Source organism: Cyprinodon tularosa, unplaced genomic scaffold (genome assembly GCF_016077235.1).
Source record: "Cyprinodon tularosa strain WSP-4 unplaced genomic scaffold, ASM1607723v1 ctg881, whole genome shotgun sequence".
In the NCBI taxonomy this organism is placed as follows: domain Eukaryota; kingdom Metazoa; phylum Chordata; class Actinopteri; order Cyprinodontiformes; family Cyprinodontidae; genus Cyprinodon; species Cyprinodon tularosa.
Window position 1 is genome coordinate 85888 of NW_024039653.1, and position 61046 is coordinate 146933.

General features: G+C 44.5%; 1 protein-coding gene across 1 annotated transcript; it reads right to left on the reverse strand.

The window, feature by feature from the left end:
• Positions 1–11922: 11922 nt before the first annotated feature.
• LOC119775618 (probable JmjC domain-containing histone demethylation protein 2C) lies at positions 11923–54457 on the reverse strand. The gene is made up of 2 exons (XM_038273665.1): positions 54047–54457; positions 11923–12192 (listed from the first exon to the last, which is right to left on the reverse strand). Exons 1-2 carry the CDS (start codon positions 54200–54202, stop codon positions 11938–11940), a joined length of 411 nt encoding a protein of 136 aa, XP_038129593.1. The 5' UTR covers positions 54203–54457; the 3' UTR covers positions 11923–11937.
• Positions 54458–61046: the final 6589 nt, after the last annotated feature.

Sequence of the window (61046 nt, forward strand, 5' to 3'; positions counted from 1 at the left end):
GTAAACAAAATAAATTTCATTTAAAAAAGCTCTAGACAATTACAGTTTTTAAAGTGCAGCCTTGAAAAGAGTAATAAATACATAAAGAAATAGTAATATAAACTTATGACTGTATATTTACAGTTCATTAAATTAAATGCAAACCCTGGATCCTGCCTAAATGAGACTAAAGAAGAAGAAACCAGCAATGGAACCAGTGATGGTTCTCATATGATTTATTATGAAGCAAAAAAAAAAAAAAAAATTTCTAAATAAAATCCTTCAGTTTCTGTTGACTAAGTGGAGTAAAGTAGGATATTATCAGCTGAAGGAGAAACGTTTGATTGGCCAGAGAGCCGGGCGGAGCACTGTTTACGTTTAATCAATGATCCAGCAGCTGGAAAGGATCCATTTTTGAGCTAAATGTTTGTTGTTTAGACAGAGTTTGGTTAAGAAGGAGCTTTGAGTGCCTGCTCTGCGCTCCTTCCAACATGGCCGACTCTACAGAAGAAGACGGGAGTGTAAAGAAACTCGATGTGCTCGGCTGTGTTTAGATTGTTTTGAAGGAATTGGGCCAAACTGATCTGGGACTTTTCTTAGAAACAGGAAGCTTTTTGTTGTCGTTGGGATTTAGCTAAAATTTAGAAAAAGATGAAAAATGAAAATCAGAAAATCGCTCCTCAGTAAACTGACTGTAAAACACTTTGATCCAGATTAAAAGGAATAACCCTATACTAGATACTAATCAGACTGGTTTGGATCATTATTTTACTGTGTACCACCAGATCAGGTGGATTCAATACCACTTGGTTCTGGTTCTAATGGGTCAACTGCCTTGAACAAGATGAACAGAGAGATCCGGAGCTTTGATAATAGAGTGTGATCCAGCTGACATCTGGATCTAAAACACCGAGCCTGGATGGTTCCCACTTTAGTCTCTACACTGATGACAAACAAAGACAGTTGGTAGGCAGCAGAGGATGGGGCCCCGCAGTAGCAAGGGATGGGGCCCCGCAGCAGCAGAGGATGGGGCCCCGCAGCAGCAGAGGATGGGGCCCCGCAGCAGCAGAGGATGGGGCCACACAGCAGCAGAGGATGGGGCCCCGCAGCAGCAGAGGATGGGGCTCCGCAACAGTGAAGTATGGGGCCCCACAGCAGCAGGATAAGGCCCTGCAGCAGCAGGATAGGGCCCCGCAGTAGCGAAGGATGGGGAGAGAACTGCTTTAACATCATCGTCATGGCGACAGCAGAATGAGTGGTTCACATACGGATGCTGAAATAATCCAAATTTATATAATGTTTTTCCAAAGACATCTACTGATGAGGATTTGATGTTGTTGCTATGACAACAGCTGCAATGAGCAGAGCTAGAAGCTAGAGACCAGAAAAAAGGACAGATGAGCAGAAAAACAGACCCGATCCTTTCAGACGAAGTGTCTGGAGGACGAATCTGATGCCGACGGTTGGATGTTGGATCCATCTATAGATCTATAACAGTAAGATTTCCTGAAAGCAGACGTCAGCATCTAGAGCAAGGGTGGGCAATTCCAGTTCCTGGGGGCCGGTATCCTTCAACTTTTAGATGTGCCTTTGGTTCAACACACCTGAATCAAGTAATTAGTTGATTGAGAGGACTTGTGAGAAACTGACTGCATACTGAGGAGGTAACTCAGCCATTTGCTTCAGGTGTGTTTGATAAAGGAAGGATGTAAAACCTTCAGGATACCGGCCCTCAGGAACTGGAATTGCCCACCCCTGATCTAGAGGGACTGAATGCACAGCAAAAAGGAGGAATACTAGCAGTACACAGAGGTTATAGTACTGGGGGAGGAGTACTACAGGAAGTACATCCTGGAAAATATGGAAGTAAATATGTGCCTTCAGAATTTGAATAAAAAATACCTCTGAAATTTGAATGTTGTATATTAGTGCTTACTTTTTCAGTATTAAAATAAATTCAGAATATATTTTTAACCTAAAAAAAATTCAATGTCATTATTTGTACATTAAAAAAAAAATTCAGTGTAATTTTTTTTTTACATGGTTGCAATTTTCAGTTATTAAAAAAATTCACATTCCTATTTCAAAGTGATCAAATTTTCAATATACATATTTTTCACAGTTTTCAGTGAAAAATTTTCAGTGTTAAAAATTCAGCATATAAAAAATTCCACTTTTCAAAATTCAAATGCAATATTTTCGTTGTCCTCCAATTCAACTTGCTCAAATTCACTGTCTCAAATTCAGCGTCTAAAAATTCGCTGTAAAAATGGCCAAGGTTACTTCAGGTCACAGACATTAGCAATGGATGTCCGATTCCAACATCCACCTAATCACCTGACACAACCGTCATATTGAAGAAGAACCAGTATCACCCAGGCTGGCGACCATGGAGGCGAACTCAAACCCAGCGGTGAGTTTAATGCTTTCATATTTCTGTACTATATTTTATTTTGCGCATGAAGTTTGATACATTATCTTAAAGCCCGATTTAAAACTCTGGTTTGGGCCGTTGTTAATCTTACACCGTGTAGTGCCGGCATATTACTTCTCGCTACCTCCGAGCACCCCCCCCCCCCCCCAAATTTCCCCCGTTTTATTTCAAAAAGAAATACCCCTTGCGCCAAGTCTAGAATCTGATGGGTGGTGACTTTCTGGGTTGTTTGTATGTTGTCTTAGGTGAGACTGAGACAGGCAGTCGATGCCTACTGTGCTCTTCTCCCATTAGGAACTATAGGAACTATATCAAGCACAAATAAATCTACAATTTGGTAGTTAACTGGTATTTTGAATGATGTTGTAATGACAATAAATTTCTTAATTAATTCATCAATGAAGTCACCTAACAATACAGTAGCTGATCAGAGTGGGGTCGGAACTGTTCACAGCCCCTCTTTGAAGCACACAAGGCAGCCATATTAGCTTACTACATTAGCGGTAGCATCTCCTGAAAAAATACGACTTTACTAAGACTGCCTGGAAAAGTGGTATTTCTTTTTGAAATAAAACGGGGGACATTGGGAGGGGGGGGGGGGGGTGTGTGCTCGGAGGTAGCGAGAAGTAATATGCCGGCACTACACGGTGTAAGATTAACAACGGCCCAAACCAGAGTTTTAAATCAGGCTTTAAGATAATGTATCAAACTTCAAGCGCAAAATAATATATAGTACAGAAATATGAAAGCATTAAACTCACCGCTGGGTTTGAGTTCGCCTCCATGGTCGCCAGCCTGGGTGATACTGGTACTTCTTCAATATGACGGTTGTGTCAGGTGATTAGGTGGATGTTGGAATCGGACATCCATTGCTAATGTCTGTGACCTGAAGTAACCTTGGCCATTTTTACAGCGAATTTTTAGACGCTGAATTTGAGACAGTGAATTTGAGCAAGTTGAATTGGAAGACAACGAAAATATTGCATTTGAATTTTGAAAAGTTGAATTTTTTATATGCTGAATTTTTAACACTGAAAATTTTAACTGTGAAAAATATGTATATTGAAAATTTGATCACTTTGAAATAGGAATGTGAATTTTTTTAATAACTGAAAATTGCAACCATGTAAAAAAAAAATTACACTGAATTTTTTTTTTTTATGTACAAATAATGACATTGAATTTTTTTAAGTTAAAAATATATTCTGAATTTATTTTAATACTGAAAAAGTAAGCACTAATATACAACATTCAAATTTCAGAGGTATTTTTTATTCAAATTCTGATGGCACATATTTACTTCCATAGGAAAAACCCAGGACCAGAAGTTGGAGACGATTACAGATGTTTAAGAAGAGCTAAAGGTTAAACACCCAATCAGCTTTCAGGGTTGTCTATGGGGTTGAGGTCTGGAGACCGGCTGGGCCGCTCCAGACCCTTGAAATGCTTTTAACGGGGGCCCCTCCCTGATTGGCGAAGCAATGTCTTTAGATCATCGTCGTGCTGGAAGACCCCGCCACCTTCAATCTTCAATTTTCTCCGTGAAGGAAGGAGGTTAGGGCCTAAAATCTCTGTTCATTTTGATCCATGTTAATTCACATATCAGTCTTGCTGTCCCAATCAGCCCAGAGCATGATGCTTCCACACCCATGCTTCACAGCAGGCGAGCTGCTCTTAGGATGCAGCTCAACATTCTTCTTCCTCCAAACACATCAAGTTCTGTTTGGGCCAGAAAGTTTGATCTTGGTTCCACCTGACCACATGATGTTCTCCCAACCCTCCTCTGGATCCTCCATCTGCCTCCTGGTGAGCATCAGACGGGCCTGGACACATTCAAGGGGGACACACACCTGGCCCTGCAGGATCCATGGATTTTTTTCTGACCTATTATTCCTTTGGTTGCAGCTCATCCATCTGCTGTTCTCTAAGCTCCCCTGATCATTTTGGAGGAAGACCATCAGTGGTTGATATCTTAACTCCAACCTGCTTCCTGGTTTAGATCCTCTCTTCCCAGCCTGGTGCAGGTCCATCATGTTCTCCCTTTGTCCTTCAGCAACTCTTTGGTTTCAGAAACATTTTAGTTTGGAGTCTGACTCTTTGAGGATGTGGACAGGTGTCTTTATTCAGGGACCTATGAGCTTTTAGCAGAAGTTATGGCTGTGTGAGGGACCAAGATCTGGATGGTTGGAGATCAGATATACTCTTTAACTATCAGGAAGTCCACTAACTGTAGTTAAAAGCCTTCAGCTGATCCAAAATGCTGCAGCCAGAGTTCTGATGAAAATGAAAAAGAGAGATCATATCTCTCCTATCCTGGCTTCTCTTCATTGGCTCCCTGATAAATCTAGAATAGAATTGAAAATCCTCCTTCTCACATATAAAGCCTTAAATGGCCAAGCTGGCAGCAATTCCCTCTAATGTTACATTCAGGCTGCACACACTAGAGGCAGCAGAAGGAGCTGGTTTCCATGCAAAGTAAATGGTTGAAGCACATCAAGGTGCAGCAAAAGGTCCTGCAGTGTCTAGAGCAGCAGGAGCAGCGACGCACGCGCGTCTGAGCATCTGAGGCTTGTGACGCGCTTCACAAGCAGCAGCTGCTGGAAACATTGAACTTTAGCTGCTGGACGCGCCGCATCAACCAATCAGAGAAGCTAATCTGGGAGCTGGCAGGGAGACAGACACAGCACTGCTGATGCAGAGCACTATGATCACTCCTCTGAAACTGTTTATTAACACCTAAATTAACTTAAAATGTAGAAACCTGCCGGCAAAATATGTTCACTTTTATTATCCTGCTGCCTGCAGTTTGTAGCACAGACCTGAAAAACGCTAACATCTACTTCCAGCCGCCACCAACAGTAGGGGAAAACCCCCAAGAGGCAAGCGGGTCTGAGGCAGCTGCTGCTGGGGATTCCCAGTGACAGCGCACCGCCGGTATGTGGGGGTCTGAGCGGCTCCCACAGAGAAATAATCTTTGAAGGCAGGATGTTAATCTGGAGGAACTGACTGCACAGACCATGTTTTCAGGAGGACTTTCTCATTTCAACATAGATTCAAACTACTTTTTACCCGCTGATCACAGCAAATATAGCAAAGCTGCTCTCTGGCATTGAACACAGGAGCAGCAGAAGCATCAGAAGCATCTGGACACACTTTACTGGACGTCTGACCTTAATGCCGATCAGAGATGAAGCAGCAGAACGAAAGTTACTACCGTAACTACGGTTCTATGAATCCCGGATGACCGCCAGAGGCGGTGCTTCAAGCACTGAATGATCATTCTTGCGCATGCGCAGGTCGAGTATTAATGACAACAAAGTCAGCTGTGACCTGCCGGGGACCCACGTGACTCTATATAGTCACGTGGCACCCGGCAATCAATCCCTCAATCTTCTCGCGAAAGCAGAGATTCCGAGGGACCAAGCACTCTGGCGGTCATCCGGGATTCATAGAACCGTAGTTACGGTAGTAACTTTCGTTCTATTTCATCCCTACTGACCGCCAGAGGCGGTGCTTCAAGCACTGGATGACTCATATCAACAAGGTCACGAGGAATCAGCAACATTCAAGGAACAACGACTACACCACCCACCTAATGTGATGTAGAGGCATGCTGCTCGAGGATTCCCTGAAGCGGATGGGGCGCAGCCACATTCACCCTGTAGAACCGAGTAAAGGTACTAGGTGACTTCCAGGAGGCCGCACGACATATAACATCCAATGGCACCCCAGTCATAGCAGCAAACGATGTCGACATGCCCCTTGTAGAGTGGCATTTCACTCCCGCCGGCAGTGGCCGGTCCTGCAAGGCATAAGCCTTGGAGATCAAATCCACAACCCAGTGTGCAAGTCGCTGCTTAGAAAGTGCCTGACCTTTCCGTGAGCCAGCGTAGCAAACAAAAAGGCTATTTGTCTTTCGGAAGGATGCCGTGGCATTGATGTATGTCTCAAGGGCACGGACAGGACACAGTGGTTCAGAGGGACTTCCGGAGTCAAACCGGGCAAGATGGAGAGGCTGGGTGCTGCCTGCTGGCAGTGATACCTTAGGAATAAATGCTACATCAGCCCACAGTGTAACGCCTGAGCCATCAGGATTCCACCGGCAGCAGGGTTCGGCTATCGAGAGAGCCTGTAACTCCCCTACACGTTTTGCGGAAACCATAGCTAAAAGGAACGCAGTCTTCAGTGAGAGCCATTTGAGGTCCGCCGACGCCAGGGGCTCAAATGGGAGGGACCGAAGAGCCTCAAGCACAAGAGAAAGGTCCCACGCCGGTGCCACAGGGCGGTTGGGTGGGAGCAAACGCCGAGCACCTCTTAAAAACAGTACAACATCCTTGTCTCGGCCCACAGAACAACCATTCAGCCCAACATGCCAACAGGAAATGGCAGCCACATACACCTTTAAGGTAGATGGGGACCGTCCTTGATCCAGCAATGCCTGCAGGAAGGTCAGTATGTCAGAAACTGAGCACTGCACCGGGTCCTGCCCTCTATCACGGCACCAGGTCGCAAAGACCGTCCACTTGTTAGCATAGACAGCTCGCGTGGACGGCGCCCATGCATTAGCCATTGTATGCCCTATGGACCCAGTGTATCTTGAGAAGGTGGACCCCGGCCTTGCAGGGGCCAAATCCAGAGCTGGAGCCGGTCCGGTTCGGGGTGCAAGATCTGACCCCCCATCTGGGAAAGAAGGTCTCTCCTGGAGGGGAGACGCATTGGCGAGCCGGAGCTGAGCTCGCACAGTAGAGGAAACCAAGTCCTCGCTGGCCAGTAGGGGGCCACCAGCAGGACCCTGTGCCCCTCCTGACGTACCCTGAGGAGAGTCTGAAAAAGTAGGCTGAATGGCGGAAAGGCATAAAGGAGGGTCCTGGGCCAGTCGTGTGCCAGAGCATCGTGGCCCAGAGGGCTGCTGTTGTCCAACGAGAACCAAAGGGGACAGTGAAATGCGTCCCTTGAGGCAAAGAGGTCCACGTCCGCCCTGCCAAAGACCTTCCAGATGCACTCCACCACCTCTTGGTGAAGCTTCCACTCCCCTGGAAGCGGCTTCTGACGGGATAGAAAATCTGCTGGCACGTTCTCCGGCCCTGGGATGTAGGCTGCTCTGAGGCTGGCTATGCGTGGAGCTGCCCAGGTCAGAAGCCGTTGAGTCAAGCACAACAGTTTCCTTGACCTCGTGCCCCCCTGGTGGTTGATGTGAAAGACCACTGTGGTGTTGTCTGACCTCACCAGCACGTGCTTCCCCCGCAAGCCTGGAAGAAAGCTCTGAAGAGCCAGAAGCACAGCCTGTAACTCCAGGACATTGATGTGTTCCCTGCCCTGCCGCTGGGACCATGTCCCCTGTGCCATTTGACCCCGCCAGGTTGCACCCCAGCCCGTGGAGGATGCATCTGTAAACACAACTTCCCGACGACACGGGAGGGAACCGAGCGGGACCCCTGTGGTCATAAACAACCTCACCCTCCATTGGGACAGAGACTGAAGACACTGAGGCCCCACCCGAAGTCTTCGGAGACGATGAGTGTTCCGTGTGGGATCCAGATTCAAGCTGTTCAACCACATCTGGAGGGGCCGCAATGACAGCAGCCCCAAGGGCACTACGGCGGACGCAGCTGTAAGCATGCCCAAGAGTCGAAGATACCGCACAAGAGGCAGCGCCATGCCGCGCCTGAATTCCGGGAGCACGCTCAATATGCTGTCCACCCGCTGGGGTGACGGGCAAGCAGTCATTGAGATGGAATCCATGGCAATGCCCAGGAAGACAGTCTCCTGTGAGGGGGTCAGACTGCTTTTCTCCATGTTCACCTGCAAGCCCAAGCATCCCACATGATGGAGCACTAACCGAGTATCTCGAACCGCCTGGTCCCACGTCGCGGCACAAATGAGCCAGTCGTCCAGATATGGGAGGATCCTCAATCCCTGTGCCTGCAGAGGAGAGAGGGCCGCTGCAACACATCGGGTGAACACCCTGGGGGACAGTGAAAGTCCGAACGGGAGGACCCTGAACTGGAAATGCCTCCCTTGAAAAGCAAAACGAAGAAACCGCCAATGGGGCGGAGCGATCGGAACGTGAAAATAAGCATCCCTGAGATCTATGGAAGTGAACCAATCGCCCGGGGAAATCGCCTGCAACACTTCCTTGGTGGTCAGCATATGAAAGGGCATGGCCTTCAAGTACACATTCAGGCCTCTGAGGTCCAAGACTGGACGCAGGCCCCCGGTCTTCTTCGGAACCAGAAAATACGTGGAATAAAAGCCCCCTGGATCCAGCAGGGGGTCCACAGGCACTATAGCACCCTTGGCCAGCAAGGTGCAGATTTCTTGGTTCAGTGCCTGTGCCTTCACCGGGTCGTGGATCACAGTCATCCTGACCCGGCCAGGGATAGGTGGCCGGCGGCGGAATTGAAGACGGTACCCCCGGGACAGGGTGGACAACACCCACAAGTCCGGGGTGTGGGCAGCCCAGAAGCTGAGCTGTCCCGGGGAAAAATAACCGACCGCCGGCCCTAAGGCATCATCTGCGGGTCCCCCGGCCCTTCGAAGGCCCGGGAGGACGCCGGCCAGACTGCGCGGCTCGAAAGGGATGAAAGGACCTCGTCCCAGCCTGGTCTCGAGCTCTGTTCCTCCGATCTAGAGCAGGTCCCCGGACCGATCTCTGACCTGGTAACAGACCCTGGGGCTCAGTGGGAGAAGGAGAAGGCACTAAGGACCTCCGTGAAGGACCCGCAGCTGCCCAGGTGCTTACTGGCTGGCGATCACGTCTGTGAAGCCCTGCCAGCTGTTGCCTCGTTCTAGAGGCCTGAGCCGTACGGTCCAAGGCGTCCAGTGCCGCTGAACCAAAAAGCTCCCCCGGGACCACAGGCAGGGCCCGGAGGGTCCTCCTACAAGGCTCAGTTAGTGGTGACTGCGCCAACCAGACCTGGCGGCGAGCATGAACCAGTGTGGAGAGTGTGCGTCCAAGTTCCCTCGTCATAAGAGCAAAGGCCTGCAGAGATGCATCAACCAGGCCTTGCGTGGCATGATCCAGCGGAACAGATTCCAAGGAGGAAGACAGGGCCAGCATAAGATGGGAGAGAGAGTTCCCAATCTGGCCCATGCGGGCCCCAGAGTCATAGGCCTTACAGAGAAGGTCGTCGGTAATACGGCACTGAGGACGCGGACAACGGGCATTGGGCCGCAAGGCCTCATCAGGCGGGATTATAAGAGAGGCAATGCCCGGTTCCACCGCTGGCATCTGCCCCAAGCCAACCTTGGGTGCCTCCTGCATAGCTGCCAGGACCCTGCCATCCGTCGTCAGACGTGAAAACGCCTTGGTGTCTGACCAGCAAGCATGCAGTTCCCGCACATACTCCGCCGAGGGAGGAACCACAAAGGCAGTCTCTGACCTACTGCGCCTAAAGAAGGCGCTGGAAGCCGCAGGCTGGGCCTGAGGAACACTAATCTGTAAACGGGCAAGAGCCGTTCGAATAGCGGATGTCACAGACTCCCCCGTATCCTCCTGGGAGGCAATGGAGTCCGACCCAGAGGCCCCGGAGCCCAGCTCCGGAAGGTCCTCACAGAAATGGGTGCCAGAGGCCGCCACAGAAACAGCATCGTCGTCATTGACTGACGTTTCATCCTGCTCGGTAGGGAGAGCCGTGCCGCGATCACCAGCAGTCTGAAAGGACTGGAGGAGGGCTTTCATTTGGGCCAGCTCAGTAGTGAGATGATCCACTCTGGCAACCTCCCTGCATCGGTCCGTCTAGCACGCTTCGTCGGTACCGAAGGTGCAGCCACAGTAGATCGTTTGCACACCGCTTTCTCCATCGGCAAACGAGCACGCGGCGAAGCGCTCGCCCAGTCGGTAGGCTGCTCCAGTGCAGCCAACCGATCCAGTCTGACCGACCGGGGCATGACGCGACAGTTGGGGCAAGCGTCATCTGACAGCGTCTCCCGGAGATGTTCCACACCGAGGCAGGAGGGACACAAGTCATGCCTGTCATCCGGCTGAAGTGGAGCCAGACAGGTCGAGCAACATAAATTATCCAGCATCATACTGCTGAAAGGCGTGATCAGCCTGCTACCAAGGACAAGTCAACACGAGCAGGAAACGCTACTGGCGACTCGTTGTAGGAAAACCCCCGCAGAGATTCCAAACTCAGCGTGAGCAGAAACGCCACTAGCAAATCGATTATTAACTAAAGATGAACTCAGCACGAGCAGAGACGCCACTGGTGAGTTTAGGCAAACAAACTATAGAAGAACCCAACGCGAGCAGAAACGCTACTGGTGGGCTTAGGCAAACAAACTGAAAACAACTCAGCGCGAGCAGAAACGCCACTGGTGAGTGTAGATAAACAAACTATAGAAGAACCCAACGCGAGCAGAAACGCTACTGGTGGGCTTAGGCAAACAAACTGAAAACAACTCAGCGCGAGCAGAAACGCTACCGTGAGTCAAAAGAGCCACAAAATTAACATGGCAAATCAAAGCGAACAGTAAACTACTGCTGAGAAAAGAACGAAAACTTACCAGTCACCGCAGATCTGGTAAGGTGAAAGCAGCTTGTGCAGCCCCTGGAGGGCGAGACTTACCCGCAGCTCCGACCAAACCCGGTCACGAGGCTACCAGCAACAAGCAGCCAGGAAACTAGTGGTATACACAGAAGCAACCAGCTTCACACGACCACACTCCGGTACTCAACACACCTGCGCGCGAGAAGAACAAAAGGGATTGATTGCCGGGTGCCACGTGACTATATAGAGTCACGTGGGTCCCCGGCAGGTCACAGCTGACTTTGTTGTCATTAATACTCGACCTGCGCATGCGCAAGAATGATCATTCAGTGCTTGAAGCACCGCCTCTGGCGGTCAGTAGGGATGAAATAGAAGCTTCTTTGTCGCTTCCAGCGCTGTGGGTCTGAACGTAGCATCAGACGTCTGAACAGCAACTGGGAAGCTACAGTGTCAGCAGCCGTAGGAATTGAGCTACAGACCTTCAGCAGAAATAGGAGCCTGTTCTTCTTGTACATAAACCAGATGAGTCTCTGCTCAATCACACCTACTCCACTGACTGCCGGTTCTCCCAGCAGAGAGTCCAGGAGAAGCAGAAAACCAAAAGCAGCAAACATCCTCAGGAGGTTCAGCAAGGCAGCAAAACCTTTAGAACCTTCAGAACTGGAAACAAGGCTGAATGCACCCTGACCCCTGACCCCTCCTTAGAGCGCTATAAGGGTTCCGCCTTTTATAGGAGTGTCCAAATGTCTACTGGATGAAAAAGAAGTGGACTCAGAACTCCCCACAACCTACCTTGTAAAGTAGTGATCATCCATGGTCATTAGGCGAGTAAACATATCCCATGATGCTTTGCCAATAGAGCTCCCCTGGCAAAGCATCATGGGATATGTTTTGGAGATGAGAAATAACAAAGATGGCGTAGGCAGCACGCAGGGAGACGGAGTCACATGAGCAACAGCGAGTGGAAAGCAGTGATCTGAAAGGTCAGCTAACAGAGTTCACTATGAGGTCCACTATATAGTGATGGAGGGGTCAAAGGTCGCCTCTAACACACAGAAGGATAACAACCATCCCCCGGTAGCAGCTTAGTGACACGGCTGAAGGAAGTCTTACCAGTGCTGGCCATTGGACGTGTTTGGCCGTGGCTCCCTGCAGAAGGCCTCCAGCTCCTCCTTCTTTCCTCCTGGCCCAGACCAGCTGGTGCTCCAGGAGAAACAGCTGGAAATCCTCGTAGACCTTCACCCACTCCCTCTTCTCCCACTCCTGGTCATCGAACTCCACGTACACCTGGACAGAGCACAGAGGGACAGCCAATCAGAGAGCAGGACCGCTGAGGAGGAAAAACACAACCTAGGGAGGAAGAGATGGACAGGTTACAGTGATGAAGATTGGTTAGTGTGAGGTCCAAACCATCAGAACCACCTGAGGTCCATCAGAACCACCTCAGGTCCATCAGAACCACCTGAGGTCCATACCATCAGAACCACCTGAGGTCCATCAGAACCACCTCAGGTCCATCAGAACCACCTGAGGTCCATACCATCAGAACCACCTGAGGTCCAAACCATCAGAACCACCTGAGGTCCATCAGAACCACCTCAGGTCCATCAGAACCACCTGAGGTCCATACCATCAGAACCACCACTCTCCATGCAGTCTCTTTTAGACTCCGCCCCCTCTGGGAGCATCATCAGCTCCTGTTCCATCCTCCTCTGCAGGCAGAGAGGAACACAGAGCAGAGAAGGGATCAACGAGTGCATCTCTCCTCAATCAGCCCCTCCTCCCATGATGCTTTGCTGCAGTCATCTGAGCGAACGAGCGCTCTTTGTTTGCCGCTGCTGCCATCCATCCAAACCTCCACTATTAACTAACAAAATGCCTCCTGAACAAACAAAGTTCATTGTTTATTATTAATGTTTCACATGAATTCAGCAACCTTAATTTAAGGTCATATTTTAACTATTGTTCAGCTAAATCAGAGTCTGTAGATCGTTTGATCGTTTTCATCAGATTAAATCCCAATTAAGCTGGAACAGCCTGATTTATGGATTATTACAGTGAGCATCCAGGGCACTATGGAGTTAATTCTGCTCCATTATTTGTTCAAGCAAAGAGCAGGTGTTGTAAATAGCAATCAAATTTTATAAAACATTTGAATTAAAAATGGTATTTTTGCAATTTTCTCAGATTTTTTTTATAGTCTTTAAAAAAAAAGATATGAAATAATAAATATGTGAAAAATACATTATACATTTTCACTTTTTTTGTATCAATTGTTTTTTCTTTTCAAATTGCATTTTCTGGATCACATTTCCAGTCCAATCCAAACGCACCAGGTGACCAATAGAGATGCGTCATCACTCCTCGCAGCAGAGGAAACCCCGCCCCCAGAAGGACTGAGAATCAGGTCTGGAAAAACTGATTTGAAAAGAATGAAATTCATAAAAGTCAATCTAAGAAGTGAAATTTGAATAAAACTTTTAATACAAGATGATATATGTAATAATAAAATAAATGGAATAAAAATCAGAAAAATCTTAAGTTATTTTGAAAAATAAGTTTGAAAATCTGTTAAAATACATTTCAAAAACATTTGAAATAAATAAAATGTTAGAAAACAAACTTTTTTAGATTAAAACACTTTTCAAAGCTGCATTTGTGGTTTACATTTCCTTCATTTTCCATTTACAAAAAGTTCCTATGCTGCAACAATAATGGAACAAAATCCACTCCATACACCTGAAAAAGACAGCAGAACATTTCTGATAATCCCGTCTTTAATCAGCTGTTCTGACAGATGAGAACTAAACGCAATCAGAGGAAGACAATAAGTGAAAAAGTCCACCACTTCCATTCAAACCTTACCGCCATTATTTCCCTGCCTTTAGTCTCTTGAGCAAAATCTCAGAGCGCCTTCTTCCAACGCCACCATCTGCTCTATTTAGGCTCTAATGATTAACATTAGTGACATTAACCCATTTGGTCAGCAGTGCCCAGCAACAGGTGGGGGCAGGGCAGTTGTGGAGGCCGTTGCTCTCCTTCCAAAGCATCAGGCGATGATGACGGATTCAGACAATTGGAACCAGTCGGACCCTTCAGGCAGCAGAACCAGAACCTGAGGCCCGTGCTGATCAGGCTTCTCAGATGACAATAACACACAGCAAGCAGGATCTGTGGATCAGTCTGTTACCATGGTAACTGGAGTTGTGAATCTGCTGCCACTTCCAACCCTCCCGTGGAACCAGGGAAGGACTGAAAAGCTGCGGAGAACCAGAACATCTGCGTCCAGAAGGTCAAAAGGAGCACGAAATGTGGGAAGTGTTTTGGATCTGTGGCAGGTTCCTAACCAATGATCAAGGTATTAAAATGGACGACATTTATTGACATGGATCCCATTTTCCTTCTATTTGGAAACCATCAAACACCTGCTTCAGTTAAACACCTACAATCCTTTGCTGCATCACACTCAGATGACCAAAATTACGAGTTTTATTTTGGGATTAAAACTTCAAATGTCCATTTGTGTTATTTGCAACAATAACGGAACAAAATTCACTCCATAAAGCTTCTACAGTAGGTCTGAGGTTCTATATTCTAACTGCGGTGGTTCTAGGCATGGTGGAAGGTCCAAAGAGACCCGGATCCAGAGCATCATCGGGTCACCCTCACCACTGGTTCAGAATTAGAGCTTAAAATCAGGCTGATGATCAGGAAAGAGTTCTGACCCTGATGGCCGTTCTGGTTCTGCTTTTAGTGCTGCGGTGGAGGATAATCTGCCTGTCACCATCAGATGAGCAGCCGGGTTCTGGCTGGCTGAACCGGAGGGAGCTGGGAGCCAATGAGCACGAAGCATCAGAGCAGCCAACTAGAGAGGAGAGAGCAGCCAAATCTGCCTGTAAATACTGCAGCAGGAAACATGGAGGCTTCCAGAACAGAAGCAGCAGCAGCAGCAAAATAAAAATGAAAATAAAAACACAAAAAAATGTGTTTAATACATTTTAAAAGCCTGAGAAAACAGCAAAGTTACCCCGAAAAACTTTTTTTTTTCTTAATGAAATTTTTTTTTCAATGTTTCATTTCTGGATTTCCTTTTTTTACATTTACAAATGGTGTTCTTTGCTGGTAAAATAACGGAACAGAATTGACTCCATATCAGCTGAGAGTAAAGACAGAACAAAGCCTTCCTCTCTTTCCAATAAGCTCCGCTCTAAAGTCCCCTGACAGCCGCTGGAGGCCCGGAGCCTGTAGCTCATCGACTCCGCTGCTAATCAGCAGAGCTAACAAGTTATTATTAATCGAAGAAATTAAGCAAAAAATAAATCAGTATCGACTTTAAAAAAAGATCCCGTATCTCTTCTGCATTAATAATAACAATCCATCTTTATTATTATATATTAATAAAGCTCTTTACATTTAGACATTGACGTTCTACAAAGTGATCATAAAAAAATGCAGAACTCCAATCATTAAAATGTAAAGCCTGGAAATTAGACATCCCAACCAGGTGATAAGAAAAAACAAAAATTCTGGTTGCTATGGTAACTGCTTTCAGCTCAGGGGCTCGTCTAGCTAGGTAACCAGCTAGCCGTCATCCTCAGCATCCAGATCTGCAGGTTTGGACTAACAGCTGCAGTAAAGCAGTTTTTACACCACTTTTAGGTAGAAATTGCTGTAAATCATCCAAATGTTACATTAGCTCAGTGTTTTGTCGTTCCTGAATCACTACTTTCTCACTCCTTCCTAAACCTCTCAGAAAGGTGTTGGTTTGCTGGAGGTGAGATACGTCTCCTGTTTGATGGAGTTTAGGCTAAAAACACAGGATGATGAAGATCAGTGAGCTAACGTGAGGAGTTCGGCCTCTGCCTGCTGTTTAGTCTGGTTCCACCCGTCAGTCTAAGTAGGTCAATGCTCTGCAGAGAGCAACCATCTCCAAACAGTCCTCATATCAACAGGCAGAGTTCAGCCAAGCTGCCGTGTTTCCGTGGTGAAGGAACCGTCTGCAGGGATGAACCATGACATCAGCGCAGAGAAGATGTGATCTCATCCAGAGCAAACCAAACATGTTTGCAGAACCAGAACCAGGAGAGATGGGGCTCTCAGCAGCAGAGCCGCTGCGGCGGGAAGAGTGGCTCTGTTGTGCAGAATCACTGGGACGCAAGTAATGCGAAGGAGAGAGGAAGAGGAGCAGAGCAGCTGAGGCGATGGCTCCCAGCGGGTCTGGAAGAGGAGGGACGGCGAGCAGCGGCGAGGCATTTTAGTTCGCTCCTCAGCCATCTCCTCCATCTGCAGCTGGAGACCAGCCAACCTTCAGGCTCAGAACCGACCGACTCAGGGTCTAAACTGCTCCTCCTGAAGCCCACAGCATCATCATCCTCAGACACTGAGCTGTTGGTATTTGGGGAGGGTAAAAGGCAGCAGAGAAACCACAGAATGCCCCCCCCCCCATCGTTTTCCTTCCTTTTTCCGCTCTCAGTTCGCCTCTCCTGGAAATACGGCTCCAATAATAGCCCGCTTGTATGGAGACAATCGTTTGGAAATCTAGGGCAGGATGGGAAAATCCCCCCGTCTGGCCCACGCTGCACGGCAGCTCATGTTGCACAACGCATGCATGGATTTTATTAATCGCCCTGTCCTGTGCAGGGATAAAGAAAGGACCACCATCTTTGAAAAAATATCAGCTTGTCTCCAAATTGCTCAACAGCATCTGACTAGTGACCAAAAGCTACACAGAAATCTACATTTCTTAAATTTGATAGAAATATAGTCTGGATTGAATCCTGTTGTATAATCTACAGCAAATCTGAACAGGTTTACAGGCAACAACTGATCAAGGCAACAACTAAACAAACCAACAACAGGCCAACAACTTAACAGGCCAACAACTAAACAAGGCAAAAACTAAAAAAACCAACAACTAAACAAGGCAACAACTAAAAAGGCCAACAACTAAACAAACCAACAAGTAAACAAACCAACAACTGACCAAGCAAAAAGCTGAACAGGCCAACAACTGACCAAACCAACAACTTAACAGGCCAACAGCCGAAAAAACCAACAACCAAACAAGGCAACAACTAAACAAGGCAAAAACTAAACAGGCCAACAACTTAACAGGCCAACGGCCGAACAAACCAACAACTGAACAGGCCAACAACTGACCAAGCAAAAAGCTGAACAGGCCAACAACTGACCAAACCAACAACTTAACAGGCCAACAGCCGAAAAAACCAACAACCAAACAAGGCAACAACTAAACAAGGCAAAAACTAAACAGGCCAACAACTGAACAGGCCAACAACTGAACAGGCCAACAACTGAACAAACCAACAACTGAACAAACCAACAATTGAACAAACCAACAATTGAACAAACCAACAACTGAAAAAGCCAACAACTAAACGAAACCATTAACTGAACAAACCATTAACTGAACAAACCATAAACTGAACGAATCATAAACTGAACGAATCATAAACTGAACCAATCAACAACTGAGCAAACCTACAACTGAGCGAACCAACAACTGAGCGAACCAACAACTGAGCGAACCAACAACTGAACGAACCAACAACTGAATGAACCAACAACTGAACAGTCTAACAACTGAACAGTCCAACAACTGAACAGGCCACCAACTGAACAGGCCACCAACTAGCCAAACCAACAACTACACAAGGCAACAACAAACCAAAGCCTCTGTCAACAATGGTATACCAACAACTAAACGAACCAAAAACTAAACAAAGCAACAACTAAGCAAACCAAAGCATCTGCCAATAATCGTATACCAACAGCTAAACAAACCAACAGCTAAACAAACCAACAGCTGAATAAAGTAACAACTGAACAAAGTAGCAGCTGAACAAACCAACAACTGAATAAAGTAACAACTAAACAAACCAACAACCACCAAACAAATCAACCACAACCAAATAAACCAACAACAACCAAACAAACCAACAAACCAACAACTCAAACAAACCAACAACTGAACAGGCCAACAACTGAACAAACCAACAATTGAACAAACCAACAATTGAACAAACCAACAACTGAAAAAGCCAACAACTAAACGAACCATTAACTGAACAAACCATAAACTGAACGAATCAACATTTCTGATCTATTAATCCTTCTGTTAGAGAAAAACCAGGAAGAGTTGCTGTTGTTACTGCAGAGCCTGGAGCTGGGAAGGATGATCTAATCACTGAGCTTGGACTTTCAGATCCCAAACCTGGATCTTCCCCATGGATACTTCAGGTGTCTCTCCCTCTCTGGTCTATGGTAATGAAGAGCGTGAAGCTAAGCCCAGTGTAGCTTTACCATCCTGGCAGGGTGTATGTGAGACACAAACATATACTAACCCACAGGAGCACATAAAGCCTCTCACATTTCACAGCAAGAGGAACGACTGAGAGCACTCTGGAAAATTAGTTTCTAACCCCCCACCACCATCACCCCCACCCCCATCAGTCCACACGTCTTACTAATGAGAGAACAAACAATAAAAGTTTTTCCCTTTAGAGATACCCTTTAACCTTCGCTTCCGATCCAATTTTTAAAAATAATTTTCAACTTTATATAATATTACTTATTATAGCCAGCGGGTCTGTCGTCCCTGCTAGCTTCATTTCAATTCAGTTTGAAGATTGATTCAAAGTTTTCTATCTAAGGAAAACCAGCTGATTGCATCGACTCATTGACTCTTCAGCAATCCCTCACACTAAGCATGCTTGTAGCGACAGTGGAGAGAAAAAACTCCCTTTAACAGGAAGAACCTCCAGCAGAACCAGGCTCAGTGTGAGCGGCCATCTGCTGAGGGTGACTGGGGTTCAAGGAGACAGAAGCAGAAATAGAAATATAAGGATAGATACAAAAGGCAACTGTAAAAGGCGGCATGTCCAGGAAACACACAGCCAGGCAGACGAGCTCCGAGCCAGCTCCCATGTCAGAGGATGAAGAGAGCACATCCAGTTAGTCACAGTCAGAGAAACAGGACTACACTGAAAAACAGGCCAATCTCCAACATCTAGAAACAAAGGTGTTGATGGCAGAAGCACAGCTGGTATTTCTCTATGACAGATTGCTACAACGATGCAGGTGGCCCGGTTTCTGCTGAAATCTAGAAACAAAAGATCTATCAGTCGACAACATGACCTGCTCTCCAGAGGGTCTCCAGTCTTGCGACATCCTTCACCATCCTGGCAGGGAGTCTGACTCCTCTATGTCCCACCAGGTAATGCTAATATTTAGAGAGACTCATTACAGAACAGATTAAAGAAGAAAACATTTCCACACATTCTTATTTCCATAGCTCTATGTTGCTATGAGCGTCCATCAGGTCGCTGTTCCAAACCTGAACTAAGAGCACCTGGGCAGGTAGAGGACTGCAGCTCTGAGGCGTGGACGGAGTAAAGTGATGCTTGTTAAAGCTAATCACAGTTTGCTTAACTTTAGCTCCAACTTAATTATATAGCAGAAGGAGCCAGACCTCAGCACAGCTCTGCTCCACAAATAACGCCTGGAGATGGCCGATCCGTTTGGGTTCAGAGGAGCAGAAGCCATGGAAGGTCATGTTTACCAATAAACAGAAAAAAACTACAAGGATGACATTTTAACCCTTTACAGCCTGATTGTGGTAGTAAATGTCACATTTATCCAGACTGACATTTACTAGAATAACTCAGAAATCAGCTTTTCTTTAAATGATTTTAAACTGATTATTCTGAACAGCTTTGTTCCAGTTGTGGCCTGCAGGGACAGACTTCAGTATTGAAGGCCAAGCTGCAGTTTTCCAGGTTTAGAAGTCGTCAGCAGATCAATTCCTACTTGGTTTCGTTTCGTTTAAAACATCTATTGAAGTCTGCTACTTTAAGAAGGATTGATTCTTGGAACAACAAAGAAAATCTGCAGACCTGATAAACAAACGGCTTTAATGAAGGCATCCCAATGTTAGCGAATGTTAGCTGAAAGTTCACACCAAGAACAGGCCAATAATATAAGGACAAAGCTTCGATTTAGCAGCTCCTCTGTTTGATTCCACCTTTTTCTGGAGAAAGTGAGACGCGCTCTGCACTCAGATCAGATCTACTATAGACCTGCTGAACAGAACCATCATATGATGTGCATGGAGACGTGAAAATGTGAGTTACGGCTCCTGGACCTGCTGACTCCAGACACTGATCTCAGAAGACAAAGAAAACAATAAAGGGTTGTTTAATTCGTTAGAAAAAGAAGCAAATGATCTGGTCCTCACAGCAGCGTCACCAGTGACCTCCACACGTCTGGAATATCTCCGATGACACAGAAACAGTTCCTGTTTTAAATATGGATGTAAGAACAAACACTGCAGGCTTCCAACATTTTTTCTCTTTTCCTAATCAATTAACTGCAGTTTCCTGATCGATCATTCAATGATTTACGTACCGATTCTGATTTTTTTTTCTCTAAAGAGTTTTTATAAGACTGCTACAAACAATGTCAATGTTTAATTGAGATAAAATCACCGTCCCCCAGGAACAGTAAGTGCTGATGAGGTCACGTTCTCATTATCAGAAACATTTAGAGCGACGGCGGCGGCTATCAGACCTCCGATTAGTCTGGAAATAATGGTTTACTGTTCCATCATTTTACACAAACATCCCATAGAGGAAGATCTAATCCGTCCCTTTCGTTAAAAAGGTGTTTGGCTTTTGTTGTTTAAAAAGATGAAACGCTAATTTTTTAACAAAGCGATTTTCTAACACAGATATTCATCAGAAGACAAAACAATAAATAAACACCAAGAAATCCAAACGCAGGGATCAATATGTGAAGCAGAAAAACATGAGGTGGAGCAGAAAACAATTATTGATCAGAAAAATAGCAGAAAATAAGCATCATTGCTGAAAAGCAGAGGCTGGTTTAATTTGAACCTTCAGCCTCTGCAGCCGCTACGCCTCTCCGAACTACTGCAGGACCTGCAAGGAGGAGAAGCTTCAAAATAACGGCAACATGGAAGGTAAGGCGGCGCCGCTGGAGCCAGAAACAACCAATATGGAGGTCAGAGAGCCCAGGAGAATGCAGCTACCTCTAGGGTTGTCACGATACTAAACTTTTCAACTCGATATCGATACTAAGGAAAATATTCGATACTCGATACCATTTTCGATACCACAAGGATAAAAACAAAGACTACAAAATTCTACAGAAATATTTTAATTAATAAATAAAATACAATAGATAAATACAATAAAAGTTGTATGCTGGGCACAATATTAAGCAAGATTGATAAAAAACGTAAAAAATTTAAATTAAAGCTACAGTGTGTAATTTTCAGCGACATCTAGCGGTCAGACTGCAGACCGCAGCAACATGAACATCTCCCCCCCACCGCTTCTCCCCCCCAACAGTACGGCGAGCGTTACGGGACAAAATTTCTTCCACGACGTCCGCATCACCTACCCTCTCAAGTGATGAGGTTTGTTTACATAGATAATTTTACAGATAGTATTTCATTAGTCTGTGTAGGGTATAGATTTCATGTAGACTTAAGATAATAAATATACCCGTTATTTTTTCTACATCGTTGTGACGTTTTGGTGAGCTGCTTTGCATGGTGATATAAACAGACGAAGGAATTGTAGTCATTAGTTTAACAGCGAGATTGTGTTCGCTGGAAGAATATATATTCCCCGTTTACAGAGTCCAAGTCATTTTGGTGGCACGGGGGTTACAACGCGAGGAAGAGGGAGAGGACGAGGGCGAAGGCAGGGAGGCCGTGCAGCTAGGGCCAGGCGAGAGAGGGGTGCCAGCGGGGTGAGAGCAGAGGAGGAAACGCTTGAAGATCTCCAAAGGAGCCGGAGAGAAGTAACCGAGGTAAATATCCAGAAAATTATTTTACAGAAAATTACTGAATCATTACCTATGAAACGTCAGGGACGTTGCTGAATAAGTATACTGGAGAGGAACAGCATCATCACGCCGCAGCATGTTATTGTTTTAGACAGGTCTGAGCATCCTGTACTCCAAAAACTGCAGTGATATTAGACAATTGTGTGTGTAGGATTAATTACCTGTCCAAGAGAAAACTGGCAACTTGAGCGTCACTTTGAAAACCTTTTTCCTCCATCAATGACTTCCATCGTGTAAATGCCGTGCCAATGTTGATCCGTGTTTTTTGTCGTTTCTTGTCACGCTTGCGTTTATTCTCGTCGTGTTTCCGCTTCTTAGATGACGGGGGTTCGGTGTCCGCCGCTTTTCGTTGTGATACAGAGTAGGCATGATCCTCCATTCGTCTGATGTTTGGCCACACAGTGCCAAACAGTTTGCAAAGTCACTCACGCCTGCCGCCTTTGTTCACCTTTCTTGTTACTGATGCGCAGTATACCTGCTTCTTCTTCTTCTTTGGTTTCAGGCAGACTAAACGCTTCTCAGGCATAATACTGCCATCTACTGTTCAGTACCGTCTCAGTTCATCTCTCTCAACTTGCCGTAGTTATTTTTGAGCGTCATGGGAGATCTCGCAATCGCTAGTTTGTTGCCTCTGCGCTTGCCGTAGCGCAAAGATGTCAGCCTCCATGGCTGCGAGACCCGCTCCTATGTAATTATAAATAACGAATTCTAAGGCAGCGCAAATATTATGGTTAAAAGGCTGAGCTCATAGGTGATGATAAATAACATAGTTATGTATAATATATTAAATTTCTGACTTTATATGCCTGTAATTATTACACACTGTAGCTTTAAGTGTTCCTTCCTTGGTTATGCTTTGCACACATAACAATGACACTAGCCAAACCAGTTAAGAAACAAAAATAATCACAGCAGCTGCACATGTTACAAAAAAAAAAGTCTGAGACTAAAAAGTGCACAGAATTATTCAATCACACAGTGTTCTGAAAGTGCATTGTCCTCTATTCTGCACTTTAGATGAATGACTGCTTAGGTGCCACTGGTGGTGGCACTGTATCGATACTTTTAAAAACGAGTATTGTATCCGGATACAACATTTCAGTATCGATACTTTTTTTGAGTATCGATACTTTTGTCAACCCTAGCTACCTCAGCAGCTCACCTGCAAACCAGCGTGGCTGCAGATGCTCATCCTTCCTGCATAGAAATTAGGGAATAGTGTTTCAGAGTTAGCACCCAGCTTCAGCTAATCCAGGTAGAAAGCAGTAATCAGGCTCTAGATCTGGACTCGGACCTGAACCTCCAGAGACTCACGGAGGAAGGAACACAGTGGACCTTCTACCACCTTAAAGCTCAAATAGAAAGGAGCAGTTTTATGGTGATGGTAGATGATCCTTTCTTCTCTATGCGGTCTAAATAGCGCTAAAAATGCTCCAAGTGGTAAAAATCAAGAGGATTTTACAGCATGCTAGGCGCCTCAGTCACATGACCAAACCCAGCTGTGACGTCAGTCAAACGTCCTGAGGCGGACCCGTGTATAGAACCACTACTTCATGCATCGTAAAGCGCTCTGAAAGGTTAATTTAAACGTCATTACAGTGGTCTGTTTTAGGAATGGCTTAGAGACAAGAAAGGAATGTTTAATTATCTGAAGGTTTGGCATCAAATTTCAATCCGGAAAGAAAAAGATCAGACAAAAATCAACTGGCCAATCTATGGCGTCCAAACCGAACTATGTTTGGATCACATCAGATTCTATCATCATAGGTCCTGCTCTCACAGCTTCAGTTGGATTCAATAGAGCTGATTAAAGCATCGTTTATTTTCTAAGAAATATTTTATTTCATAAAACAACGAAGCCTAGCTAGCTGCCAGTTTAGCACAGCCGCAGCTCCAGACGGATTTCCATATCATTACGGTCCGGGCTCCAGAACAACAAGAACCACCATGATAATTAGTCAGTTACCTACAGCTGGAACCCCGGCGGCCCCGGTGCCATGAGCCCAACCGGGTAAAAACCATCCGAAGGGTAGCCTGGGATCCAGCACCGCAGACAGGGCTCCAACACTGACCTCCAGCCGAACCAAACCCAACCCAGCCACCACAGAACCAGTTCTGTCATCCCCGCTTCAAACCAAAGGTTAGACTCTGGTTTAAACTAATCAAGTGGGAATGCTTATGCATTCCCACTTATTGTTTTTCACTTTTAATTTTTCTGACTCTAACTAGTCCCGCAGTTTTCAACTGATTTCAACAATTTTGGTATCAAAACGTTCAGCTTGTTCAGGAGAATTCTGCTATGTCTTTTGGTAAAGATATTTTTTGTAGTTTTCGCGATATTCAGCTTTTTCTGCGTTTTTTTTTTTTGTCCCATTGAAATGCATGTAGAATTCTTAGATTTCAGCAAAATTCAACTAAACCTTCATCATCTTTGACCTTTAACTACTTCAGCATACTTTCAGCTAGAAACACCATTCAACTTTTAAAATGTTTCCGTATCTTTCTGCTATTACTGTTTAACTCTGCTTTCTGCTAACTTTTACAGTTTTGCTTCAGTGAAGCTTTAAACTTTTAAACATTTTTTACAGATTTTCAAATTTATAATGGAAGTCTATGGACGGAATGTTCAGCTGCTAGAGTGTGCCACTCTAGCGTTTTCAAACATTTCACTCATGCCGAACAGCTTCAACTCACTCGCTCATTTTTTACTCTATCTAGATAAATTTTACATCAAAACGTAGGGATTTTTGTCAGCATTCAGGAAATGTAACCCTCATTTGTGTGGCATTTACGGTTTTCCGACAGTTTGGCCCAGACCACGAAGAAGTCCACACTTCTCCAATAGAAATCCAATGAGAGCTCTCTGAAAATCCGAACTGAAAATAAAAAAAAACAGACTTTTTCGTATCGCTTCCATTCGGGAACCGTTTGACGTAGCAACACGAGCCTTGTGGAAGTTGTTCCTCAAACCTTCTTAGCACTCACATTGAAGGAAGTGTGTCGATATCTTTTATTGTTTGGCTAGGAAAAAGGTTTGTTCGGGGGTAACAAATCTGTCCGAACCCCAAAATCAAGATTTTGACAATTATACACTTTTTTACATCATCACCACGCCTAGACGAAATATTGTAGAAATATGAAAGTTACACCAGTTGTAGTCCAAAGATGGCTGACGCTCACGGTGAAAGAATTTTTTGAATACCTAATACGGTTTTGGCTCACCACTCATTTGTTCGGAGGGAAAGTTTTGCTTTTGAGAGTTCTGCTCTACCATTGTGCTGCATGTTATTCAATGAGACCAGCAGGATTTATAAACCTTTATATTTCTCCTTCCCATTAAGGCTGTGAATGAGCTACATCCATGAAAGTTACCCCAATTGGAGACAAAGGATAGCCGTCGCTTAGACTGAAAGAAATTTTGAGATACCATTTACGGTTTGTCTTCAGCACTTGTTTGTTCGGAGCTGCTATTCCCATTCAAAAAAGCCTGAGAACGAAGGAACGAAAGTGATGCGCATGTCTCTCTGTCACTGACAGGCTCGTTAACGTTGTCAAGGTAACCGTGCTTCAAAGGATTTTACCTCCACCACTTTAAACAGCACATTTTAATCTAATGCAGGGAGACAACACTGATTTAACATTAGGAAGTGGATACAATATGACTACTGACCATGACCCTTCCCTTCACACGCAACCCTGATAGACTTTCAAAATAAGATGCCGGGGACCCTACAAAATAAAAGCCCCTACATTAAACTCATATTTTTTTCCCAGTATATGGCTGAACATTATAACCCAAACTCAACCACTTTTTAAAAATTAGACTCTAGGGGGCTTTTCAAAACACACCCCACAGAAAATTTCAAAATAAAAGCCTCCCATTGCCACTTCATCTACTGCCCTAATAACAGGGGAAAAGAGTGATTTAACGATTGGAAGTCATCAAGTATCATTGCTGGGTCTGATCCTTTTCTCAACACACAACCCTGCTAGACTTTCAAAATAAGACTCCAGTGACCCTACAAAATAAAAGCCTCCATGTTATACTCGCCTATTAATTGATGCAAATGGCTCAGCATTATGACCCAAACTCTACCAGCTTGATTCTATTAGACTCTAGGGACCTTTTCACAACATACCCCAGAGCGAATTTCACGATAAAAGTCTCCCATTTATGCTCTAATACATTATCTATTCACCTAATAACATGGAAAACCAGTGATTTCATATTTAGAAATGGATTCTATATCACTGCTGGGCATGACCCTTCCCTTCCAACACATCCATGATAGACTTTCAAAATAAGACTAAAGGGACCCTACAAAATAAAAGCCTCTTCCTTACGCACACTCATTCATTGTGCAGTATGGCTTGTAGCTATGACCCAAAGTCAACCAATTTCTTCAAATTACACTACCAAGGCCTGTTGACCACACACCTCAGTTTACATTTCTTAATAAGGCTCTAAGATTTACACTGTAATAAAGCATCTGCTAACCTAGTAACATGCAGCCTAAGCCTGCCAACGGTGCATTCATCACCACAGCGGCTCGTATCATGCAGGTTAGTTTTTTTTTATAAATTCAGCTCCTTAAGTGGTATTAGCTCTCTTTCTACAGGTGCTGGTCATAAAATTAGAATATCATGAAAAAGTAGATTGATTTCAGTAATTCCATTTAAAAAGTGAAACTTGTATATTATATTCATACATTACATACAAACTCATATATTTCAGATGTTTATTTAGTTTAATTTTGATGATTACAAATGACAACAAATGAAAATCTCAAATTCATCATATCAGAAAATTAGAATATTACTGAAGACCAATAAAAACAAAGGATTTATAGAAATGTTGGCCAACTGAAAAGTATGAACATGAAAAGTATGAGCATGTACAGCACTCAGTATTTAGTTGGGCCTCCTTTGGCCTGTATTACTGCAGCAATGCGGCGTGGCATGGAGTCGATCAGTCTGTGGCACTGCTCAGGTGTTATGATAGCCCAGGTTGCTCTAATAGTGGCTTTTAGCTCTTCTGAATTGTTGGGTCTGGTGTATTGCATCTTCTTCTTCACAATACCCCATAGATTTTCTATGGGGTTAAGGTCAGGAGAGTTTGCTGGCCAATTAAGAACAGGGATACCATGGTCCTTCAACCAGGTACTGGTAGCTTTGGCACTGTGTGCAGGTGCCAAGTCCTGTTGGAAAATGAAATCTGCATCTCCAAAAAGTTGGTCAGCTGCAGGAAGCATGAAGTGCTCTAAAACTTCCTGGTATGTGGCTGCGTTGACCCTGGACCTCAGAAAACACAATGGACCAACACCAGCAGATGACATGGCACCCCAAACCATCACTGACTGTGGAAACTTTACACTGGACTTCAAGCAACGTGGATGAAGTGCCTCTCTTCTTTTCCTCCAGACTCTGGGACCTTGATTTCCAAAGGAAATGCAAAATTTACTTTCATCAGAGAACATGACTTTGGACCACTCACCAGCAGTCCAGTCCTGTTTCTCTTTAGCCCAGGCAAGACGCTTCTGACGCTGTCTGTGGTTCAAGAGTGGCTTGACACAAGGAATGCGACAGCAGAAACCCATGTCTTTCATACGTCTGTGTGTGGTGGTTCTTGAAGCACTCACTCCAGCTGCAGTCCACTCTTTGTGAATCTCCCCCACATTTTTGAATGGGTTTTGTTTCACAATCCTCTCCAGGGTGCGGTTATCTCTCTTGCTTGTACACTTTTTTCGACCACATCTTTTCCTTCCCTTCGCCTCTCTATTAATGTGCTTGGACACTGAGCTCTGTGAACAGCCAGCCTCTTTAGCGATGACCTTTTGTGTCTTGCCCTCCTTGTGCAAGGTGTCGATGGTCGTCTTTTGGACAACTGTCAAGTCAGCAGTCTTCCCCATGATTGTGTAGCCTATAGAACTAGACTGAAAGACCATTTAAAGGCTTTTGCAGGTGGTTTGAGTTAATTAGCTGATTAGAGTGTGGCACCAGGGGCCATCAATTTTGAACCTTTTCACAATATTCTAATTTTCTGATATGATGAATTTGAGATTTTCATTTGTTGTCATTTGTAATCATCAAAATTAAACAAAATAAACATCTGAAATATATGAGTTTGTATGTAATGTATGAATATAATATACAAGTTTCACTTTTTAAATGGAATTACTGAAATCAATCTACTTTTTCATGATATTCTAATTTTATGACCAGCACCTGTATAAGCTTCTCTCTCTGTCCTTCCTCTGCTTCTCATGGTTAGTCTTGCACATAGGTTTGTAAATTTTCAATCCTCAAATGATGACACTGTTTTCTTTATGCTGATCAACATTTTTTGATATCATGTATGGTTTGGCTGTGCAGCTTTTAAGATGAGTTTGTTTCTGCCATTTTACTGCCAAATGATTCTACCCTACAAAATCTTCAGATGATTCAATGTTTTCTGCAGTTTGAAGTTTCTGATGACTTCCTATCACATTTTTATATGTTCTGCAGTTAATTTAAGCTTTTTTCATTCAGCAAAAGCATTCCCACTTTGATGTTTCTCCGAAACAGCTTTTTTTCTAGTTAAAACACAGCAGCATCTAAAAAAGATAATGAAAAATAATGATAAAATAATTCTTGTTAAAGGATGGAAACTTAAATCACAAAGGTTAATAAATATGGACTTCCTGAGTAAAGTGACGTCACAGCGTCCCTCAGTGGGTCACGTGACCAAACGAGGAATTTAGCGTTGTTTGCTTAGTGCAGGCATCCCCAAACTCGGTCCTCAAGGCCCCCTGTCCTGCAGGTTTTAGAGGTTTCCCTTCTTCAGCACAGCTGGTTATAATGATTGCAGTAGACCAAAAGCCTGTTAATCAGCTTTCAATTAAAATCAGCTGTGCTGGAGCAAGGAAACCTCTAAAACCTGCAGGACAGGGGGCCTTGAGGACCGAGTTTGGGGATGCCTTGCTTAGTGAATTATTTTATGCTATAAACAAAAAAATGCTGGACATTTTTCACTGTTGATGTAATTAATTTGCACACACTATCAAATGAGAAACTATTAGTTTTTCTATGTGAACTCTAACAACATCTCAAGGATTAAAGGAAGAATGTCTCTGCAGAAGAAGTTGCCTTTAAACCAGTTTTATCACTAAATGTTTGTTTATACAGCAGCACAGGATGCAGCATTTGTTGGAGTAAAGGTCCAGCCATCAGGTATCCGGGTCAAGTCAGGTCCAGGTGGTGGGACTCTGGCGGTCGGTCGGATCTGGGTGGCCGCTGTGTCATAATGCTCATTGACTGGGAGAAAGCCAGAAGACAAAGAGGAGGCTGTTGAATTCTTTAATTAAAACCAGACTACCTCCTTCTACAGCCGGACTGAAGGCACTTTAAATCTGAGGTCCAGTGGATCCGATGAGCTGCTTCCTGTTCAGCAGGATGAATGAATGGAGGCAACCTGAGCTGCTTCGTCTCAAACGCTGACGCCTTACATCACCTCTGCTTCCAGCCCTTTTTCTTCCTCTCTGCTGTTGCATCATGGTGCGTTCCCACAGCTTTATGGCTTCCAAGGATTTCTGCACCTTGTTGTCGCCCCCCCCCATCCTCCAGACTGTGTTCAGTGGCGAGCCATGCCTCCTCCCCCACCCTCAGAGAGGGGCTGAGGTCAAGCGGCTCACGTGTTTCCGCCTCCTGCTGCAGCATGTGGAGCCACTATCCCAGCGTTGGAGCTGGAAGTTTGCTGGCTGCAGAGAAGCACATGTCTGCACTCAGTAATCCTGCTGCTAGCGCACAAACAGGCCACACGTGTGTTTATGACTTCGATTAAGACGTGAAAACAAATCCCAGACCGAGCATTATGCAAGCCGGAGGACTGATCCCAGGTCAGAAAACATTTCAGATTTACACACAGCTGTTAGCCCACAGCGGCTCTCTGGATCAACCATCACCAGAACATGGCTGACCAGAACCCTGAAACCCATCCTAAATTCTTCCCAAAAAAACTTCCTAAATCTCAGAAGGACTCCTGCTCCTAAAAAAATTGAAACAGCTCCAAAGAGACAGAAACAGCTCACTAAATCCCATTTCTCTATCACTGTGGGGACTTTCCATTGACCGTCATTCATTTCTAACTGTGAACCTACAGCCTTCCTCCCAGCTTCAGCTGTTTTCTGTAGACCTCTACCTCAAACGCTCAGACCTTCATGCAGCGCCATCAGAAAACATCTCACGAGGCTCAGACTCCAGGCTGTGAAGCTCAAGAATCAAGACCAAGCCGAGCTCCTGAATCACAACCCCACAGCATGATGCAGAGGAGCAGAGGAGTTCAAATTCAGCAGTCTGACAGGATTCTGTCCTTGAAAGTACGGAGGAGATGTCCAGTCAGTTTCAGCAGCTAAGCAGCTCCCCCTCCTCCTCCATAACATGAGATTTCAGTCAGATATTAAACACGTCGCTCTTGTCAGCCGTTTTTTTCTCCTAGAAACGGATCAAACAGCTGCTGAACTACAGGCCCATGTCAGCCCTGTCTGGTTTCTACTGATCTATAAACAGCTGAGCAGCGTTTCTGTGTCAGTAGGTAACTTTACATCAGAGACCTCCAGTTCCAGTTCTGCTCCAGTTCTGAGGAAATGCAGAGAAGATGTCCCATTTTGTCCCATCCATGCATGAATGGGACAAAATGTTCGTCTGTCTTCTGATCCAGAGGACTTCCTCCAGCCGCCTTCTTCTGCTGTGAGTCTGACTGAGCCGCGCTGCATCGTGCTTGGATCCCATTGCTCTGCTGCTCTACTGTAACACTTTAGGTGATCAGAGGTGGTACCGATGGAAAGTGAGTCCTTCAAACATCCATCTAACATCCATAATCACTGTAAGGTGGACTGGTTTACCTCTGGATCACTGCTGCAAACCAGCGCAGGCAGACGACCCTCAGCAAAGGCCCATCAGGTCAGAGCATCAACACGCAGCTTTGTCCTGCTGGATCAACCTCCAATCAATCAGCTTCTCCATAACAAGCAGATCGGGACTTTTTCAAATCAGAGTTAAAAGCCTGGATTTTAGTTCTTTAACATGAAGCAGAACTTTAACCGTTTTACCACTTAATTAAAATGCGTTTCATGTTTTATTTCTGTTATTAATGTTCGTCTGATGTAGAAAAACAAGCAGAAACCACAGACTCTGCTTCCCATTGACGGCCAATAGGAAATCCATCATCCAAACTAGCATTCCAGCTATGGGGGGGATTTATGCCATTAATGTTGCAGCAAAAAAGGGTTTTGTAAATGGAAAAAAGAAAATACCAGAAATAAACTTTGAAAAACCGTACTTTAACCCTCAACTTTGCTTAAAACTGTAATGAAACAAAATTAACTCCATACTGAGCATCTAATCCACTAAGTGAGAATGTCAGGTAGATTGTAGCTCTTCAAAATTCGCTGAAGGAAGGGTGGCTGATCTAGTAAAGACTATCTAGGCTGGAAGTGTGTCTGTGGCGCGCATGTCGCTGGCAGCCTTACAGACATCTGGTGCGGAGGTCAAGTTGCAGTCTGCGAGGAGCCAATCCGTGCAGCCGGCAGCAGAACGCCCCTCCCTCCCTTCATGCGCTGCAGCAGAGCTGAAACGCCAGGAATGATTGTGCACACAAACAAACTTCTCACGCGTTCCCAAACCACCCCAAACACCCCCGTGTTTCAGACAACAGTACGCCTTCGTATGCCGGCGGCCTCATCACACCCAGCGGTAAACTGGGAGCAGACCTGGGCGCTGGGAGCGTGTAAAGGCAAAGTCCACATGTCCACGAGGAGAGGGAACCTTGCCCCAGATTCCCAAGGAAATCTCATGTTACATGTGTGCTGGAGGCGGATGGTTAGAAGGCATCCAGAGCCCGCCGCAGCGGCCGGTTCATGGCGGCTTCCCCTGATTATCAGAGAGCCTGAAACCACAGAGAGGACAAAGAAATGAGCAGCGATTCCTAACAGAGGAGGCAGGAGACGGCGGGCCTCTGCTGGGCAGGACGGGGCTGCGCTGGACAGTCAACAGAAACTTTGGACTTCACACACGGCTGCTTCCACCGTCCACACAGAGGCACATGATCACGGCGCCTCATTTATTTATGAAACGCAGTCTTTACACACAGCAGACTTCAGTAACAGAAGCTCCGCTTCATTATCTGTTAGAAGTGCAGAAATGATGCAATAATTCTCATTTTAGGAGGTTAATCAGGTCCTGAGTTTGTGTAAACTCTGGTATTAGAAAACGAAATGAAAAATAATAAATGAAATGACCACAAAATTAGTCTGACAAAATTAAACTGATTTTCTACATAAATGTCTGAAACCACTCCCTACGGCAGTTAATGCAGCTACAGGGTGCTCTGCTTGCTCATGGGCTCATGTCAGAGTGGATATCAGTGAGATAAAGGGAAAAGTAAAGCGGTAATACGCCTAAAACCATCCCAGTAACTGGAACCAGTTCCTATTGGGGATTATTTCAGGAATACATTCATCTAAATCTGGATTTTCTGCTTTTATTTTGTGTTTTTTTAATGAACTTTTTACTCGTCAGGAATTTATCTGTCAGCTGCTTATTTGTTCATTAACAGGGAAACATAAAATACTAATAATCTAAACTCTACGGCGAAACTTTGATTGATGGAACCTTTGAAATGAAATAATTTATCTTTTATGCTAATCATTATTTCTAAATAAACATTTGAAAGATAGAAAAAATTAAACTGCATATTTCAGATAAACTGCAAATAGCAATGCATATAATATATGTAAATATACGTGTCATTATTATTTGATCATATCAGTTACATTTCATGTTTATTTCATTTAAAATAGAAAAATCTGTTTGGATGGGAAGAGAAACGTCTTCAAACTTGGAAACAAAGTCCAGTTGTTTGTTTTTTAAACTTTTTTTTTGGCATATTTCACATTTAAAAATGGTTTCTCGTTGATATTTTAGAGTTTGATCTTTTAGGTCGAACAGCAGAAACGGATCAGTCTTCCTGGTGAACTGGAGCTGCAGCCCACTGAGGAGCCTCCATGTTGGGTCACATTCTCAGGCCGTACCGCCCTGCGGGACGCCGCCAGCTCAGCCACACCTTTCTACGCTGAGACGTTTGGCAGCAGAGGCGCTCTGAACACGCTGCTGCTCTGGGAGCCGCGGAAAACAACGGAGCCCCTGGCCCCTTCATACACATCTGGCGTTTCCTTCAGGACTAAGTGAGCGTGTGGAGAGCTGGAGGGGGGGGCGGGGCCGGTTGCTGAGCAAAGGAGGAAAGTCTGGCTGAATGTTTGTGCAACTGGCAGAACAGAGTGTCTGCCTGTCTGACGAGCTTTACGATCCTCTGCTGGCTGAGTCACACAGAACAGAGACGAAGCGCCTAGAAGCTGCAACAGAGGGTGATCTGATCCCTGGAGGCTCCAGGTTCCTCTGCTCACGGCTCAGCGTGGGTTCAGGAGGAGAAGCAGCTCGGTTTATAGCTCCTTTAGTGCTGTACATCAGCGCCCAGTAGTGTTACTAACATAACCATTTCTATCCTTAACTCACCAAAGAATAAATATCTTTAAAACAATTTTTTTTGTGACTTTTCAAAGACTATCTGATGTTTCTTTCCATTTTCTTCATTAAACAGCTTCTCTGACGTCATCATGGGACATGCTCAGAGCAGTAAATCTGATTAAACAATGTTTATCTGCATTTTAGTTGTTTCTTTCTTTAGATTACACACTATATAGCATAATGTTAACATGAAAGGAAAACATTGAACTCAAAAAAGATTTATGTTTAAAACCAAAGGTGATAAAGTTAGCTCCTGGAAGTAGCGTAGGATCCCACTTCCTGTACAGATCAGGAACAGAGGATAATGCATTCATTTTCTCAGGAAATACATTATCAACCTTTAAGACGTTATAGTTTAGAACGCTGACTGTTCATGTGGAGAGAAAAACGTTATTTAGGTATTTTTTACTAAATAAAATGGAGGGCGACCTGGATGTAGATCTGGATGCGCAGATGAGCTAATGGTACGGATCGTGCTTCAGGGACGGATCGGGTTGTCACATGGCTCCGCTATCGTACGGGTTCAAAGGTCAACTATAACCATTCCTTCAGGGACACTTCTGCTACCAAAAGAATAACAGGGGGCGGCGGCTGGCAGGAAGACGTGCGTTCAGACAGCGACAGGCAGAAGCGATGCAGCTAATATGATAACGCCTCTGGAGCATCACCCAGAGCTACACGCTAACTTCAAAGGGAAGTCTCTGTGATGTCAGCAGCTGTTAAGATGAACGCGAACAGCTCGCATCTACAGCGACACATCGACCGATCACTTTCACATCAACCGATCCCTGATATGAACTGGGGGCTTTATGCGACCTAAAGACACAGCTGATGATCAGCCTGATGAATCGCCAACAAGCCGACACATCAGCTGATGTCAACACAAGAGAAAAGCACCAATAATGGCCGCCGGATGCATCTTCCTCCAGTCATCTCTGCAGCTGCTTTGAATCAATCTCTAAAAGTTTGAATGGACACTGAGAGGAGAAACATTTCAGCCCAACGGCTGGGATCTAAAACCTACAGATGGACGGACACACTGGCCCATCTATCTAGAGAATAGCTTAGCAGCAGTCTGTAATGATTCATTTAATCTGTGCTTTTATACCACGGGGAAATGCAATGGGGTTGCCAGGGGTAACGGCAGGAAGGATGCTGATTGACAAAAAATGAATCAATACACAACATAAGGTGGACACGCCCACTGTTATATTCAATACCAGCACAGGAATGACATGTGATGCAATAACTTTATATCAGGAAATGAGCGAAGCTCTGAGGTCTGCTGATGTCATTGGTCGTAATTAAAAACAGTTCTGTATCAAAAAACAAAACAGCCCAAACGACAGTTTCAGCTGCAGAAATAAAGTAGGTCTGTGGGGGTTAGCGGGCAGGACCCAGGGCCTTAGTGACCAACCCGGGTTTGAATCCGACCTGTGGCCCTTTGCCGCAAGTCTCTGTCAGCCCACTGTAAAAAAAAAAAAAAATTCAAATACAAAACGAGCTGTAAGAGCCTCAAAATAAAAAAGAATGGCTCTGGAAAAGTAGAAGCTTAATGGGGGAATAGTTGACCTCAAACAATCTCACAAACCTGCACTAACGGAGGCTCTAACCATTCAGCAACCAACCAACATTTGCCCTAATGACCCCTTTAGAGGCATAGACCAGTGTCAGGTATTGCAGGCTAACAAAGAGGCCAAAGGACCCCCATTCCAAAGGGGTGGACCCGTTCTTCAGGTTCTATTTGCATGTTTTCTAAACTAAAACAAGGCTTTGTTGGGCTACTCTATAAAACCTGGAACTCAACGCTATTTCTGGAAGAGAAACGTCTTCGAACTTGGAAAAAAAGGCCAGTGGATTGTTTTTAATTGTCTATCTGCGGAGTGGTTTTTCAGCTGACAGCTGAAGCTCCTCCCACTTGATGACCCGTTCCAGGATGTAAACACTGCATGGGGAATGCAGAGCAGGGATCTACCTCACTGCTGACACCTTTACTGCTTCAAACTGGGCTTTTCCCACATTTCACAAGAAAATCCCTAAAGTTAGCTGAACGTCCAGCTGTGGGAATGAGCTCCGGTAGTTTCTGCCGCCTCAGTCACATCGAAGCAGATTGTCTCTTTAACGCTTCGTGGTTCAAACTACTGAACGCCGTCTTTCAGTTGTTCTTTTTCTCCACATCCAGCAGAGAACGACTCGCTGTTTCTCAGACGGAACCACTAACCCTCTTTCAGGGGTCAGAGGGCAGCTTGTTCTGCTTCTCTAGTTCTTTGATAAACACTCTAAAGGAGATCCAGCTGTTCCGGCTTCAGTTGAAGCTTTAAAACGGAGGCTGTCGAATCCTCAGCCTGCATTCATCATCTGAAAAGCAGATGCTATAGATCCCTGGATTCTAGAATCAGTCATGTCATAATTTAGCAGCACTGAAAACTAACCGCTGCCTCTATTCTAAATAAATATTTCTGTGTGAACCTGGAAGCCTCGTCCTCTGAACACAAAGAGGAGGAGGATGGGGGAGGGGGGGGGGCATCTGGAAGGAGTTAGCGGAGCAGACAGAGACGTCTCTGCTGCAGCTTGAGCTCAGACCTCTTTTACTGGAAATACTGGGAGATATTTCATGTTATGATCAACAAGAAGATGATAGATCTGTTTCCTTAGTGTTCAGTCCTGTTTCTCTCTGAGGCAGAGCTATGGGCTCATACTGTGACCACAGCATCTAATCAGACAGAAAATCGGATCCTATGAGGTCATAACACTCCGCCCAGCAGCCACTCGCTGCACTCCAACCTGCACTCGCCTCCAACCTCTGGCCTGTTTGGGTTGGACAGGAGAGACAGAGTGACAGGGTAAAACACATCCGCATTGGGGGAAATACAGAGCAATATGGGGCAGACTGGGACACAACCAGTTAACCCAGGATGGGAACGCAGGAGGACAGGAGACGCAGGAGTGAAAGAAAGATGCTCTGAGCCTCAATGTGGAACAGAGATGCTAACGAGGGAGCAGCATGGCATATCAGACATACTAATGAGAACTGATAAGAACTGGAGTTTGCTGGAGGTTTCTTCCTGTTCAAAGCTAGTTTTTCCTCTCCACTGTCGCTACAATCATGCTTAGTGTGAGGGATTGCTGAAGAGTCAATGAGTCGATGCAATCAGCTGGTTTTCCTTAGATAGAAAACTTTGAATCAATCTGACTGTAAAGTGCCTCGAGACGTGATGTGAATTGGAGCTATAGAAATAAACTGAATAGAATTGAACTGGTCAGAACTGGTCAGGGTGGGTGTGTGGTTCTGAAGATGCTTCAGGTATTCAGTCCATAGGCCGTGATGCCAGAACAGACCATGAAATGAGGAAGCTAGTTGCAGACGGAGGGGCTGGATGGTTCATTTTCTTTTTATTCCACCTGAACAACTGTCGAGTATTTCTAGGGTACAGTGACCTCTGACCCCCATGGCCATGCGGCCTCGCTGAATGAGGCTTTGGGTTGGACCTCCTTCCACTGGAACCAGAGATCCGAGCTGACTGAAAGCTTCATGTTCTCTAAAGTGCTTCAGTGACAGAGGAAGCTCAAACTCTGCTTCCTTTGGAGAATCTAGAAACATAGATCTTTGCTTTGGATCAGAACACCGTCCTCGACCACAGAAAAAAATGGGTTAACAGTAGGGGGGGGGATATGACGAAAATCTAACATCACAATGTATTTGGGCTATAATGGCGATTCACAATATATACATCACCATGTTTAAATTACTTTCAAAAACAATAGTGCAAAAAATTGCACTGATTTACTCATTTAAACCTTTTTTCTTTTAGAATTTAATTTAATTTTAACCAGCTGAAAGCTTTTCTGCCCCATGATGTCTTTGGGTGTCAGAATTAGACCTTTAATAAGATCCCAGCAACCAAACAGGAAGCAAAGCAAAAACACACAATAATAAATAAAATGCAAAATAAAAAGGGCTCATTTGTGCATAATCTAAAAATAAAAATGCAGAATGAAATTAGAAATGTTAGAAAACGTCTGTAAAACCTTTGATCCCATCACAGCTATTAGAGCATCTAAAAAACATTTCAATAAAGTAATAAATGACGTCTGTGATTTCCCTCCATCTCTTCCTGTTTCTCTCATACGGGATCGCCTTTTCAAACGACGCCGTCGGCTTCACAGCTGATCGATTGAACGTTTTAATTGGTGGGCGGGGAGACGCTGACATGCAGAGTTTACACTGGATGGTGGAATAAATCTGTACTGCTTCCGTTTGCAGCCATGGTTTTTGCGGCACGTCTTACAAATTAGCGCCTTTTGTTGGACGTCCTCGTCGTGAAATCCAAACCGCTGCGTTTATCGCTCAGCTGAATCACCTGCTGTCGCCATGTTTAGTTTGCAGGTTGCTGTAGAGCGTGTGAAAATAATCCTGTTTGGAGGAGGGGTTTATGATGTATTCAAAGTGCGTGGGAAAAATAAAATCAGTGAAATGGATGCAGACGGCTTAATGTCGCCATGCTTGTACTTGATGGTTGCGATGGAGTCATTTTACCTGTTGTGTGGGAGGAAACATGAGATACGTCGAGTTTATTCGATATATGGCCCACCCCTAGTTAGCAGTAAGAAGTCTGACATCAGAGCTCGGCGTTTGGCGTCAGAGCTTGAATAGAAACGGTTCAGAGGAAAGCAGACGTCTGCAGACAGTTGGAAGCTCCTCCTACTGAAGGCTCCACACGCCACAGTGTGTTTCAGGGACACGGCTGCATTAGAAGTCGAGGATGACGAGGAGTCGTTTGTTTCACCGGACGACTGTAACAACATGGCGGCTGCTTTGGATCAAGGCTGGGCCACAGAAATCTAAGCTCTGATTTATTCCCACTAAATTAGAGATTTTAGCCGTTTCCTCTGGGCGGCAGAGTTCAAAGTTCAAGCTGCTGGTAAAATGATCAGTTTTCCCAACAAACCAAACATCTGCAGCAGCTGTCGGCAACTTTATTAGTGATGAATAGAAGGAAGAAGGTGATAAACTGATGATATCCCAGATAATCCAGATTATCCAAACATTTAATCACCATAAATCACTAAACATATCCGGAACCAACAACAGAAGGACGTCTGTGAAGCAAACTAGGTGGGAAAATATTTCAGAAGCTTTTCAGAAACAGAAATGCACCAACTGAATATTTATTACAGCCAGAAACATTTCACTGCTGTGAAAATGTCCATGAAGCTGAAAAACAATGAGAGGATAACAGTGAAGAAAACATCCAGGTCCAGAACGGATCAGGATGGATCAGGATCCAGAGGAGAGTAAAGCCATCAGCAGCAGGACCGGTACCACTCAGCTGGAGCTGATGACCATCAGCCTGGAGCTCCTCCCCCCTGTAGGAGTCGTCATCACCATCAACCAGCTTGATAGTTGATGGTGATGATAGGCTAGTTAAACCAGGTGTTTAACTAGCCTATAGTTCTGATGGACGGCGTCGGGTCTGTTGATGCTCAGTGGCACTGCAAGGGTTAAGCTCAGGCAGGCGGTGAACTCAGAGGAACCGGCGTTCACGTGGCTAAGCAGCTGTTGCTATGGGAGAGCAGCCAGACACACCAGAGAAGCCCCCCCCCCCCTCTTTCTCTCTCCTCCTCTTCCTCCCTCAGCCTGCCTGGAAAACCAAACTACTAATGAGAGCACACAGACCCCCCCTCCTTTCTTCCCCCAAACATCTCTCCATCCTACCCCCCCCCCCCCCACCCCCATTGTGCTCGTCTCTGACATCAGAAAGCCAGTCAGTGAGTCATGCAGCAGCATCACAAGGCCAGGCGGAACACGCCATGACGAGAGAATTAAAGAAGAAGAAAAAACCTCAATTTTTTCAAGTTCGCTTGGAAGCATCAACAAGGAGAACAGAGAAAATCAGGAACCAGGAACCACCCGCATCACCAGGAACCACCCGCATCACCAGGAACCACCCGCATCACCAGGAACCACCCGCATCACCAGGAACCAGCCGCATCACCAGGAACCACCCGCATCAGTAGGAACCACCCGCATCACCAGGAACCACCCGCATCACCAAGAACCAGCCGCATCACCAGGAACCACCCGCATCACCAGGAACCACCCGCATCACCAGGAACCACCCGCATCACCAGGAACCACCCGCATCACCAGGAACCAGCCGCATCACCAGGAACCACCCGCATCACCAGGAACCACCCGCATCAGTAGGAACCACCCGCATCACCAGGAACCACCCGCATCACCAGGAACCACCCGCATCAGTAGGAACCACCCGCATCACCAGGAACCACCCGCATCACCAGGAACCACCCGCATCACCAGGAACGCATCACCAGGAACCACCCGCATCACCAGGAACCAGCCGCATCACCAGGAACCACCCGCATCACCAGGAACCACCCGCATCACCAGGAACCACCCGCATCACCAGGAACCACCCGCATCACCAGGAACCACCCGCATCACCAGGAACCAGCCGCATCACCAGGAACCACCCGCATCACCAGGAACGCATCACCAGGAACCACCCGCATCACCAGGAACGCATCACCAGGAACCACCCGCATCACCAGGAACCACCCGCTTCACCAGGAACGCATCACCAGGAACCACCCGCATCACCAGGAACCACCCGCATCACCAGGAACCAGCCGCATCACCAGGAACCAGCCGCATCACCAGGAACCAGCCGCATCACCAGGAACCAGCCGTAACACCAGGAACCACCCGCATCACCAGGAACCAGCCGCATCACCAGGAACCCGCCGCATCACCAGGAACCCGCCGCATCACCAGGAACCAGCCGCATCACCAGGAACCCGCCGCATCACCAGGAACCACCCGCATCAGTAGGAACTACCCGCATCAGTAGGAACCACCCGCATCACCAGGAACCACCCGCATCACCAGGAACCAGCCGCATCACCAGGAACCACCCGCATCACCAAGAACCAGCCGCATCACCAGGAACCAGCCACATCACCAGGAACCAGCCGCATCAGTAGGAACCACCCGCATCACCAGGAACCACCCGCATCACCAGGAACCAGCCGCATCACCAGGAACCAGCCGCATCAGTAGGAACCACCCGCATCACCAGGAACCACCCGCATCACCAGGAACCAGCCGCATCACCCGCATTGTTTGTCCTCTGGTCAGTTCCCATCCCAGTGTGACCCGTTTGTTTCCAAATGAACACAGCAACCACAACCGAACAGGAAGGGGGTCTGCAACTGACAGGTCACATTCTAGGCGTTTGATGAAGACAAGCGGGAGACGGAAAGAGGAAACAGAAGCAGCTACTTTCCGTCTGGAAAAGATCTGCTTCCGTTAAAGATGGTGGAAAAGGAGGGTTCCAACACCTGATCAGAGCAGCTGGGCTGCGCTACGAGCCGCCTGGCAGAAACCAGTATGACCGTTCCTCGTCTCAGGGGCAGGTCCATGTTCTCTGCACGTTAGCAACTGGCTAGTTGAAAGGAGTTCAAAGGTTCTTTGGTTTTACAGCGGCTGAAATAACTATTCGACAGGCCTCCATTTTTCTCAGTAAATATATTTCTAGAGGCGCTGTTGACATTTTCTCCAGATGTTGACAACAATCCATGGAATCCACACAAAGAAACCAAACCATAGATGTCCAGAAATGAAGTTATGTGAAAAGTATTGAAGACAATCACTGAAACGTATCTAATAGTTTTTCCAAAGGCCGTTCTTCCCAATGACAGCTTCCAGACGCCTCCTGGCAGGGAAATGAGTCGCATGCGTTGCTCAGGTGGGATTTTGTACCATTCTTCCTCAAATAGCCTTCAGATCTTGACCCCTAAAGGTCTGAACCCACCGGCTGCTCCGACTTTATAATCACCCATGTGATTTTTTTTTTCCATGTCCCACTGACCGCGTATAGAGAGGCTCCGACTAGGCAGGGTGAGCAGATTTTTCCACTTCTACCTCTATGTTATACACCAGGGGTTGAAGTTAAGGGTTTTTACCACTTGCCTTTAGGGAAAGTGACTTTCACATTTCATTTGCCCAGAAACAATTTTTGCTTGCCCAGTATATTGATTGATAAATTTAATATTCATTTTTGTATATATATCAATGAAACATGTTTGTTTTTTAAATGTTTTTTGTAATCCAGTATTTTTTAAGTTTCCAGGTTCCTGGTGTGTATATGCATGCGTCAGATAATGAACTTAAACCTACATTACCGTGTTAACATTCTTTTCAAACTAAACTTTGCTTTAAACTGTTGTATGCTTGGAAAAATATAAATTGTAATGTTAAAAATCTAAAAAAAAAACTGACAGGTTAAAAACTAAAGATAAATCACAAGACAGAAGTCAATGTCACAAATTAATAACTTTTATTTTAGAGTCACAGTACGTTTATACAAGATAATACTATTAATATAATGTGACTTTTCTAGAGAATCATTATACATACCGGTAGTTATTTTATACAGAGTTTCCACAGTCTTACATAGTTTCAGAATTCCCTGACTTTTAACTGACTCAGGATTAGTTTTCCCTGACAAAATAAATGCAGCAACAAGACAATAATAATAACATAAGAGGTCACTAATCTAACATGTTTAGCTCTATAACATTTAAATGCACCTCTCCAATGTCTAAGAGAAAAAAAATGAATGAACATTTTTTAATGTATGACCTGCATCACTGTGCAGAAGACTGCCATATGATAGCGCTTTCTAGCTTGTTTGTCGTTTTGGTAACCACATCAAAATTAATGCTAGGTGGACAAAAATCACGCCATCTGGCGGAAAATCACGCGACTTTTCCAAATCATGCGAGAATGTGTACAGAAAAAAAAAATGGCGCCGACAACGCTTCCGGGTCGTTTTCATCAAATGTCGGTGTTTTTAAAGTAATTTTGAGTGATAAGTAATTTTTTTTGCAATCATTGCACTTGCCCGGCAGGCAAATGCAATGAAATTTGTACTCTCCCAACAATAAAAACTACTTGCCCCGGGCGATCGGGCGATGGTTAACATCCAGCCCTGTATACACACATTAAATCCATTTCCCACATTTGAACAGATTATGAAAAGTTATTCAAATAGAAACCAGCGGTGCATTCTATAAAGCAAAGCTCTAGTTAACGAGTCTGTGCAGCATATAGAACCAGAGCAGATAGAGAATGTTCATCTATTAAAAACATAATGAGATCTACGTCTAAAGAAAAGAAAATCGCAGCAATAAACGGCGTGGGACGGTTTCTATGGTGACTGAGGCAGAGAGGTGATTCTCAGAGAGATCTGGGAAGTTTATCCAAGTTTTTCTTTCTTTTTTCCTAAAGAGGTGAGAGAGATACGCTGCGCTGACCTGCTCTGTCTGCTCCTCCTTATTCTGGTTTCTGTGAGGCTCAAAGAGAATCACTACTTTATCTGTTTTCTGTCCTCCTGAACTCCCATCATGGGGAAAGTTTCTATGTTAAAGTTTCATTCATTGTTTTTGCTCCAGTCTGTCCTGCTTACTATAAACATGATGTTTCTGCAGTGTATTCCAATTATCAAACAAAGTGAAGAGATGGGAGACACCTGAAGAACATCAGCTGGTGGCGCTTCATCGCTTCCATCCAGCGGCTCATACCCTAACCCTACCTCCTCCAGATATTGAAGTTCTCATCAAACGACCCAGTTCTCTCTTCAGCTGTTCTCACAGAGCCCAGTCTAATGTTTGCTCTGGAAACCAGTACCAGGTTTAAGGCCGATGCAGATTACTTTTACAGCCTAATTGATTCCTGATGCAACGTTCACATGATAAAAAGACAAGTCTCTATTCAAAGGAAATGAAACGCAAACATTAACGATGGACAGCAGATGGAGGGAGCAGGAATGGCAGCTCAATGAATCGGCGACCACACAGACCAGCTGATGCTAGAAAAGCACCAATATCATCTGGGATCTTTGGTGGGAGACATCAGCGCTCCTTCATTCATCAGAGGGAAACTTTACTCTGTAAACTTGAAAGCACCTTTTTTCTGTCTGGCTAAAATCTGATGCTGGAGAAGCAGAAACGTGTTTTGGTTAAAGTTTCAGTCTGGTTCACCTGTGAGGAAGGGCTGGCGGTGTTACAGAATAATCCCACCCAGCACTCCTCTAAGATCGCCTTAGTGTTGAAAATGAAGTGATTACTGCGACCAAGCCGGGTAAAAACGGGGATCGTGAGCCACGTCACGGTGATTGACAGGTACAGCTAGATTCTAGCAGTCTGATTCCAGACTCTTTGTGTCCTTTTTATTCCATTTAATCCCTGCTAGGTCGTCTCTCCTCGGTTCAGGCAGCAGCAATGCTGGTTTTTCTACCCCCAGGGCTGTTTGGGAAGCCTGCAAGCCTCCAGCAGACTTTATGGCTGTAGTAGAAGGCAATGTGTCATGGAGCTTTTACTGCACCGCCTGTGTGTGGCTCTGTGGCACTGGGAGCGCTGGGGGAAGGGAACATCCAGCCAGCCCGTCCTGGCTTCAGATTTCATCCTGTTTCCTTAGGCACCCAGAAACAAACCAGTAACACTGAGTGGATCCAGTTAGCCAAACCAGCACAGCTTCTCTGTCACATCCAGAAACTGACAATGTTCACCTCGAAAAGAACCAAACCTTCCTCTAGTTCAGTCCTTAGATGGGAGGGGCTGGATCACCTTCTACACAGAACTGAAGCTGGAAACCAGACCTGCCTTTAATCTTTGTAATGCGCTGAGTATCATCAGCATAACATTGGATCCCACACTGTCTATCAATTCTACGGAATAGGAGCATATATATAGTAAAGAGAATTGGTCCTAGCTGTAAACGTAATTTCATTTTCTATACACTCTGAATGCAGAATCACAATAAACTTGATCTCAGTCTAGTGCCAATCAGCTGGAGCAAAGTTTTAACCAAGCTTAGCCATCAGCTAGGCACTAGTTTTAGGTGTGTCGGCTATCGCTGTACGTTTGAATGAATTCTAATATTTTAGCTGACACTGTAATCCAACTCTGGTCAACCAAATATGTATGAAAGTAGTCAACGTTAGCCACCAGATAGGCACGGTCAGGGTTTTTGGAGCGAAGCGCCAATCAGCGATCACAACAATCAGTATCTGTATATTGTATGTATATTGATGCTGTGTTATTCGGTATCAAAGTTACAGGAGAACAGAAAGTATCATGAACTGAAAACGGTTTTAGCGAAGGAGGCAGCGGAGATGAGCTTTTTAAATCAAAAAGAAAGACAGAGAAAATAATGTTGGTAAAGGATGGCGAAGGAATGCTTTTAAGACGTTTCTAGGTGGCTTTTGGAAAAAGCTGCTTTAATTGAATCCAGGGATGGATACAGCTCTACTAGCATTTAGCTCCTCACAGAGCTAACCAGCTAAAGGGTGGTTTAGGTCAAACATCCTCATCCATCAGCCACATTGGTTACACCTTAATACAATTCAATTCCTCTGAGCTTGTATAAGAGTTGGAACTCATAATGATCAGGTTTTTGGTGATAATCACAAACTAATTTAGCATTTAGCAACAATTTACCACATTTTCAAACTCTATTATAGATCACAGCTCACAGCCTTTAGTCGGATGCTGGAGAAGATTCTCAGTCATCCAGGTTATAGTCATTCCAACAAAGTTAAAATCAATCCACTGGACTTTGTTTCCAAGTTTAAAGACGTTTCACTTTCCATCCAGGAAAATTTTTCAATTCAAAATGTCAGAATTAGCGTTGAACTCCATGCTAAAAGGACCCGTCCTTTTGTATCTATGCTTCTTTTTCTATGTCTGCCTCTGTCTCCTTGAACCCCAGTTGGCCTCAGCTGGTTCTGCTGGAGGTTTCTTCCTGTTCGAAGGGAGTTTTTCCTCTCCACTGTCGCTACAAGCATGTTTAGTGTGAGGGATCGCTGAAGAGTCAATGAGTCGATGCAATCAGCTCCTTAGATAGAAAACTTTGAATCAATCTGACTGGGTGACCTGGTGAACTGGAAAGTGCCTTGAGATGACATGTTGTGAATTGGAGCTATAGAAATAAACTGAATAGAACAGTGCAGCTCTACATCACCTCACCAAAAATCACCCAGTTATAAACCTTTAATTTCACCATAGTTTCCATCATATGGTTAATTAAAGTCTGTTACCGTTACATCGTGCTCAGTTTAGTCACGACTTCAGACGCTGGAGCCGCCGTGATGTCATCAGACCTGCTTCCTGTTAGGAGAGTATGTTGGACTTTTTATTTTTTCATTTGGACCAAGTCAAATGTGGGACATGGCTCTGCTGCATGGGACATAAAAAATGGTCCCACGCTAATAGTTGCGTCTGGTCACCAGTAACACGACGTGGGGAGAGAACCAGAAGTTTTCCTTAAAGGTGAGGATGTTCTTTTTCCGATTGGTGAGAGTGATGTAGCAGAAAAACTGCAAATCTGGAAACTAAGCTTGTATGAGTGATGCAAACAGCAACTATTAAACAGAGCGTGCACGAGGAGAAATGGGCTTGTGCACGCTCTCGCACACACGTGCATTTTCTTTTTTTTTTGTTCCTTTTTTTTCCAAAAATTCGTGAAAATCCTCCACTACTAAGGAAAAGGCTATTCAACCATATAACCTACATTTAGCATGCGCACACGGTGCTTTGCTGCGTGTCTTATTTCCCCTTCAAGTCATAAAGGAAGTCATAAAACAATAAGTCACATAAAAAGAAGAGATTCCTTCCTGATCACAAATATAGGCGGCGAGGCTTCAGACGGATTGGATTTATTAAATCAGTCAGACGACCGTTAAAGAGGGAACTTCTGGAATCAGGGGACTGATAATGGATCTGAAGTCTTTCTAGAGCTGATCTAGCGGTTCTAGGTCTGTCCTCCAGTCTGGATTACAGATAAAAAGCCAATCAATAATCCAATTATTCAGCCACAGCTCACTGATGTGAGGGATTTAATAAGATGGTGGAACATTCATTCATTCAAAGCATCAATAGAATATTTAAGATAAATACATAAACGAAGCATCGGTGTTTTAAGATCAGTTTCATAAACCTTGTGGATCCGATCACAATGATTGTGAAAATCAGGGCTCCACAGCCCATTTTGGGAGCCCCCCAATAAATCAACAAATGTTCCATTCATTAAAGGAAAAAAAGGAAATAAAAAATTTTAATAAATGAGATTAAAACCTCTTCCTATCAAAGCGACTCCCTTTAATGAAGTAATTTATTTAATCTCTTTGTTTTGATCTGCTGAGTTATTTTAGACTGAAAACCTAAACTAACACAGACGAACTCGTCTCAGCATTTCAGTGAACTTTTCCGATGATGATGATGATGAGATGTAGAAGGAAAAAACAAAAGCAAACTTCCCGGCTGGTTCTGCTCTGCCTGCTCTCTGTTCACCTGCATCACAGCCGACAGAAAACCTAGAGGCCGTTCTGAGTTCTGTTTTACGGTATAAACCATCCGTTCAGCGGCGTCTGGGCATTCAGGAAGGAAGGAGGCGGGTTTGCAGCCAAATTCAGCTCTTTCAGGAGCTCTGATTGGACGGATCAGTTCTGCTGTTAGAGCAGCAGAGCGACCAGAGGCTGCTGAGAACCTGCAGCTCAGGTGTTCCTGGGACTCAGAGCTCCGCTAACTGAAGGGGAACGAGTTGAAGCACCAGAGACGGCCATGTTCCTTCCAGACACAACCCACCAGCAGCCGGAGCGGCGAACCAACACAGGGAGGCAAGATTTATCCGTTTGGAAGCCATCAAGTGTAGGGAGGTGGGAAAAAAGAATTTAATTTGCAGACATATTGATTTAAAAAAAAAAAAAAAAGAAGAAAAACATTTTTCCCTAAATCAATGGAGGGAATGTGCTGCTAACGCACTGCCGCTCCTGTAGATGGTGCTGTGCGTTATTTCTTTAGTAGAGGCAAAAGCAAACTGACTCAAACCCCAAACAACATGGCTACCTATATAATAAATAATCAATATCTTTGATTTACCTACTTTTTATCTTTAAATTCGATATGAGTCGGTCAAACATCATATTGTCATTTACGATATCCTGATGATATTGGATTGTGGTGCTCATCATATCGCAATGCCAATACTTGCCCCCGTCAAGGTGAAAAAGTCCATTATCAGAGGAATTCAATGACGTCATCAGCAGAGCGCCTTAATGAGGAGACTTCTGATGAATAAATGCTTAGCAGTTTATCCAGAAGCGGAGGAACAGGACGAGCGGTTTAACCCTTTAGCAGGTGGAAATGAGGTCGACAGCGATGCCTCTGAGTTACCGTCATGCTGAGCATTAGGGAGAGCAATTGGAGGCATTTGTCGGTTCTTTTCATCTTAAACATGTTTGGGTGTTGGGAACGCCAATATAACCACCCAGAGGGTTTATTCTATACAGAAAGATCTACCCAGCCAGCATCTGACGTCGTCTCTCAGCCTCTCCAGTCATTGGTTAGCAGCACATATCCCCTTTAAACCGACACGCCCACATATGTTATATATAAATATATGTATTTAGCAGATGCTTATAACTTATTCTAAATTATTCTGCTGCTTTCTTTATTTAATTTAAAAAATGTATTTTTTTTCAGAAAACAAATTTTATTCTTTTGTTTTTCTTCTTTAGATTAAATTTTACTAATTTCATTTTTTCTCAAATTGCATATTCCAGATCACATTCTCTTCCTCTGGATGTATTTCTATAGAACTGCTAGACGTTGGTGTTGGTCCAGAACGGGCATAAAGTGAAGGTTGGGAAAACATTGATTGATTGATGATGATGTCACCATGGAGATATTTACATCATTACCTTCAATGTCTTTTTCCTATTGATGTTTTTCTAGATTTTCTTTCTGAATTTTTTTTATTTCCGTTTACAGGATTGTGATGTTTGCTGCAAGCAAAGTGAAACCAGATTTACTGCAAACAGACGGTTTCCAGAGGATCCCTCTTGTCAGCCTCTCCTAACTTTTCTTTATAGACCTTGAACAGATAGATGATAGTGTGATTACATAACAGAAATACAGGTCAACTGTGACGCTCTGGGTCTGTTTCATTACATCCATGTCATTTATTTCATAAATCATACCCTTTTTATTTATTATTCAATTGTTTCACCACCAAACCAATATATATGATCAGAGATCCATAAACCAGGTTTGGATGTGAGTCATTAGCTTCAGCAGAAATGTTTGACTTTAGAGACTCTGAGGGAAACGATGTGAAGCTAAAACGGACTGATGTCTGATGGAGAAGCCCCTCCCTCTGCTCCCATCATCTATTCCAGCACCGTATCAGAGACCAACCACAAAGCTACGTTACAAAGACAGACTGACTGTACTGGAACAACTTTGGTTCTAGATGTTGGAGCTTGGCCCGTTTTTCAGTGTAGTCCTGTTTCTCTGACTGTGACTAACTGGATGTGCTCTCTTCATCCTCTGACACGGGAGCTGGCTCAGAGCTCGTCTGCCTGGCTGTGTGTTTCCTGGATGGGGCCGCCTTTGGAGCTGGTTGACAGTTGCCTTTTGTATCTATGCTTCTATTTCTATGTCTGCTTCTGTCTCCTTGAACCCCAGTCAGCCTCAGCAGATGGACGCTCACACTGAGCCTGGTTCTGCTGGAGGTTTCTTCCTGTTCAAAGGGAGTTTTTCCTCTCCACTGTCGCTACAAGCATGCTTAGTGTGAAGGATTGCTGAAGAGTCAATGAGTCGATGCAATCAGCTGGTTTTCCTTAGATTGAAAACTTTGAAACAATGTGACTGGATGATCTGGTTTATCTGGATCTATAAAGTGACCTGAGATGACATGGTGTGAATTGTAGCTATAGAAATAAACTAAACTGAAAGGTGAACGCGCTACAAACAGACCAGCAGCTTCCCCATCATCCTGATGAACATTTAATGGAAGTAATGGCGGGGAGCCGCTTTATTAGGGTAAAGAGAATAACAGATATCGGGCTCAATCCTTCATTTAATCATGTTATGAAAAACAACATTTCTTTCCAGGCCGTTTCCATGAGTTTAGCTGTGAAAAACAACAGCGATGACGTTTGTTTGTTTCTGTGCTAAAGTACTGAATCTAATCATAATGAAGTCTGTACACTAAGGCAACTTTATTTATACAGAACATTTCATGCACAAGGCAACTCAATGTTCCTCACAGAAACACCAACAATAAAACAAATCAATACAAACGTATAAAATTACATATTATATATTAAAAGTAGTTCAAATCCAATCAATCTCCATAGGCAACACTAAACAGGCATGTCTTCAACCTTGACATATTCAGGGTTGAGGCGTGTTTGACATCCTTACTGAGGCTGTTCCAGATCTTGGCTGCATTAAAATGAAACGCAGCTTCACCGTGTTTAGTGGCGAACACCAGGAGACCCCCTCCATGAGGATGGCAGGGCCCAAGGTGGTCCATAAGGCTCTAACATGTCAGACTTGTACACAAGTTGAGCCGTTTTTAAATCTATTCCCTGAGCCACAGCAAGAGACCGGAGCACTAGACTAATATGGTCGTACTTCCTGGTTCTGGTCAGGACTCCAGCAGCAGCATTTGTCTAACAGCTTGTTTGGAAAGGCCAGAGAAAAGGCTGCTACAATAGTCTAACCTGCTGGAGAAATGCATGGATTCATCTCTCCAAGTCTGCTTTAATACGGCGCTGATCTAATGGACTTAATATGGCTGTTGAATTCAGGTCTGAGTCCAGGATGAACCCTGACAGCTTCTCTAGGTTTTCGTGGTCCAAAGACAATTATCTCAGTTTTGCATCTAGACACCTATCTGTTTGATAGAATGGCAGAGAGTATCTACAGCTCCATGTTCACCCGCAGTCAGTGAAACATAGATCTGAGTATCGTCTGCATTATTGCAATAGAATTAACTGACCTAATGGAAGCATGGACAGATCGAACAAGAGGGGGCCCACAATGGGCCCCTGGGGAACCCCACAGGTCAAGCTAATTTGGTCTGAGACACAGTTTCCCAGCGCCACACAGTAAGTCTGTCCTCAAGGTAGAATCTGAAGAGCCTTTCTAGATATTCCTAGCCAGTAAGATCCCATGGCCCACAGTGTCAAACGCAGCGCTAACTAAAACTCTGACAGTGCCTGCATCTGAGTTCAGCCAGACAGGACTTCTCCAACAACTGGCAGAGTTGATACCAGAAGCTTAACGACCGCTGTATTTAGGGCCTTTGGGAAAACTCCAGTTTTCAGTGAGGTCTTAAAGCTATAGAGGAGGATCTTTTATTTCCGGGTGGATCATCTCAATCAGTGGTCCTCCTAACTGTCAATCATCCTGGTGATCTGTTTCCGTAAGGCCGTCCTATGCGCTTGTCCCGTTAGCTATCATTTTCTTTCAGGCGTAGATCTGTGGTGAGCTGCGGTTTCAGACGGTCATTGAAGCTCACCTTTCTCACCGTGGTTCTTTGAAAATGGCCGAGAGTCGGAAGATAAAGAGTTTCTATGAAGTGGATGAGGAGGAAAAGGCCTCAGAAGAGACAGATATTTCCCAGAATGCTTTGCGTGGAGAGCTCTCCTCGCAAAGCATTATGGGATTTACTGTCACAGCAGATAATAACAAAGATGGCGCAGGCACCGTGCGGTGGAGGAGGAGTTACGTGACCAACGGAGCAAAAAGCAGCGATCATCTGTCTGAACGGTCAGTGAACTGAGTTCACTATAAAGTTCACTATATAGTCCCCGCTCTATAGTGATGGAGGAATTTAGGGGTTAGAGCAGACGGATGGACACAGTGAGCTGCTATGAGAACAGCAACTTCTAAACAGAACGTGCACGAGGAGAAATGGGCTCATGCACGCTCTTGCACTTTTTTTCAAAGTGTAGAGGGCGGGTCTTTTAAAGAATTTGCGAAAATCCTCCATAATACCTTTAACTAAACGAATAAGATGTTGTGACAAACTGATCTGAAACAGATGACATTTAGTTGGAAGTTGATTGCAGCTCGTAGCTGAGCTCAGACTGGAGATAACATCACTATCTTATTTGTGAGCGGGAATAATGAATAATCTCTCGCTCCACTATTGGTGGCAGTGTTACCATATGTATTGAAGGGCTGATAGCTTTTTTAATGGCTTGAACCTTAATACTAAACAATTTGCAAACACGTCAGACTGGAGGTTTGGAGAGTCTGCAAATAGAACAGGAGAGCTACCATGACAGTTTGGTATTATTTCCTATATAAATACCTCTCTCCTGCTCGATGCAAAGTCTGGTTGAACACAAGTAACTTTTCTTTGTAAATTTCCTAATGAAGCTGAAGCTTTGGCACCGTGTTCGCTCAGCTCTCTGGCGCTCCATTTCCTGTTTCCTACGCCAATCTTCATTTCACCTGTTTATTTAAACCATTTTAACCCTAACAGGGGACATTTAGAATAGCTGACATATAACAGTTCAATAAATGATCAAGATATAAACAGGGGGAATCTCCAAATCTAATCATTTCCATGAGCTGTCACCCTGTTTTGTTGTGTTTTCCGGACCACTGCAGACGGACGGCTGGCTCTGCACGACATCGAACTAATCAGACGACGCCACACCAACACCATTCACGTTTCAAATAGTTGGACCTTTGGTAAGAAGGATGTCTAATGTGTTTCCTCTGTTATGAGTGGCATCAGACACATGCTGCGTTAAAGCAAAGACAGACTTAAGTTCTTTGGTGAACTTTTCATTTCCCACATCCATATTCAGAATAACCAAGGAGTCAGATTGTATGGCAGTGATTGAAATAAATCATCAATTAAAGAACCATTTTGTAAACATAAAGACAGCGAAGCGTTTTTCAGCTAAACATCTGAACAACAACAATAACAACAACCCTCAGATCCAAACTGGAACACAGCAAACACACGGAGGTCAGTCACCAGGAGGCGGCTGCTCCATCAGCTGCTCCACCTGTCAGCGCCGCTAGATCAAATAGCTCCTCTGTGTCCAAAGGAAACAGCATCCACATCTTTATTTAATGATTTCTGTCTGTCCTGTGATTCTGACTGAAACCATGAGGCTGAGAGGAGCTTTCTTCCCTGAGATACATTTGTTCTGTTTTCATCACTATTTACCTACAGTCAGAAAATGCAGAGAAAAAGAAGAAGAGCTTGAAAATGATGCTGCTAATAAAGGTTAGAGAACAAAGACCTGATGTGATTCAGAAACCTGTGAAAAAACCTCATATCTCCGACTCAAACCCGACAGCTTGGATTCACATGTTTTTTGTAACCGGATTTGTATTATTTTCATTTTAAACTTAATCAGACTGAACATCACAGCCTGGATTAAAGCAGAGCACCACTGGTGCAGGAACATCCTGGATCACCTTTCAATGCAGGTCATCAACACACTAATCAATTGGGAAAGTTATGTTACTCCCATTATGCATGTAAAACATTAAAAGAAAAGCTTAATTCATTAAATCACCGCAAACATATTAGTTTTAGGTATAAATAATGATCCATTGGTTATCCCTTGCTGACCGGACATTTTCTTTGAATATATTAGGGCTGAAACAATTAATCGATTATTGAAATAATCGTCAACTATTCTAGTAATCTGTCAATCGAGTATAGAGACTGTAAAACCTGCCTTTAGCTGACAGAGTGACCCACTTAGAGCAGCATTTATACCAAAATTGTAAAAAAAACAAACAAATATTTTGCATTTAAGGCCAAAATAACATTTCCGTCTGTCAATCTGCTCAATCCAGAACTCCTTAAGTGGAAAACTTTAGTTTCACTTTAATTCTTAAAGGAACCTTTGTTTATCAAATTATCAATGGATTAATGAAATAATAATCAACAGATTGATGTTGATCTGCGGCTCTAAGGAAGCGTTCACCATGGTGAGGTGAACCCTGGCCAGACTTTGAGGTGGTTGATGACTTCAGACACAAAGACTAACAAAGCTGGGTCAGAACCAGAACCACAATCAGCCAAACATCCACAAAGACAGTTGGTGAAATGATCCAATCAGCTCTGCCCACTTATCTGCACAGGCAGGCAGAAGGTGTCTGGGAACAAAAGAAAACTGAGCAGAGCCTCAGTGTACAGGGTGTACTGTGGAAAAAAAAAAAAACAGCCACCCAGCCAAGGCTTGTCAAGACAAACATCTCCACACTTTGTTTGCTTTCCCCTCTTTGGCAGCAGCTGTTAAAAATACTTCTTAGCGTAATTAGATGTGCTGCTGAGGTTCCAGCCTTTGACAGCTCGCCTCTTTAAAAGCAGGACAATTCCTGCAGAAACACAAACTGCCTTTTGTTCCTGCTGCAGCTGTGAGAACATGCAGGTCCAAGGAGCAGCTCTGGAGATCAAGCCATAAATAAAGCTTCAGTGCAGCCCAGTCAGCTAACAGGGATTAGTTCAAGGCGACAGAAAGAGGGAAAAGCTGAGCTGAGCAGCATCAGCTGATCTGCATGTTCAGCAGATTAAAACATTTAGCTGCTGGGAGTAAAATTCCTCCACATGTTGAAACAAACGCAGCGGAGCAGCAGCTGTTTGGCTGCAATCCTGGAGCCTCCTTCACACCAGACACGTTAGCCGGACCGGTCTGCGGACTCTAGACATGCAGACCCCCCCCCATAGACCGGTCAGTCTGCCCCGGCAGAGGCTCCCCCCGGAGGGAAGGTCTCCCCCCGGCAGGAAGGTCTCCCTCCGGCCGTAGCAGCAGCCATCCCCCCCCTCCCTCATTCCTACCGTCAGCTCGCTGCTGCCGCTGTCCAAGCTGCTCACGGCTCGTATGACTCCGGATCTCCATGGTAACCGAACAATTTCCCCGATGTGTCGCGGCTCGTCCCCGCTGACACAGAGGAACCGCTTCCCGACCAGCTCCAGCCGAGCCTCGGCTGCCATGGCCTCCGCTGCTCCACGGAAAACTTCCCAACAAGGACCCGCTCACAGGCGCCTCATCTACGGCATGGAAGCGGCGCCTCCCGGCGAACAGAAGGAACCAGAGGAAAGTTGGTCGCTAATAAAAAAGGAAAATCCGACCGCGGAGATTTAAACGATCAGCCGCTTCCAGCCGCTCCGAGAAAAACACCGAGAAAAACCGGAGAGCAGCGAATCCACGATGGTATCCCTCCGCCGCTCCCACAAGCATTCACACCGCAACACCACGGTATCACTCCGCACAGTCTGGAGCTATTTCTGCAGAGGAGGAGGAGGAGAGGAGAGGAGAGGAGAGGCTGCTGCTCCTCCTGCTTCATTAGGAGCAGAAACAAGAACAGCCTCTGATGGGAGCTAAAATAACACCTCCTGGAAAAAAAAAGTCAATAACTGGGTCATATCTGTTTGCAGGAAACTGGATATTTTATTAAATTTACATTTAGACATAAATTGTAATTGAAGCTTATATATTTAATTAATGGTATTAAATAAACAAAGTGTTACATATTTACCCAATTCACTGCAGGATGTGGCTTAATTGTTTTATCTTTGTTGTCTTTCATTTGGACTTTTAACCTAAACTCTCTCAGTATCAACAGTTCAAATCAAATATTTACACAGCCTAAACCCATATAAATGTCACGCTCTGTTCTATTTATATAGCACATTTAAAACAACAAAGTCCAATTTAGAGTCAAATAGACAAAACGAAATGAAAGCATTTAAACAGGTCAATGAGACATGCTGTCATTCTGATCCCTTATTGATGTGCTTTTCTTTCCCATCTGCAGAATCACACACAAGCTGCAAAATGTAAAAAGTCCAGATTTATTTATAGTATTTACCAGAGAATTAGGCCCACAGTGTGTGGATTTCCTGGGTCTGTGGTTTGGTCGTGTCTGGTAAAGGATGGAGGCGGTCATGCTCTGTATTAGTGAAGGATGAAAGTGTTAGCAGGTCACATGAGGTGCAGTGTGAATGGATATATTCTAGTGATGATAACAGAAGAATCCACAACACGGGTAGAAAAGAGGATTAAATACAACAGAAGTAAACAGAAAACTGAGGAGTGCAATCAACCAAGACACAAACAGCTGAGAATGATGACATTATCTCTCATATAAGGGTGGATACCGGATCACCTCCTGACAGGAACAAAAACCCTACAGTTCAGGTGGAAGGCTAAGAGGCTGAGGTCTCAAGCAGGCACAAAGTGAAGGATCTGTAGAGACCTCTGGAACAGGAACATTGGAGACCTCTAAAGTAAAAAAAAAAAAAATAGAGACATCTATAGTAAAACACTGAAGACCACTGGAACAGGAACAGTAGAGACTTCTGGAGCAAAAACACTGGAGACATTCAGAGTAGAAGCACAGAAACTGACAGGAATGCGGGGCGGTTTGTCGTTGAACCCCTTAGATGTAGGAAGGTTAGGAGGTTCTATAAAGTCAGAATACTGCCTAAAGGCCATCTGCATTGGAAACACTCATACAAAATATTTAATATAATACATATAAACTATTTTCCATTTGCAGTAAATTATTTACATGGGCCGATTATGTGCCATGAGACCCGAGCATGTCACAAGTATTTTCACGCACAAGCAACCTTTCTCATACTCCCAGGTTCTGTCACTCTGCGGACAATAACCACCGGAGAAAAGAGACCACCTGGATTGGCTACTTTTAGGGAATCCCGCCTCTTTAAACAATACAGCTGTCTTCCTGGTTGTGGAGCAACATTAGCAAAACAACTGTCAACATCTGGAGTTGAAAAAAATCACAATTTTGTGAAAAGCAATCAGGAAGTGGATGTGGCGGTGGCGTGGGGTGAAGAAGAGCAGCAGAGACAGTTTCAGTTAAACTGTGAGATAGAAAAAATGATGTTGACACAGGATGAAGTAAGGAATGCTTTTTAAAAGTTCTTTTAGATTATTTCTCAAAGAGCTGGCTTCTCAGTTGGCCTTTCCTAGAGCGGAGCACGGCCGGATGCCGGTGCTGCTGTCAACTTTCCATAATGAATAAAGCACCATGACTTGACGGTCAACTATAATATCCAGGTCCACCATGATGAGTTGAAATGGACAAGCAGCAGATAGAAGCCCCTCCTAATTCATGACGTGGTGAAGCAATGACAATTCCTGGATCATCTTACAAATTGGTCCCAATACTTCAAGCTAGCACCTAAATGTAGCAACGAATTTGCTGGAATCCTGTTCAGTGTGATTGTACCGAATGCGATTCCAGCAACTTTGCTGCACGCTAACTATTTGTTTATTTCACCTGGTGTTAATCTCTTGACAGTTCAACTTCTTGTCACTGACACCATAGTGAAATTCCTCCCAGCTTGCTTTACTGTGTCTTGAAATAGGAGGAGTGAGTATTCACCTTCTGGTGTTGCACCATATTCTGCGCTCCATGGATCCCAATATAGGATGGGACTCAGAATACAGTGTAACATCTGTTGTCTGGTTAACTCAGCGCTGTAGGTAATATGGAAAGCCAAGCATAGCAACAGATCTGCGCCCAGTTTGGCCAGTATCCCTGACCAGTCCAGGGGCTCCCAGTGGTACCGTCATCTGTCCAGGACCTGGTATATCAGGAGCAGAATGGATCAACAGGCTATAGCTGTTTTTTACCTAAATAAAACCTTGTGTTCACTTTGGTTGTTTATCTCATATCACAGCTACATCCACTACCTGACTGGTTAATGGGACGCAGAGAAGTTCAGATTTTCACATTGTTCCATCTTTTCTACCAAGTCTGTAGCTGATATAAGCCTAGTCCTCTCTGATGGTTCCCAAGACTACAGCTCAACCAACTGGTAATTTCTCAGAACCAAAAACCCAGTTTGAATACTGAAAAGGTTAGTGCCTTCTACTGTTGAGTCTTACCCTCCAGTATACCTCAGATATGAATACCTGAGATTTAAAGTTCTACCTCCTATCGCGTTGTTAAATGTTAGAACACTATCCACACTGCTGTGGTGAATGCAGACAGCCTTTAGCCTTTTGGACATCATTACATGCTGGACACAATGACCAGCATCACCGACCCGTGTTGCTGCATGCCTGAGAACATTTCTCAGTCAGGATTACTAACGTGTTTATAAGGAGGGGAAGGATCATCCCTCTTCGCTGATGGTTTTCCAGCCAAAGACAAACCAGGAATATCTTTCTGGTTGAAATTTGTCTTCTTGTGAATCTCTTTTAATGTGGACTCTGTTTTTGTTCCAGACAACCAGTGAACCTCAGCGCGTCTCTGATCTTCTTGGAGAAGGTCTTACCTGTGTGCAGCAGTTCTCAGTCTTCATTACCCGCCTGCCTGCCTCTCCAGCACCGCGTGTCTTTAAGTCCCAACGCTCTCTGATCTCCCTCACATTCTCCTGGATCTCTGGGCTTCAGTCTGCAATCCCTCTGAGTCAAACCCCCACAGATCCATGCTGCCACCCACTGCAAATCATCAGATGTCATCAACCATCTCCTTCCTGATCAGTCTGCTCTCTCCCCTCAGACCAACCAGAAAGCTGAGCTGACATCCTGCAGTTTTCTGCTTCCAGATTCTTGCTGGTTTTTCAATAAAAGGTTAAAACTCTCTGGTTCTCTGTGTGATTCTGCATGGGGTTCAAAAAGCTACAAACCAGCATAAAGGATACCTTTGATCAATATTTAAAATGAAGGTGACAAAGCCTAATGTGTGCAACAGCGAACGTTTTTAAGAGCCACAAACAAATCCCTCTGTGTGCTGTGCTATAACGGTAGAGTAATACGACACATTCAGGCGACGTAGCCGTCTCCTGGCCACAGGCCCCTTTCCTGTTTGGACCTTGAAGGAAACAGGAGCCAGAAAACCCCCCAAAATAAAGGTTTGATTGTTTAACATAAAAATCATTTGATTTAAAAATGTTATTTTCTGTGTTTCATATTCATCATTATTTCTGTTTTTTAAGATAATACTTTGAAGTTGTTTCTGCATGTGTGAAAGGAGTTATAAGAATTAACCAGACTGACTTTAAAAGTTAAATACTAGCAGTAAAATTCACATTTCACGACTCCTACTAATTTCTTTCTTTCAGCTGCAGGTGGACTTGCATATCTCCTTCACTGAGCTGTATTTAGAGGCTAGATGCTGGAGGTGTGTTGTGTTCATCTGTGATCATCTGATGGTGTCCCTCACAGCCTGTGTGACCAGAAAGAGGCTCCGCTGGGAATCTCCCTCTCACTGCTGCACACTGCAGCAGCTGCCTTCATGAATATCAAGCAGCTATGAAGCTACTCTCCCCTCCCTGCCATCAACCAACCAGACCTACTCCTCTCAACCTTCTCCGTGCGTGCTTGCTCATCCATATATTTCTATAAAAACCCATAAATAATCAAGCATGTCTTTATATATACAGCCCCGTATGCACATTGATTAGATATCAGCATACACAGCCTGCTCATACTAATGCATATTCAGCGCACACAAAGGCGCTCATGCAGGGTCTCCCAGATGGCGCATGTGTCTGCCAAGCGCTATGATTGGAAAACGGTGACGACTGATGTGCTTTAATGAGCAAAACAAAGGTAGCCCACTGATTAGTATTTCAGGTGTTCACTGGCTGATCTTTGTAAAACAGCCACAGATTTCTTTAAAATACCTTCTTGGCTTCGTGGGGGTCCTTTTGCGGAAAAATCTAACATGAATTATTGCTACTATTTGACTAATCTTTGCTTGGTGCAGAACCAGAGAGGCAAAGCTGACTGGCAAAGGCAAATTGAGAATAGGTTCCTCAGAACCATCTAAAACACGTTTAAGGTGGTAACGACATAGTTCAGACCTTTCTGGACTTTTTGGTCCTGTTATAGTTTCCTTTTTTTAGTTTTTAATTATTCTTTGATTTATGTCATTCTGTGTTTTCTAGCTAATTGGTTTCATTTCCATTTTGTGTCATTCTACTTGTTTTCTGGTTCTATTTGAGTTCTTATGTATTTCTTGTTTACTCTCTACTGCCCCCTTGTGCCAGGCTCCTTTCTTCTTGTTCCCTTCGAGATCCTTCTGTCCACACCTGCCCCCAATTACGTAGTTGATTACTCCTTTTGTTTGCCATATATACTCCTATTTGGTGGATTCTCATCATTCCTTCGGTTTATTCCCTCCCTAGTTTGTGTGAGTTTTTGAGTTTCATGTCGATCTGTTCTGGATTATGGCTTCTATAATTTTACCTCTTCATTAAATTTAGCAATAAATAATATCTGTATTTGGTTCCTCAACAAGTATCCACTAACCTTGGCAGGTAATTAGATTTCAAGCAGGAATGATGGATTTCATTTGGACTTCTAAGTTGCATGTCCTTCTTGGCACTAGTGCTGGTTTGATTTAAAATTCAACGCACCTGTTAGCTCCACCCTTTCAGCAGTCAGGCTCCATCAGCTCACCTGGCTATATAACCAGCGCTCAGACCAGTTGCTAGTGCCAGATTATTACGAGCCATCAGTGATTTTAGTCCAGCGTTATTGTTACCTGTCTGCCTGATTCTGACCTAATTCTGCCTCCTGATTCTCTGAGGCTGAATGAACCCTATTTGATCTTTCATGGTTTGTTTTTGGATCTCTGACCTGTTTTCTGTGGCCTGACCTCGTTCTCAGATTCCCCTGTGGATTGTCTTGGATCTTGGAACAACTGGCTCTGACTCCAGACTGGCTCTCAGACCCTGAACTCCGGTTTGTCCCCTCAAGGGTGTAACTTTTCGATAAAAGGTGGGGACGCTCTAAAGATGGTGTCTGATGGACCTACAGTTACTCAACCCGAATGCTTTCGATAGGGTTTATATTTTCAAAAAATGAGCTCAAATATATATTTACTGAATGCTTTACTATTGTTGAGAACACAATATCACCACAATACGCTTGTGGTGTTTATAGTTATAGACAGATGCCTACTTTTAGTGCATTATTTATAAAGGGCTCAAAAACATTAATGTATAAAAAATGACAAATAACAGCCAATACTGATGCTAATATCAATATATCCTGCATCCCTAGAATGGACACAACTTCACTTCCATCCATCCATCCATGCATGGCTTCCTTTTAAGCTGCATCAGCGATTATCCTCCTTCACAAGCAGCAAAATCTAATTTAGAAACTTGTCCTAAATGTCATTGATAGCCAAAGTCTATATATTGAACCTTATATGTCAAAAATCATTTATACACTGAATTGTATTACTTGTGCTTTAATTCTTGCAGGTTTTTTATACTTTAATTTTCAGTCTGTGTCCTGTGAGTCTGGCTGTCTCTGGGTTGCAGCTATTTCTGGGTCCTGTTGAACTACAAAAGACAAAAAGATATGTTAAATTTTATTATAGCATAGCGTTTTGTATTTTGTAAACTTGGAGATATATTTTCTTGCATGTTGCATATCCCAGTAAATCTGTTTCACCTCTAAATCTGCAGCTGTCCCTAATTGTGTCTCTGCTCTGCTTATAAACTGATTTATGAAACTGTCTACTAATATAGTAACCTGACTCCGCCAGATGGATTTGCTCGGCATATCCATCTGGAAACCTTCCGTAGAACTAATTTTGGGAAGGGGCGAAAATACTGGTTAGCTGATTGGCCTATGTTGGTGATAGACGGGCCAAATAAAGCAATCAGATCAACGAAGCATATGACGTAACAGAGAGACGACGAAGAGGAGCCAATTGATAGATCAAACTCTTGCCGAAACCAGTCGGGAGAAGAGCAAAAACATCTTTTCCTCTGAGAAAAGCCTCCAGAGCAGTGCTTTGCTCTTCTTTCAGTGAAGAAATACTCTGTAATTCCGATAAAA

Excerpts from the sequence above, each read along its gene's own strand:
- LOC119775618 (XM_038273665.1), bottom strand. The coding sequence starts at position 54,202 with ATGGCAGCCGAGGCTCGGCTGGAGCTGGTCGGGAAGCGGTTCCTCTGT. Across the intron at positions 12,193-54,046 it reads GCGGCAGCAGCGAGCTGACG|GTGTACGTGGAGTTCGATGA; the intron begins GTAGGAATGAGG and ends TGCTCTGTCCAG.